The following is a 70,325-nucleotide window of genomic DNA, read 5'->3' as shown; positions in this document are numbered from 1 at the left end:
GGCGTGAGCCACCGCACCCGGCCTGAATATACTTTCTTCTCATCAACACCTGGGACATTCTCCAAGACTGATCATATCTTAGGCCAGTGGTCCCCAACATTTTGGGCAGCAGGGACTGGTTTCATGGAAAACAATTTTTCCACAGACTGGGTGTAGGGAGGTGGGGAGTCATGGGGAAGAATGGTGCAGAGCTCAGACAGTGATGCATGGTCCATTTCCTAACAGGCCATGGACCAGCACCAGGCTGTGGCCTGGGGGTTGGATACTGCAGTCTTAGGCCACAAAACATGTCTAAACAAATTCAAAAAAACCAAAATCCTACCACATATCTTCTCAGACCACATTGGAATAAAACTACAAATCAATTCGAAGAGAAACACTCAAATCTACACAAAGTCATGGAAATTGAACAACCTGCTACTGAAGGATTATAATAATGAAATTAAGATGGAACTCAAAAGATTCCTCTAATTGAATGATAAAGGGGATATAAGCTATCAAAATCTATGAGATTCAGCAAAAGCAGTCCAAAAGGGAAAATTAATAGCCTTAAATGCCTACATCAAAAGGACAGAAAGATCACAAATTAACAATGAAATGCCACATCTCAAGGAACTAGAAAAGGAAGAGCAAACCAAACCCAAAGCCAGCAAAAGAAAACAAATAACAAAGGTCAGAGCAGAACTAAATGAAATGGAAAAAAAATACAAAGGATCAACAAAACAAAAATTTGATTCTTTGAAAAGATAAACAAAATTGATAGACCTCTTGCTAGATTTACTAGGAATAGAAGAAAAAGGACCCAAATAACCTCAACCAGAAATGAAAAAGGATATATTGCAGCTGATACCACTGAAATACAAAATATCATCTGTGAATACTACAAGAATCTCTATGTACATAAACTAGAAAATGTAGAGGAAATGGACAAATTTCTGGAAACACACAACCTCCCAAGACTCAATCAGGAAGAAATAGAACTCCTGAACAGACCAATAACAAGCAGTGAGATTGAAGCAATAATAATAATAAATAAATAAAAGCTCTCTGAACAACAACAACAAAAAAAGCCCTGGACCAGATGGGCTCACAGCCAAATTCTACCAGACCTACAAAGAAGAACTGCTACCTATCCTACAGAAACTATTCCATATATTGAGAAGGAGAAAATCCTCCCTTACTCATTCTATGAAGCCAGTATTACCTTGATACCAAAGCCAGGAAATGACACAACAAAAAAAGAAAACTACAGACCAATATCCCCTATGAATATAGATGAAAAATCCTCAATAAAATACTAGCAAACCATATTCAACAGCACATCAAAAGAATCATATACCATGACCAAGTGGGCCTCATCCCAGGGATGGAAGGATAGTTCCACATATGTAAATCAATGAATATGACTCACAACACAAACAGAAGCAAAAACAAAGACCACATGTTCATCTCAAAAGATGCAGAAAAAGCGCTGAACAAAATCCATCACCCTTTCACAATAAAAACACTCAACAATCTAGGCACAGAAGAAACATATCTCAAAATTATAAAAGCCATATATGACAAACCCACAGTCAACATCATACTGAATAGGGAAAAGTTAAAAGCATTCCCACTAAGAACTGAAACAAGACAAGGGTTCTCACTGTCACCAATTCTATTCAACATAGTACTAGAAGTCCTAGCCAGAGCAATCAGACAAGAGAAAGAAATAAACGGTATCCAAATTGAGAAAGAGGAGCTCAAACTATCACTTTTGGCTGATGATATGATCTTATATCTAGAAAATCACCAAGACTCCACCAAGAGACTCCTGGAATTAATAAATAAATTCAGAAAAGTCTCAGGTTACAAAATCAATACACACAAATCAGTAGCATTTCTATATACCAATAACAGACACCCCCACACACTGCCTCAAATCAGAGCTACTTTAAATATTTGGAAAGGGGACAATATTTTTCTAGAAAACAAATATTCCTTGGTCAAGAAAGCAAAACTGTGGATCATAACTGATAGAAACTGACTCTTTTGAGATATGAGACCCAGAGAGGAACTTGGCCCTCAAGCCTATTCAGTGAGTGGCCACAGGAACAGGGTTGCCTGGTCTCTGCTACCAGACCAGCGCCCCTCCATTCAAGAGATTTTTGCCACTCATCTCTCTTCTTTCCAAAACCCTCTAGCCATGGGGCCATCCAGAATGCACTGACCCTACTGGAGAGGATGCCCCATGTGATTCAACCCCTCTCCTGGCTCTGAGCTAGAATTAGACTTTCTAGGGCTTCCAGATATCTGTAGGACTGGAATAAGTGGTAGAGTCTGAATTACCCGAGTGTCTTCAGGAATCCCTCTATTTGTGTAACTCATCAGGTTGTGCAACCACCCAGTTCTAGAACCTTAAAAAGAAAACTTCACCAAGTCCCCCAACAGTCCTTAATTTAGGGCAGCTATCATGCATGCCAGCATTTCAACCTAACTATACTCTTTGCCAGGATACCCACCTCCAGGTCTTTATCTACTCTCCTAAGGAACTTGGAAGCCTGTTCACCTCCCAGAAAATTTTTGTGAAATTCTCCTCAGAGACAAAAGCTGGGACCTCCAAAGGCTAGACTCTCTTACTTTCTCTCCACCTGGGCTCAGCTGACCTCTCAGGTAACGAAGGAGAGTGGCCAATTAGGAGATGACATTGCCCACCCTAGGGAGCTTCTCCAGTGAGGCTCTGGCCTAGGAATGTGTTTTCAGGAGGGAATGTGGCCCATATTTCCCCTGAACCCACCATTCTCCTCAGGACATGAAGTGTTGGAGAAGGGGCAGAAAAAAAAACACCCAGGTGGCAGCAGTCTCCCATAACTTCTTCTTTCCAAGGAAATAAACACAGAGGCCCTCAACCAGGCTCAGGACTGATGAGGCACAGAAACCGACAACATGACAGGCCTCACTGGAGCCTGCTATGGTTTGAATGTATCCCCAAAAAGTTTATGTGTTGGAAACTTAATCCCCAAGTTCATATGTTAATGTATTTGGAAGTGGGGCATTTAAGAGGTGATTAGGTCGTTAAGAAGGAGTAATGACTTTCTCTTGGGAATGAGTTAGCTAGTTTGGGAGTCAGCCCCCTTTTCTCTCTCCTTCTGCTTTTCTGCCATGCTATGATGAAACAAGAGGCCCTCCCCAGATGTGGCCGCCCCATCTTGGACTTCCCAGCTTCCAAAAGTGTGAGCTAAATAAAGCTCTTTGCTTTATAAATTACCCAGTCTATAGAATTGTGTCACAGCAACAGAAAACAGACTAAGAAAGGGCCCCGTGGCCTGGGCCAGCTATGACAAAAGAGATCAGGGATAGGGAGGATTAGTGGGGAATCTGATTTTACCTCTTCATACCTCTATTTGCATGTCCAAGTGTTTTGACACTGGAAACTCTGACCCCTTCAAACAACATAATATTGAGAGCAACCCTGGTTTATCAGCATGGCCTGGAACCACACAGTGCACTCAAGCACAGTGAATCTTGAGCCCTCCTCTGAGTTCTCTTCTGGCATCTCTGTATCTCCCTAGTAGTCTCCTTAACATCCCACCTCCACAGAAGACCCCATCTCTCCTCTGCACACCCACCCACAAGATTCTGCAGTTGCCTGAAACTTCAAAGAAGGTGGTGGGTGACTATATTCTTGGTGAGTGTGCTTTATGAGAGACCAGTGTTTGGCATTCCTGCATTTTTTTTTTTTTAAGTCCCTGGGCTCAGAAACAATAAAAGACTTAAAGGGAAAGGATTGGTTCAGGGGGTGATATTTCAGGAATAGGCAGGTGCTAATCACAAAAGCAAGACAATGTGGCATGATGTTCAGGCTCAGTGAAGACACAGAATCCAGCCACATATGAGAATACCACTTCTGGCTAATGCCAAAGTCCCCAAAAGCCCCACTCACCCCTCTGCGTGTCCAGGATTTCCTGCTGGTGAATGTGGTCATGCTGACTCAGCAACTGCCTAACGATGCTCTTCTTGCAACACCTTCACCACACAGACATTCCTATGGGAGAAGGGAGGGAGATGGTGGAAGCCCACATCTTGAGAATCAATAGACCAGGAGGAAACTGGTGGTCACTTCACCTGTTGGGTGAAAAGCCTGAAGGAAGAAACACAGGTCACTGCTGAACTTAGCAGCCTGTGGAGAAGATATTGATGTCCCTAGTCCTCTAGCCTTTCTTCTGCTCTCTTCTGGGCCGACGTAGTTAAGCGACCACCTCACCCTCAGAGGCCTGGGGTGTAGAAGATTGACACTTCTATAGTGCCCTAATCAGGCTACCTCTATGATCCCTCTTGCCTCAGTTATACCCAGGAATTTGCTGAATCTCAGCTCTTCAGAATGGCTGCACTAGTCCATACTCCTGACCTAAACCTAAACTTTCCAGTTTGGTGGTTTTGCTGTTGTTGTTATTATTGACTTGTTGTTACTACAATGAGTATAAAGGGGAAATTTAGATTGTGTTAACTTGCACTGTTGTAATTATAATTGAGTTCAAGCAGATTTTTATATAGTTTCAGCTATTCATATTTCCTATCCTGTAAATTGTTTCATGAGCCTTTTGAACAGTCACTAATGGATTTTGTAGAGAAGTTCATGTACTATCTCAATGACCAGCTTGAACACCTGAGTAGGAAAGAGTTTTCCATTACTCTGGCTGTGTTTTGGCTACATTACTCTGGTCCCTGGGGTGAAGAATAAATGAAAGTTCTTAAACTGCTTTGTCACAAAAGGAGAAGAAAATATTAGACTGTCAAACAAGCCCTTGAAATGGAAATAAACAATCAGGAAAACATAAATTCTAAAACAATACAGAACTGTTTCTGAAAAAGATGATGGTGGTCAAAACAGGGATCATTTACACAGAGGGACCACCAAACACCAGGGTCTAACATCACTGATCTGGTCATATCTGACCCAACCTGACACAACTAAACAAGAGCCTAAAGTTGAGAGTCATTATGAAAATCCTAGCACAGTGGTTCTCAGCTGTGGCTGCACATTAAAACCACCTGAGTAGCTCTGAAAACTCCCAGTGTAAAGGCAATGCCCCAGACCACTTGAATTAGAATTTCTGGAAATGGGACCTAGCTATCAATTTTTTTAAATTCCCCACATGATTCCAATGTGCAGCCAAGGTTGAAAATCACTGTACTAGCAGAAATTTACTCATATCTTTATCATAGAAAACGCACACACATAGTAACCAACTGGTAGAGATGTAATATGCAGCACCTGACAAGTGTGCTACTTCCCAGTATAAACCTCTATTTATAGAGTCACTGGGGAAGTGAAAGTCCCTACATAGAATAAGAAGTGAAAAATTAATCTAAAATTAATTAAAGAGAAAACCCTGGTTCATTTTGTTAAGATAGACAAAGAATTTTTTAATATCTTGGATTTCTTTTTATATAAAATTAAAATAAACAGAGCATCAGGAAAAGTGGTAGTGAAAGCTGAGAGTTAGAGAAGTGGTGGAAGAAAAGTCAACCATCAAGCAAAACAAAACAACGGAAAATGCTACCCATCAATGTGTGCCTAAAATTGTACCCACCGTTGTTTTGTAACTGTCAATGGAATTCCTAACAGGTGATTCCTATTTGTAGAAGGTGGCATAAGGAAGGTAGAAATATATTGTTGCCATGGTACCCATGTTCTCATTAACAAAATAAATAGTCATTCTTTTATTTTGAAGGATGTCTTGGAGCATTGGTTTTCACTCAGGCTAAAAGATGCATTCCAAAGATGCATCTCATGCATTGTTGACACAATGTCCCTAACAATGAAATGAAATAGATGGGTGACCTACTAAAGTACTACTGGCATACATAAACATAATAATTCTAGATCTAGAGGCAGAAATCTAGGCTGAGGCACCATGATATGGTTTTACTGCCGGTTCTTACCACTAAATCAATTAAGAGACTGGGAGCTCCTCAACTGAGGAGACAGGTGTCTTAAAGGGCACAAGTGTATCCTGTAAATTTCCTCCACTCTGACTACAGAGGAGTCTGTGGCCATTTACCAGAGTGAGTGCATACACACAAAAGGGAAAACTGAAACCTTACTACAATTGTTAAATATAGGTTCTGAACTTATGCTCGTCATAATTGCTACCACAGTCCCCTGGTCAGAGTGGAGACTAATGCAGGCCAGGAGATGTGTTACTTTCCTATTGCTGCTGCTATAACAAACTACCACAAACTCAGTGACTTAAAACAATGCAAATTTATTATCTTATAGTTCCAGAGCTCAGAAGTCCAAAATCAGTCTCAGGCTAAAATCAAGGTGTCAGCAGGGCTGTGTTCATTTGGAAGCTCTAGGGAAGAATCCATTTCCTCATATTTTCCAGCTTCTAGAGGCTACCTGTATTCCTTGGCTCGTGGCTTCTTCCATCTTCAAAGCCAGCAATCACATCACTCTGGCCTCTGCTTCCATCCTCACACCTTCTTCTTTGAGTCTGACATCCACATTGTAGCATGGTGATTTCTATACATACAACACTCAATCATTTTTTTAAGTCTTTTAGAAGACAAAAATAAAGAGAACTTTCTAAATCACATCAAAGATATCTACAAAAATCTAATTAATTGCATCTTACATAATGGTGACATTTAAAAGCATTTACATTCAGTAAGGAACATGAAAGAATATCTATTGTTATCCCTACTATTTGATATTGCATTGGATGTCCTAACTAACTCAGTAATAAAAAGAAGAGATTCAGAAGTTGGAAAGGAAGACACAAGTTGCTGCTTCAAGCAGAAATAACTGCTGATTTTATACAGCAATATACATATAAGAGAGCTCAGAAAAATTGATGGATAAAAGGCCAAAATATAAAAATCAATACTTGTCTTATAAACCCACACAAACTATCAGATTGTTCTAGTAGACTGCACTATCTTTCAAAATATGTACTGCTCCTCTCCACAGGACCCCTCATTAGAAGAAGATTATGCATCCCCACCCCGGTGATGCCATGCTGAGACATGTGACTCATTTTGGCCATTGTCATGTGAACACAGTGATGTATTGCATTTCTGCACAGAAACTCCATGAACCACCACACAGCTTGCCTATTTTTTTTCACTTTGCCACAAGACACAAATATTTCATACAGAAGCTGCTCTATCACTTGAGTTTTAAATACTCATGAATCAGATGCAACTAAAGAGCAATGGACACATAACATGAGTAAGACAAAGTTTATGAATGAATGAGGTGGTAGAGGTGGAATACAGCTAACTTTTTTACTATCAAATTCTATTAGTTTGTGGTGACATAATGAGGTCAGTGTGCTAACACAAATGGTTGAATTGATAAAACAGATCCACACAAATCAAACCTTACTCTACACAAAACTTAATGATTAATCTTTTAATGATTTTAAAAGATACAGGTACACACTAAGCATTCTTTCTAGAGGAACCTGAAACCATCAAGTACACCTGCCAAAAATGTCCCTGCCTCCTACATTAGGTTAATCCAGAGTATCTCCTCCCCACCATCATCACCCCAACCAGACGACCATAACTGGGATGAGAGAAGAACCTAAGGGGCCCTAGAGACTGAAGACCAAGGCATGGGCCCCTCAGGGCCTGTTTTCCACCAGGAAATCTTCCAGGTCCCTCCCTTACTTCTCTTAGCCCAGGGCCACCCTAGAAGAGTCCAAAGAGCCAAGCAGTCATCTGGACAACTAGGCAGGCAGAATCTTCCCAGAGCTCTAGACACACTGCCCATGAGGCAGGGTCAGCTCAGGGCTCGTGCCTAGCCCAACATCCCATGGGATCAGGGACTACTGGCTTCCCAACCACTCAGTGGCCTCAGCCCCTTTCAGTCTATCCCTACTCAGTCTTAGCCTACAGCCTGGCTCCCAGGATAAGACTCTTGCCAGCCACTGGACTATTTCTGCCTTTTGAGCTAAAGAAGATTCTCTCTGTGGGATGACAGGAAGGCTATTTAGTGACTATTAAATAAATGTAACTCACATATGCCAGGCACTGTGCTAGGCACTGGAGAGCCAGTGGTCCACAGAGCAAGTATGGTTCCTGCTCTCACTGTTGACAGTTGGGACATCCTAACTTGAAAGCCACAGGTCCACGATGCATCTACTGGGAATCCTGTATGGCCTAGACCTGGGTTAAATGCCAACCAGAAGTAAAAGCCTTCTAACTCCAGAACAATAGCAATGACTCTTGTTTGTAAAGCTCACTACATTTAAATTAACTCATTGATCCTGGAAATAGGTTTTGTTGGCCCTAGCATGGAGGGTCATTATCATCTCTTATTTATCAACTCATTCCATAGCTGTGCTCTGTGGAGCTTCAGAAAGTGGAAAAGAAGAGAAGAGCAATAAGTGAGCTACTCCCAGCCTCCTAGTCCCTTACTTCAATCAGAAGAGCATATCTCTATCTCTTTTAGGCATAGGCAAGGTATAAAATTTTCCTTGAAAAAGGAGGTCCTTGGCCTTAAAGAGTAAAAATTTTGGAGCCCACTGATGGAGAACAACTTCCTCCTTTGGAATATGAAGAAACTGAGGCACAGAAAAGGAAGTGACTGCACAGGGCCATTCAGCGAATTACCCCCAGAGCCAGGATTGGAACCTTGGTCTCCCAACTGTCAGGCCAGTGCTCTTCTAACCAGGAGATGCATGTACTCAGAGCAGCAAAGCTCCCCCAGTAACCTCCTGACCCATCACCCTGCACCCCAACCACCCTGGCCAAGCAACCATCTGGCTACCCAGATGCCAATCTTGACAGAAGGCACACAGAATTCAACCACTTCCCTTTGACACCCTACATAAAACCATTTGTACAAAAAACATATGTGCCATCTGACAGTCCATACAATGCTTAAAGACAGTTGTCACACACACCTGCCCCACCTCTAACCCAGGACAATTCTATTGAATTCTAAGTTAAACGTCTCTGCCCTCCACCCCTGGCAGTTCTTCATTTGTCCCCATATGAGATAGCTGGGAGTTCATTCACCACACAAGACCCTATCTTCAGAGCCTAGGGCCAGAGTCCTAGGACGAGGTCCTCCTAAACTCTGTGCAGCTGATGCTGAGATAACCTGACAGGCAGTGTAGCAAAGATCACTGGAAGAAAGCCCCATTCTATTCACCAGTGGGAGCTCAAGTGAAGATCAAACCCAGGAATGAGCTAAGGGGCCAATCTTCCTAACACAGCCACCATTCTGCTCAGGCAGTTAGCTCTGAAGAAAGGGTAGACAAAGGCCTCAGGCCTAGGGTGTCGCCCTTGTCTTGAGACTGTTTTATGTTTTCTTTGGGAAAACATGTGACTTCTTTTATCAGCTCTCTGAAACAGCTGATTGAGAGGGTACAGAAAAAGGGCATTTCCATCCAAATCAGCACTTTCCATGGTCTTGATGAGGCTCATAATGAGAAAGTGATGAACTTGAAACATCCAACATCCCCATTTGGTTTTCATCTCATTCCAAGCTACTCCCAGGATTCCCCCCAATTCCAAAAGGAGTCTGGAGAAAGCTGGTCATTCCCACCCTGCAATTTGTTAAATGCAAATCATAAGACTAAGTCAGGACTTCCCCAATCCCCACCAAGACCAACAACTCCCCAAACACTGCACCCTAAAAGAGTTCAGACTTCACACACCCACCTCCACTGGCTACTCTGCTTGGAGACACACGTTTAAAGAGCACTTCATTTACTTTGCAGGGGCCCCCAAAAAAGAAAAGGAGGCGAGAAGTTAAGTGAATTACCCCACCACCACCGCCACCCAAATCTGTTTGAGTTTCACAAAGCTCTCCCTTTCCTGGGTCTTGATCTTCCCAGGGACCCTGAAAGTTATCACTCCTGTCTATATCTTATTTATGTCATCATCTTCCCCCTTCCCCAACAGATTAGCATCTGCTCTAATCATTCATCAAACTGTTCATGTAAACCATAAGTCTGGAGCTTGCAATTAAAGGGCCACCATACAGTTCCCACCACAGTCCATAGGAGACCTAAGAAGATAAGCAGGGCCCTGTCACTACCATCCTCCAAGAAACTGCTGCTACTACTTGCCGCAGACCAAGGACCCAGCACCTCCAACTTCCCCTTGCCTGCTAGGCCAAAGGTCTCAGCCTCCAGCTTTGCCACTATTCAATACAGATGTAAAACATGAAAACAGAATATACAGGACTGACTATAAACTCTAAATATGCAACGACAACAAAAAAAGAACATGGGCAAAAAAAAAAAAAAAAGAACTGAAAGGATAGTAAAAATGAAAGAACTTATGTTGGGCAGTGATTAAAAGGATGATATTTTTCTTTTTTTTTCCTAACTCGTTTTATATTTGTATAATTAAATAAGAGTTTTAAATGTGAAATACAAAGAACAGAGTCACTGTGTATTTGTTTCCTTAGGAGACCAGAAAACACACTGAGTTGCAGCTAAGGCCCCATCCACTCTTTATCCTCAGACACTAAGGGCAGCACATATACAGGGCAGCCTTCCTTCCCAGGAAGCTGGAGAATTGGACCTCTGGTGAGAGTGGTCAGCTTAACCTCCCAGCCTGGCCCACAAGAACTGGCAGAGCCAGTGAAGACTGAGCTGAGCCCTCAGCTGAATTGGAATCCAAAGATTTCCAGCAAAACCACCACTGCAGACCAAATAAGCATCATATGAACCCCAGAAATGGAAAGAGCAGTTGGTGGCCCAGTCACCCTGAAAAACATAAGAACATCATCACAACTACAGTATTAATTCTGAGATGTGTAGGATGCTACACAAGGAGTGAGCCTGCATGATGGATGATGGACACCAAGGATGATAAGAGCATCACAGCAGCACAAGGTCAGCAGAAGCCATCCTAATAAGACAGCTTTGTTCAAAGTCATGGGCAGAGGGCCTCTGGATGACTGAGGGCAGCACACAGAGACATGCAAAAGAGCCAGGTCCACCTGGGGTCTTCACCATTGTTGGGGCCCATGCCAAAAGTTCATCAGGAAATTATGTGCTTCTCCTCCTCACCCCAATGTTAGGCCCTCCCCTGGGAACCTGAGGATTATCTCTCCTGCACCCCAGATCCCCTGGCAACTTTTACCCTCACACAGTCATGCTTAGCATGTGTGAGTACTGAAGGAGTTGTTATGAGTTGTACTGTGTCCCCCCCAAATAAATATGTTGAAGTCCTAACTCCCAGTGCCTCCAAAGGTGACCTTAGGCAAAGAAGGTTGCTATCAATGTAATTAGTTCAGATGAAGTCATACTGAAGTAGGGTGGACCCTTCATTCAACGTGATTGATGTCTGTATAAGCAGAGGAGAGGGACGCACAGGGAGAGGGCCTTGGGAAGAAGGAGGCAGATTGGATGATACATCTGGATTGCCAGCAGTTACCAGAGGCTAGGAGAGAGGTCTGGAACAGGTTCTTCCTCATAACCCTCAGAAGGAACCAACCCTGCTGAAACCTTGATTTCAAACTGTGAATTGTGAAAGAATAAATTTCTGTTGTTTTAAGCCACGTACCTTTTTGTTCTTTGTTATAGCCGTCCTAGGAAACTAATAACTGTGGTGTGGACCTATAATTCACCCTGGGGATCCAAAAGGAATGTAAGGTGAGCTAAATCTCTTCCCTTGTAGGTACACAGTCTCAATGGGTCTGCCCCATATCCTTGAAGCAGTTCATTTAACCCAGGGCCATATAAATCTCAAGTGAAAGAACTAATTTTTTCCTTTTTCCACTTACTGCTTTACCTACATTATCCTGTTTAATTCTCATAATACCATATGCAGAAAAGGCTACTTCAAAGTTGCGTGTAACTCTGGTTCCTACAGTTCCTCACATGAAAAGATAACAAATCAAATGTTTCTTACCTTCCTTTACAATGAGCAGCTGTCATCACAAATTCTTGACTTATGAGAAACCCACCACAGTTGTCAACATAACCCCTGCTGGTGGTGATTTCCAGATAAGCCATATGGGGACGGGAGTGTGGTTCACACTCAATGCCACTGATAATCTCCTCTCAAACAGAGAACCCCAGGTCCCAATCACAGGCTGACAGAGCCTCCCACAAGACCACTGGGTGAGGAAGATGGGGTTAATGCTGAGGGCCACCCTCTGAGCCTCATCCTTACCTCTCATGTAGCTCAGTCCCTCCCTGTATTCTTACTGTGGATTTCCCTGCCCCATTCCACCCTCTCAATCCTCATCTTTCTTTTCAGAACACAACAGCCAGTCTTGGCTCTGAGTTGTCATTTCATTTAGACATTTCATCATGTCCTCATCCTACCTTCTCAATACAGGAGAAGGACCATGGATCAGAATCATAGATATTTTGAGGAAAGCAGGTTAAGGAGACCTTCCAAAACCAGTGTTCTGATTCTTTCTCTACCCAAGAGTTCTTGTCCCTGGGAAAATGTCATCAACTACAGGGAAGAGTATGACTCTTCCCGGTTGAGATTTCACTCAGGAATACTTGCAGGAAAAAAAAAAAAAAAAAAAACAACCTAAATCTTGAGCACACAAAACTTAACTCAAAATAGACTGTAGATGTAAATGTAAACCATAAAACTTTTAGGGGAAAAAAATAGGAGAAAATCTTTGTGACCTGGAGTTATGCAAAGAGTTCTTAGACATAATACAAAAAGTACAATCTGTAAAAGAAAGATTCAGTAAATTGGACTCAACAAACTTAAAAAACCTTTGCACTGCGAAAGGCAACTGCTAGAGAATGAAAAGACAAGTGACAGACTAAAATAAAATATTTGAAATGCACATATCTGACAAATGATTTGTATTCGAAATATATAAAGTACTCACAAAACTCAATAGTAAGGAAACAAAAACCCAGTTAAAATATAGGCAAAAGACACAAAAAGACACTACACCAAAAAGGACTTATGGATGGCAAACAAGCACAAAAAAGATGCTAACACATGGCTAGCTTATTTCGCTATTAGAAAAATTCAAATCAAAATTGCAGTGAAATACCACTACAGACCTATGTAAATGACTAAAATAAAAACACTGAAAACACCAAGGGCTTACATGGATGTGGATCAACTAGAACTCTCACACATTGCTGGTGGGAATGCAAAATAGAACAGTCACTTAAAAAGAAATTTGTCAGTTTCTTATAAAATTAAACATACACTTATTATATGACCCAGAATCCTACCCCTGGATGTCGACTTTACAGAAATGAAAACTTAAGTTCACACAAAAAACCTATACACACGTTTTTATGCAGTTCTCTTCATAAGTACCAAAACCTGGAAATAACCCAAATGTCTTTCACCATGTGAACAGAAGAAAAAAAAAAAGCCTGTGGTCCATGCATACAGTGGAATACTACTGCTACGGTCTGAATGTTTGTGTCCCCCTCCAAAGTTCACATGCTGAAACCTATCCGCAGGGCAATAGTACTAAGAGGAGGGGCCTCTTGGAGGTGATTAGGTAATGCGGCAGGGAGAGCCCTCATGAAGGGATTATGCTCTTATAAAAATGCCTGAGGGAGCTTGTTTCTCCTTCTGTCATGTGAGGTCACATCTAAAACGTGCCATCGGCCGGGCGCGGTGGCTCACGCCTGTAATCCTAGCACTCTGGGAGGCCGAGGTGGGCGGATCGTTTGAGCTCAGGAGTTCGAGACCAGCCTGAGCAAGAGCGAGACCCCATCTCTACTAAAAATAGGAAGAAATTATATGGACAGCTAAAAATATATATATAGAGAAAAAATTAGCTGGGCATGGTGGTGCATGCCTGTAGTCCCAACTACTCGGGAGGCTGAGACAGGAGGATCCCTTGAGCTCAGGAGTTTGAGGTTGCTGTGAGCTAGGCAGACGCCACGGCACTCACTCTAGCCTGGGCAACAAAGTGAGACTCTGTCTCAAAAAAAAATAAAAAATAAATAAATAAATAAAACGTGCCATCTATGAGGCACTGGCTTTCAACATACACCAGATCTGCAGGCATCTTGTTATTGGACTTCCCAGCTTCTAGAACTATAACAAATAAATTTCTGTCATTTATAAATTTCCCAGCCTAAGGTATTTTCTGTAACATCCACAATGAACTAAGACAACTATTCATGAACAAACTGTTGATACATGCAACGGTGTGGATGAATCTCAAAGGCATTACGTTGAGTGAAAGAAAACGGCTTCAAAAAGTTACCCACTGCATGATTTATATGGTGTTCCCAAAAGGACAAACCTATAGTGATGGATAACAGATCAGTGGTTGCTAGGGGTTGAGGGTGGGGAGGTGTAACTATAAAAGAATAGCAGGAGGGAGCTTGGGAGGGGATGAAATCATTGTGTATATCCAAAGTGGTGAAGTTATTTGACTCTATATATGTGTTAAAATTCATAGAACTTTTACACCAAAAAAGAGGGAGTAGTGCTACAGGATAATTTTTAAATAAAATGTAAAGTTTTTCTCACAATAGCCTACTGTCATTTTGCAGATGAAGAAACTGAGCTCATTGAGGCAAAAAGTCAGAGAGAAAATTGGAGAGCCTGGATTCAAACATAGGCTTATCTAACTGTAAAGTTCAAATTCTTTGTGCTCTTGACTTCTTTATGCCTTGAATGTTCAAAGGAACAGCCCAGACAGCACAGACAGGTGTTCACAGGAAGAGAAAAATGCCAAGAATGGCAGTGATTAAGGAAGGTCTGGAATCGGATTCCTAGAGATGGCTGGACCAGGCTAGGTCAAGTCCCACACCCCTCCCTTAGAGCATGAATGCTCTTTACAACATCCCCATCCCAGACCCATCTCACTGATGGGGAACTCACCCAGTCAGCTATGCTATCATGTGGCAGCTGGTTGTTCTTCCTCATATACATCCAAAATGAGCTTCCCAAAATACCTTGCCACTCTGCCTTCCAGGCTCCCCAGAACAAGAATATGCCATCTCCTACATGGCAGCTTTCAAAATATGAAGTCAAGTACAAAGTCTCATCTAGGACCCCTCGTGCTAAAACACCTGCAGCCCATTCCTCCCTTCACACACAGTTTCAGTGGCACACACCATCCTCGCTCTGCCTCTGAACATGCTTCAGTCTCTCACCGTCCCTCCAAAGGCTGGGACTGGGGCTTACAGTTTAACAAAAAAAAAAAAAGCAAAATTAAGGACTCATCATAGTTGGTGAGACTAAAAAGAAAAGAAAAGAAAAAAAATTAGTAACATAAGTTGATTTTATCTCTAAGCAAGAAGAGTGTTGGCAGTATTCTATTTTTGATGTGGGTTATGATTACATCAATGTTTGATTTGTAATTATTGATTAAACTAAAAATATATGTTTTCACTCTTAAGTACGTATGTTATGATTTCAGTGTAAAAAATTAACGTGGACCACAACCAGAAAGAAGCCCTAAAAACTGTGAGCAGTCTCTTCCTTCAGCCCCATCATACAGAAGACCTGTCCATAGCATGAACCTTTAAGCCTACCCTCAGGTAAAGGAGTTCCTGATTACCTCTGTCCCCAAAATCCCAATAAAGACACAGACTGAGGCTTATTTGTGTAACTACCATTTCTACCACTCACTGACCCATTCCCTGGGCAGCCAGTGCCCCTTCCTTGCCTCACTCATTAAGCAAATATGGAGTATTGATTTCTCCACCTTTAGTGGATTTTAAGATCACTATGGGGGATGTATGGATTTGTGAAAAAGAACAGGTTTGAGAAGAAAGAGGCAGGGAGGCCTGGCGTGGTGGCTCACACCTGTAATCCTAGCACTCTGGGAGGCCAAGGCAGGAGGATCACTGGAGATCAGGAGTTCGAGACCAGCCTGAGCAAGAGGGAGACTCCGTCTCTACTAAAAATAGAAATAAATTAGCTGGACAACTAAAAATATATAGAAAAAATTAGCCGGGCATGGTGGCACATGCCTGTAGTCCCAGCTACTGGGGAGGCTGAGGCAGAAGTATCCCTTGAGCCCAGGAGTTTGAGGTTGCTGTGAGCTAGGCTGACACCACGGCACTCTAGCCTGGGCAACAGCACAAGACTATGTCTCAAAAAAAAAAAAAAAAAAAGAGGCAGGGAGAGGAATCTTCTAATAGTGATCCCCATTAAGTCACAATCAATATACAAGGTGATTTGTACATCTCTCCCCATCCACCTGACTTGCATATTCCCATTCTTGACCTGCATTCCCACCCTCCACACCTGCCGGCGATGCCAACTCTTTCTCCCTGAACAGCCTGGCTTTGGCTTCCAGGAGAACTGAAGGGCTTGGAGCTGTCCATGGTGCTGATTTGCTCCCTCTGCGCTTCCCCCAACTATGGTTGGCCCAAAACACCATTGAAAAAAGTGCCTCATGAGTGCAATGCACATTGTCTAGGGGATGCACATGCTTGAAGCTCTGATTCCGGGGGTGGGGAGCATGGGCAATATGTATAATCTAAACTTTTGTACCCCCATAATATGCTGGGGAAAAAAAAGTGCCTCAATGAGCCCTGAAGGGTTGGCCTTACCCTGTGGCTATTGACACATGCTATCAATTCCACCTGTCTCACTGGTCTCACATATAATAACCTGCCCCTTCACGCTATCTACCGCATCAGCCTTACCAAAATTATGTCTGTGTCCTGGGCAGTATCTGGCATCAAGAAACAATGGAATCTCCTTGCAACCAAGAATTCAAAATGCGGAGGAAAGACTAGACCAATGTGACACCCTTGTGAAGTCCCACCATAATATAGTATCCCACATTATAGTAATCTCAGTAAGGAGTGTATCAGGCCATTATAGGACCATCAAGAAGACAGTCACTTCCAATCCAGAAACTATATCCCGACAACTTGGCCCAGAGGAAGCAGGAGTGGAGACAGTGAGGTTCAGAGCTGAGCCTGCAAGCACTAAATCCACCAAGCAACAACCAAATTAATCAAGAATCATGTGGACCCCTGGGATGGCAAGAACAGTTGTTGCCTCACCAACCTCTGCCATAACCCAGCCAGAAAATTTAAGGTCATCATGACTACAGTGGTAATTCTGAGATACAGAAGATGATGGTCCAAGGAGGGGGCCTGCCTGACTGATTCTGAGAGCAATAAGTGGATTGGTAACATCGCAGAGTCTACAGGAGACACTGTCCAAGTAAAATGGCTTTGCCCAAACTCATTAAAAGGAGCACTCTAAGGCTCTCCCCCACTAATACTAGCCTACTGCAGGAATGGTGAATGAAAGGAGAAATATCAGAGAGAACTTCAAAAAAACAAGATTTGGGGGTTCTTGCTGAAAAGCCTGGGAAAGAAGTAAGGACACACAACCCTAAGGCATCTTCCTCCAACCCAAAATCCAGGGATCATCTCCCAGGTCCTCTTCTTTCATCATTCTCCTGGATACTCTGTGCACTCAAAAAAAAGTTTGTGCAGAGTGCACTATTTCAAAATGGAACTATTGCCTTAGAAGTTAAAGCAAGAGTATAGTAAAGTAAAGCAAGTTGAAAGTAGTCCTTTCAAATTACTTTATAAATGTTGGGTGTAAACTAGTAGCAGCTACACTTTAAATTTAGAAAAATTTGGTCATTCAGAAACATTGAATAGAGAAGTGGGTAGAGCTTATTGCAAGGGAAAACACAGAGTGAGCTCCAGACTGCTTCAGAAAAATAGGCCAAAGCCCTAAAGGATGCACTGTGCCTGCTCTATGGTGCTGCTGCTCATATCTGATGCAAGATAGCATGAGCCCATGCCGTCAGCTGTCCCTTCCCATGGTATTTCTTCACAAGAGGCTTCAACATTTATGGAAGCTTATAGGTGATGTATCCCTACCTGGCAACATGAGGGTTAAAACAACTGTTATATACATGCTCAATTGAGAAAGACACAGCTATTACTCAAAGAACAAAAAACAGCCTGGCAGCAAGTTGAAAAAATAGAAAAAAGAGGCTATCTACACAAGGCAGAGCATAACCAAAATCTACAACAGATGTTAACCTGTAATGTATTTAGGAGAATTTACAAGAAGTATAAGATTTATTGTTTGCCCAAATAAACATATAGCCAATGAGAATATACTCATCAATTACCCATCAAATGGTTACATGGCAGTACTAGGTACAATACAATTAAAGGAATACAACCAACATTTATTAAGAACCAAGAAAATGTGGCATTTTACATTTAGCACCATATTTAATTCTTTAAAAAAAAAACCTGTGCTGTATAATTCTTTATATTTTATGGATGCAGTAACTAAGGTGAGGACTTAAGAAACTTTCTGAAGGTCAAATTGATGGTGAGGTGGCAGAACCAGGACTCAAGCTTGCCCCATCTAACTGCAAAGGACTGCATGCTTCAAACTTCAAGTTGAATAATGGCACAGATAATAAATGTTTCAGGAACTCAGAGAAAAGATCATCGTATACATTATAGTGGCTAAGGAATCACTGTCATCATTAAAATGCCAGTGATTCCACATCAGGTCCAACGTTTCCTTACCACTAACTGTGCATCTTAAACCAGACTCCATCCAACCTCTACTCGAGTATCCCCAGCAATCTGGAAATCACTTACCTTCACCGACTGCATATTCATATTGTAACAACTGCTTATTGGTAAATACATTCTTATACATAGTCAACAGTTGCTTCCAAAGATACTATAGAATTATGTCTAGAGGCCACCTAGACAGAAGTCATGTCCAAAATAAACCATAAGATGGTCCAGCAAAGTTCCCATTGCCCCTTGGTTGGTCCAGACACTGTAGGCAGCACCAGACACCTGAATCATTATTAATTCTTCCTACGAAGCCAGATCCCTGTGCCATTCACCCTCACTAGAAAAATTAATTCCACATGATACTTTTAATTCCCTTATGTTACTCCCTTCTAAATCAGATTTTACATCTGTTCATCTGATTGACACAGTCTGGGTCACATAACCAGGCCCCAGATGCAAGAGAAACTGGGAATGGCAGTTCGAGGGTTCTACTATAGGAAGGTAAGAATTATAATTGGGAATTTCTCTAATGCAGGAACAGTGTTCAAAAAATATTAAGGAATGACATATATGGCAAATGCCCACCATAATCCGTCATTTGGCTGCCCGGCATCAATATGCACTCTTTTCCATACTTAAACTTCCTAAAAACAAATATTCTCCCCCTTGACATTTCAGATAAAAGTAATTTTTTTTACTATAATTATGTCTCATTCCATATTTGGGAGATACTTATACTAAAAAATGACTTGTTGTTTATGTGAAACACAAATTTAATTGGGCATTCTGTATTTTATCTGGCAACCCTAAAGAGGGTAGAAAGTAGTACAGGAACTCCTAAGGTTCCCAGATGTGAAAAGATATTAGGAATGTATGTAAATGTCTTATTTTAGAGGGGGTCATAGCTATAAATAGAACTTGGGGAATTAAGCTAAAAGGAACAGAAAACCCAGACAGTATACATTAGGAATGGATCACTCTAGTCATAAGCCCAAACTGAGAGCAAGGGCATAGTGGAATGATGTGGAAAAGGTATTTATTCCTTACACATTCCCATGTCTGAAATAAATGCCTCATAAATCTCCAAAAGAAATGGCACTCCATCATGTTACCCTGGTCTTCCCTAGACTCCATTCTCCAAGTCCAAGGAAAACAACAGATATGTGCTTGAAACCCAGTTCTGATAGTTATGAGTTACGTTATCTTGATCATGTTAATGTGTCTGAGTCTCAATTCTACATTTGTAAAGTGACAGTAATGGCATTTCCCAAGAGTGCTATAAAAAGAAGAGCAAAACCTCAGATACTGACATCTGTATATATTCTATTTTAGCAAAACAAAGCTTGATTCCTAAAGTGAGAATAGGAAACCCCAGTCCCCCTGGAGCAAATCACCCTTCTCCTGCATCCATGCTTCCCTCTCCATTGGTAGGACTCTATTTCTCTATTTCTCTTTGGTGGTAGAGCAGAAAGAGTCCTGATTTCGAACCAGGAAAATCTAATTCTGAACCATAAGCCTTGATAGCCAGATCAACAAAATTGAGGTGATAATATCTAATTTACAGCATTACTATTAAAGAAATAATATATCTAAGAGTTGTGACAATAAATGACATGCATAGGCTCTCAGAAAATGCTGATTCCAGTCCCATTTGCTCTTGTCATGATGTATACAAAGTCCTGTCCTAGGGTCTGTTCCCTGCCCCCATCTACTCTCCTTGGATCTTTCTTCTTCTGCCAATGAACATTTGTGTCAGAGGAAGAAAGAGATCCAGACTGATGTTTTTCACACTGCAGGTATCATCCTTTGAGTGAGGTGTTGCTCAAGTTTTAACATGTAGTGGAATAGAATGGAATAGAAATTAACAGAGAGCACTGCACATCATTAGAATAAATATTGTTTCCTGAAACTTTTGATTCATTTGTAAATGTGTATGTGTGTGCTTATGTCCTCATACAAACATTTGTGCATGTATTGGGGCTTTTTGCGAAATGCATTTTCCACTGTGGGTCATAGCTATAAAAGTATACATGCTTCTGAATGCCTAGTGTAAAGACTCTCCCCAAACCATGTTTCTGATGAGCCTTTAACCAGCTTCCCTAACTGGGAAACACATGGTCCCCACATTTCTCAGCCACCCCCCACCCCAGATAATGCACCATGGTTGAGAGCTTATCCTGGGAGCCAGGACTTGGGAGTTTGGGCCTCAAATTCACCTCTAGAAAAACAGAGGATGATTGTAAGGGAACTTATGATGAGAAAGATAGCCAACTTAGAGTGAAAAAAGAAAACATGACCACATAGTTCCTGTGGTTACCAGTCCTGCCCCTCCCTGCGTCTGCTTGAAAGTTATAAAATCCAAAACTGGAAAGTAAAACCAGCAGCTGCCCAGGCAGCCTTTCTGGGAAGATGCATCTCCTTCCTCTCCCTCTGCTGCTCTTTCTCCTATGCTCCAGAGCTCAGGCTGGTGAGTATCGGGGTCCTTACCTCTGTAGTCTGCAGGATCAGCTCCTAAAACAAAGACATTTAGTCTGAAAATAGCTGACTCTTGAACAGGGTCCCAGGATCTCTCTTCAAGAGTCCCAGAGAGAAGTTTCCACCTGGGATATGACCACCTATTCTCTGCAGCCTAGGGTATCTCCCAGGAGCAAGGAATCCTACATTGGTTGGGCAAAAGCCCAGAGCAATTGGGAAGAAGAGGGGTATATCCAGGAAAATGGACATGTTCTTTTAATCTTCTGAGCTTCAGGGCTACATATTACCTCGTGATTTGGTCCTTCTATGGCACAGCTCATGGGCTGTGGAGAAAGCCAAGACAGGAACCTGAACAGCTTGTCCTACATGGAGACAGAGGAGGGTGGGCCACGACAGCGTGGGAGTGGGGGAAATCCTAGTGAAACTATCTGACTGGCAATTAAGGCAGGGTTAGCTGTTGGGCTGGGATGAAGGAATGTGAATTTCTGTGGGAGGTTGTGGGTGAGGAAAGCAGCAACAAGCAACATGAGAGGGAAAATGGGCAGGACAAAGAGTGAGGATGAGAGTCAAGGGAGCAACCCAACTTGCTCATTCTCTGGAGACAGGATCAATGCCTGTGTTCAAACCTTGGGTTCTCTGTTCTAGGGGAGATCATCGAGGGCACAGAGTGCAAGCCACACTCTCGCCCCTACATGGCCTACCTGGAAATTGTCAATTTCCAGGGTCAACTGGTGACTTGTGGCGGTTTCCTGATAAGACAGAACTTTGTACTGACAGCTGCTCACTGTGCAGGCAGGTGAGACAACAGGGTCCTTTATCCCCAGATGGGAGACAACCAACCAGGGTAGCAACCAGGGATACAACTGCAGTGGGGCCTGAAGATGGGATCCTGGGCCCGGGTCAACTTACACAAGAGGCAAGGCTTGGGCTTAAAAAATTTACTCTCATGATTGAATGGGTGCCCTGAGCCTCAGTCACTGTGAGCTCAGCTCCTCTTCAGAGGAAAAGGAGACCCTGATCAAGGTCCCTCCTCTAAAAGTACCCTGCTCACCCCCTCTCCAACACATAAGACATATGACTTACTTTTCAAGGCCCCATCTAGTTCCCAGACCACTCCTTCTAAGCCATGTCAAGAACACTGGCCTTTAGTTCTCAGGGTCCTGAACCCATCTTTTCTATGGGAGGCAGAGAACAGGGTCCACATGAGACATCCCCACACACTTTCCCCTTTCCTCTGATACCTCCTCCATCAGAGGGCTGGCCCTCATATAGGGCTCCCTAGTTAGGAAGTGCTAACCCTGTCCCCTGAGTCCTCCGTGGCCTGTTCATTCTCCAGTAATTCCACAGGCTCCTGGAAATTGTGTCTGTTCCCTGAAAAAGCTCTTCCCTGGGCAAAACCTGAATCCTCAAATGCCATGAGCACCCCAAGAAAAAGGAGATGAGTAGAGTCCAGTGACTCCAGCCGCCTTTTCTCAGAATGGGCACATCTCAAGAGAAACCCCAAGCCATCACTGCTTCTCCTTGTCCTTCTTTCTTCCTCACGACAGGTCTATAACGGTCATCCTTGGAGTCCATAACAGAAAACAGAAAGAAGATACATGGCAAAAGCTTCAAGTTGTAAAGCAATTCCCTTTTCCAAAATATATTGATGCTATTTCTCACCACGACATCATGTTACTGAAGGTAACACGTCTTTCTTCCCCTTTCCACTTCCTGCTCTCTTAAGCTTCTCTTCAGGTAGCCATTGTACTGAAGTTTTGGTAGCACTTGCTCTATCGTGAAGCAGTTCACCCTGTCCCCTCTCCCCCCTCCACACGCCCCCCATTGCCTCCGACTGCTTCAGGGCCCATTTCTAATACTGACAGCCCTCATTTCCTTCACAGTTGAAGGAGAAAGCCAATCTGACTCTGGCCGTGGGCACAGTCCCCATCCCACCCAGCTTCTACTCTGTCCCACCTGGGACAAGGTGCTGGGTGGCTGGCTGGGGAAAAACAGGTGTCATGAAGCCGGGCTCAGACACTCTGCAAGAGGTGAAGCAGAGACTCATGGATCCCAAGGTCTGCAACCTATTTGCAAATTTTGACCACAAGCTCCAGCTGTGCGTGGGCAACCCCAGGAAGAAAAACTCCGTATTTAAGGTGATCCTCCAAACAGGGTTCTTCTCCACAAATCACTATTTGGGGACCAGAATTCTCCTGGAAAGAGATGGGGTTAGAAGATTGTCAGCCAGTGTCAGGGTTTGAGATCACAGGACTGAGAAACTTGAAATTGTCTATCCTCCTGTGGCCCAGGACAGTCTCTGACCATTCATCCCCATCTGCTGTACAGGGTGTGTGGGGTGACATGAAAAAGTTGTAGTGGCTGCCCCAGGAAAGGAAGAAGGGGCACTAGACCTAGATGTATAACCTGAAGATCCAGTGCTCCTGGGTCTGAGTTAGGTCTGACTGTGACCCCAAGCTGGGACCCAAGGGCAGGAGGGGAGGACTTCCCTGGCTCACCTTGTGTTCTTTCTCTGTGCCACACAGGGAGACTCTGGGGGCCCTCTTCTGTGTGCTGGGGTTGCCCAGGGCATCGTGTCCTATGGACGGAAGGATGCAAAGCCCCCTTCTGTCTTCACCCGGATCTCTCCTTACCGGCGCTGGATCAACGAGATTCTGAAGAATAATTAACCCTGGAGCCTGGGCCAGCAAGAGAAAGAGTCCGGAACTGGACCTGAGCAGAGGAGTTTCTCTGTGCCACTCATTCTGGCCTACCTCTAGTCCCTTGGCCATATCTCTGAGCCTGCAAAAGGTTCCTACAGGTCACAGAACTCTCAATAAACCTCAATAAAGACCCAACTTCCAGTCATGAGTGTGTGTCAACTATCTGGTGTTCTTTTCTTTTTAACATAGTGATCTGATTCCCATCCCAAGCACCTACAGGATTTGAAAGGAGCATGTGTATGTGTGTGTGTGTGTGTGTGTGTGTGTATGTGTGTGTGAGAGAGAGAGAGACAGAAAGAGAAACAGAGAGACAGAGAGACAGAGAGACATGCACACAAAGACAGAGAGGAAATAATAAAGAAAAAGTAGAGAAAGAAAGAAGAGAAAAGGTTTCCCTGCAGAGGCAGGATCCTTATTTCTACCTTAAAAAAGAAAATAAACCAGATCCTTCCTTCCTTTAATCATCAACCCTATACCAGTTCTGATTGATACTTAGTAATTTCAGAATCACTAGGAACATTTTGAATGGCGAACAAGATATAGGATATTAAGAGTATCCCTGGCCTCTTTCTGCTAGATGCCACTAGTAACCCCCTCATGTTCAACCAAGTTGTGATAATCAAAATGTCTCCAGGCATTGCTACGTGTCCCCAGACAGGGCAAGGCAGAAAAGGGTGAGGGAGTGCAAGCTCATTCTCGGTTGAACACCACTGGTTTAGATATATGATAGAAAGAAGGCAGTTGATGCCACACAGGGCCCTCCTGAAGGTCCACTTCAATAAGAAAAGATCTACGGTCTGTGAGGCTTTCATCTGAGATGCAGGGAAGTTTGCCTCTCACTCACCCTTGCCACAAAACAGATACCGGCAGCAGATTAGGGGAGGGACAGCATCACAAGTCTGTATGAGCAACACCCATGCACAGAGGGCTTCACCCAAACCAGCAGGAAGCCCAAAGTCTAGATAGAGTCTTCTCAGCACAAACCGTTGCTGAAGGAAGGAAAACAGGGCAGGACAGGGACAGGCCTACAGGAGCCTGAGGCTGACCAAACCACTTTGACCAAATGAACTATTGCTAGGAGTTTGTCTTTAAGAAATAATCAGAGATATACACACGGATTCGTGTATAAAGATTTTAATCTCAGCATTTGTAATAGTAAAAAATTGGAATCCCAGACATGGAACAAAGTTGAAGTGGTAAATTTATATGATTGAATATTTTGAATTCATTTGTTTTCAAAATATTGTATATGGAAAAATTCAATATGCTTTAATGCTTTTAAAAACCAATAGGAAAATCTGCTGACAGTAGAATCTCTATTTTGTAATATATATTTTATATGTGCATAGGAAAAAACTTTAATTAGGTCAAAATAATTAAGGTAGTAATCTCTAAAATGGTGTTAATAGCTATTTTGACTTTGTTCTGTGCTGGCTCCAAGCCTCATGTATTCTGACTATTGGGGACACAATATCATATATGGATCTGCCAGTGGATAAGCATATATACCCATCTTCAGATCCCACTGGGCAAAGGTTGCTACGTGAGGAGTAGGCATCCTTGTGTTTCCAGGTCACAGACTCAGCCCATTCAGGAAGCTACTAGAGAAGCAGAGCCTCCATGGGTTCCCTGGAGCCAGTGGTCTTTCCTTGTCAATTGGTGCCAGGCTTGGGGGTTCTTTGGTCTTTAGCAAAGGTGGTGATGGCCAAGGATTTATGGCCACAGGAACGGTGTGAACTGGGGAGTAAAGCTAATTGAGCTGAACAGAGGTAGTTGATAAAATGGTCCTGCTTCAGCCTTCCCTGTGCCACTCAAATCTACTTGCACATTTTTACAGTATCTGGATCTTGCCTGAGAACAAGATGTCCACCCTACTGTCCTAAGAAGGAAGATGCAAGTCCATGAGAACAGTGTGAGTTGTCACTTGAGCCACTCCACCCTAAAGGCAAAGCAAGCAGTCATCACAGGTGGGATCCAGTGGATCTGGAGTGGTGCATAAACTGGGCCATGTGCACTGGCCCTTCCCCAGAGCTTTAGTTGGGGTCTTCCATGGCCAAACTCACCTTTGTTCTGCTGATAATTAGGTCACCCTGGACAACAGCCACCATCACATAGTGGACTTAATTGTGCACATAAATGCCATGTGTTAGAGGGAGGGAGGGAGGAAGTTGGGGAGGTGATGCCAGTGGAGGATGAATAAAAATAAAAACTGCCCATCTGACCAGAAACAGGTGAATCTGAGCTGTGCAAGGGGTGGACTTTAGTAGATATCGTTGAGGTCCTTCCCAAGATTTCTTTATCAACTGGTGCACACATTCCCCAGCTGCTATTGGTGCTAAGTCATTCTCCAATGTCCATGAGTCCATGTGTACCCTTTCCTTGGACCATTTGTCTCTCCATACAAAGTGGATGCCCAAATTGATTTTTGACAGGGCTGCTAAAGACACACCATAAGGAAAAGATAGTCTATTCAATAAATGATATTGGGAAAACTGTATATCCACATATAGAATAATGGAATTAGACCCTTATCTCACAACATGTACAAAGATCAACTCAAAATGAATTAAAGACTTAAACGTAAGACATGAAATTGTAAAACTAGTAGAAGAATTATATATTATCCCAAAAGCACAGGCAACAAAAGCAAAATAGACAAATGAGATTACATCAAACTAAAAATCTTCTGCACAACCAAAGAAACAGTCAAGAGTGCACAACCTATGGAATGGGAGAAAATATTTACAAACTGAACATCTGATGATGGGTTAATATCCAAACTATATAAGGAACTCAAAGAACTTAACAGCAAGAAAACAAATACCCAATTTAAACATGGGCAAAGGACCTAATAGACATTTTTCAAAAGAAGACATATAAATGACCAACAGGTATACTTAAAAATGCTGAACATCACTAATGATCAGGGAAGTGCAAATTAAAACCATAATGAGATATAACCTCCCACCTATTAGAATGGCTACTATCAAAAGTATAAAAGATAACAGGTGTTGGTGAGGATGTGGGGAAAAGGAAACCCTAGCACACTGTTAATGGGAATGGAATTTAGTACTGCCATTATGGAACAGTATGGAAGTTTCTCCAAAAATAAAACATAGAACTACCATACAATCAAGCAAACCCACTACTGGGTATATATCCAAAGGAAATGAAATTAATATGTTGAGGAAATATCTGCACTCCCATGTTCATTGCAGCACTATTCACAGTAGCCAAGATATGGAATCAGCCTAAAGGTCCATCAATGGATAAATGCATAAAGAAAATGTCACACACACATACAATGAAATGCTATTCAGCTTTCCTTCTTTAAAGAAGAGAATTTTGTTATTTGCAACAGCATGGATGAACTGGAGGATATTATGCTAACTGAAATAATCCAGGCACAGAAAGACAAATACAGCATGATCTCACTCATATGTAGACTCTAAAAAGGTCACACTCGTAGAAGTGGAAAGCAGAATGGTTGCTACCAAGGGCTGGGGGCAGGGGAGGGGTATTGGAGGGAAGAACTTCCTGGTTCTGAAGTCCTTCTATTGTGTCCATAGCCATCCCACTCCAAAGGCTCCCAACATCTTATAAGGGACTTCCAACAAGTTTGCCCTTCCTCCTGCCTCAGAGCTTGAGCATCCCAACTTCAAATCTAGTTATAAATGCAATACGTTGTGAATTGAAGAAAGCAGAATATTCAAAAATGTATATGCAATTTGATTGCAACAGTATGGAAAGCCTGACATTTTGGGGGGAAGTGGAAAGAATCCTTCAAAAATAGAGGTCATTTTGTCAGAATTGTAATTAAAAGGATGCCTTTTTTCATTTAGTTATTCTCCTTAAAACTGCTTTTAAATGATTTTTACAAATTACTGAAAAATGAAAAAAGGCAAAGAAGCAGTAGAGCTTTCTTAAACATTTGCTTAGATGCTCAAAAAAATGGTCTTATTCTCTGTTTTTCCCAGACAGAGCACATTCCTCAGGGAGCAGGGAAACCACAGGACACATAGTACCCTGCTGCCCAGGGCAGAAGATGGGACAGTGCCAAGGACATCCTCGGGATCATTTAGAGCCTGTGCTGGGAGGAACCACCTGGGGGAGCTGTAAGGGTGCCCTGAAGACAGCGGCCGAGTCTACCCCTAGCATGTGCCCAAAGAAAACAACTTCTTTTAGGCACAGGGTATAGAAAGAACTGTTGGTGCCATAATGGCCTCTTCAACAGGCCCACTCTGTTGAAGAAAAAACAAGATGACCCATCAGTGCAGATTTGATTCAGAGATTCAGAGACTGGCCTTGCTCCTGCTGTCAGATGCTGAGTTCTGATAAAGGGGAGGCAAATGTGCCAGCATCTACAGATTTAGCCCACATTGGGGATATGAGAAGGGACCTGTCCAGCACAAACACCAGACAATTATGGTCCAAAGCAACCCAGCTCCCCTGGCCTCTGCAGAAAAGGTAGAGACAGAAGGAAGGAAGCCAAAGAGGGACCCACAGCCCCCCACCCCACCCCTAACCCAAAGCTGAGCCTTCACCTAAGACACCACGAGTGGCCCCCCTCCCTCCATCCCTTCATTCCCCTAACTATTTTGTACCCTCACAATTCCATTTAATATACAGAAAGGTTATATGGAGAAATCAAGGTCCCTTATATGTTACAACTTATTTTGAAGTTATTATATAGTAAATGATAACTAAAAAAATTGAAAAAAAGAAACAAAGAAGGCTTTACCTTACTATAAGAGCTCATATAGAGTATAGCTCCAGAATGTTCAGGAAAATTTGATGCTTGTAAATACTGTTCTCTGACTGCCCCATAGCACTTCTCTCTCCACACACTGCCCACCACATTTGAATTCGTGGCAGCAGCTGTGCCTTCCTTTGCAAACAAATCACAACCATTGTAAGTTCTTGTAAGTGGAGATTTTTCTCTCCCTGGCAATTTGATAGTTAAATCAAAAAGGATATATCTAGGCCTTGATGACCAAGGTAAAGAGAGTTCATCAAGCCTGTGGGTGAACTGGAGTAAAGTCAGAATTAAAACAAGCTTCTGTGTAAATCAGGGCAGAGCTATAGTCTGGAAACTGCACACCTGTAATTCACTGGTATTATGAGGGAGGTCCAAAAAATGTGAAATATGTCCTCTCTGACCTTCCTTTACAGGTTTTCAATGGGCAAACCCATCACTTACCTATGAAAAAGAGTTATAAGTAAAACATAGTTAAAGAAAGAAGTTAACATGACTAAAGACTTATTTAAGAGATCTATTGTACAACGTGGTGACTACAGTTAATAACAAAGCATTTCATAATTGAAAATCACTAAGAGGGTAGATTTCAAGTGTTTTCATCACAAAAACATAAGTGTATGAGGTAATGGATGTATTAATTGGCTCGATTTAGGTATACCACAATGTATACCTATATCAAAACATCATCAGGGTGTGATGGCAGGCACCCATAATCCCAGCTACTTTGGAGGCTGAGGCAGAAGGATCACTTGAGCCCAGGAGTTTGAGATCAGCCTAGGCAACATAGCAAGACCCCATCTCAAAAAAAAAAAAAAAAAAAAAAAAAAAAAAGAGGAAAACACCAGGTTGTAACCTGAGATTTTACTGAATTTATTTATCAATTTTAGAGGTCTTTTGGAGGAGTCTTTAGGGTTTTCTAGATATAATATCATCTACAAATAGGGATAATTTGACCTCCTCTTTTTGCATTTTGATGCCCTTTATTTCTTCCTCTTGCCTGATTGCTTCGACTTCCAGTATTGTGCTGAATAAAAGTGGTGAGAGTGGGCATCCTTGTCTTGTTCCAGTTCTTAGGGGGAATGCTTTCAACCTTTCTCCATCCCATATGATGTTGACTGTGGGTTTGTCATACATGGCTTTTATTATTTTGAGGTACTTTCTTCTATGCCTGGTTTGTGAAAGGTTTTTATCACGAACAAGTGCTGGATTATATTGAATACTTTTTCTGCATCTATTGAGAAGATCATATTGTTTTTAATTCTGTTTATGTGGTGAATCACATTTATGGATTTGCTTATGGAACTATCCTTGCATCCCTGGGAGGAAATCCACAATTAACATCTATTAATAGGCGATTTGACAATCTCCATTACCTCTCACAAGAGCTACATGGCATATTAATCTTCACAATTATATTTTTTATTCATTCACACTTCTATAAATCAAGTAAGGCTAAGAGATGCTAAGAAGCTTTGCCAGAGGCAAAAGCAAGGGCACTCAGGACTGAAGCACAGATTTGTCTGACCTCAAAGTGCAAGGCAAGACATTGAATTCTTGCCTACTGCATGCCTTAAATAGCAAAATGAATGGTACAACTCATATGGGAGCTTAGGGAAAGAAAAAGCCCACATGCTCCACAGTAGCTAAAGAAAGTTGGCCTCATAATCCCTTAGGGATGGATATAAGCACCTAGACTGAGCATGACGCCTTCTTCCAGTGTTTGACTCCTCTTTGTGACATCCACAACTGGGTCAATACTCTGCTTGAACATCTCTGCTGATGAGGAACTCACTACTTTTCCCAGGTAGATATGTCCTGATTTCCTAAGGTGGCTGATTGTTAGTTCTTCCTCATCCAGATCTAAAAGGTGCTTCCCAAAAACCTTCCAAAGTGGTTACATAGTAAATGATAACACAAAAAGGTTGAAAAACAGAAACAAAGAAGGTTTGCCCTACTGTAAGAGCTTACATAGAGCATAGAATGTTCAGGAAAATTTGATGGCATATTTATCAGCCATTTTCCTTTCTCTGATACGAGAATGCTCTATCTCTAGGGCCATCCATACACAATCAGAAGTCTATTACCAAGTCTCGGCTGAGCTTTCTTGTCTCAGCATCATCCCCCCCGGGGCTTCCCCCCTTTTCCCAAGCTTCTAATTTCTATCACAATCTTAATATGCTCTACTTTGTCACTGCCCCTTTAAAGTGCTCAGGACCGGCTACAGTGCTTAAGACAATTCAATCCAGTATCCTCTCCTTGAAACTGTCCCTCATATGTTTTTAAGAAAGAATATTGCTGACAACATTAAAACATCAGAAAGTCCCATAGGAAAATGCAGATTTCTGGCATCTGTTGAACGTCAGAAGCTCTGGCAATAGTTGACCCATATTCTCCTGTGGCAAGGATCAGCTAGCTGGCACTGAAGGCTGCTCGCTTTAAAAGGAGCACAACCACGTACCTCTGCCATAGGGAATCCCACACTTCCATATTTGTTTCCCCAGCACAGGGTACCAGTTTGCCATGTACCATTGCTATTATGCTATTGATTTTCTTGCTGTAAGGAGGAAAATTAAATATTTCTGGAAACTTTTCCCTATCAAAAGTGGAGAATGATATATAGATCCAGAGACCTGGCCATGTGCTTTTTTCAAAAAGAGGGGAAGCACACATACTGCTTTGTAGAAATGGAGACTCTTTCCATGGGTTTAATATATAAAAGAGTTGCATATTAATTTAATATATACATATCTATTTGGGGGGGTGTGCATATCCTTTTTTTTTTTTTTTTTTTTTGAGACAGGGTCCTACTCTGTTGTTGGCCTAGAGTGCAGTGGTGTCATCACAGCTCACTGCAGGCTCCTGCCACAGCCTCCATAGTAGCTGGGACTACAGGCATGCACCACCATGCCCAGATAATTTTTTAATGTTTTTGTGGAGATGGGATCTCGCTATGTTGCTCAGGCTGGTCTCAAACTCCTGGCCTCAAGTGATCCTCCTGTCAGACACCTCTCCCACTTCCTTTGTGACCTGCAACTCCCAAGAGTCCCTCAGATTGTGTCTGTTTATCATGAAGCAGAAAGATCTTTCACAGCTCATAGTTAATTGTGATACCAGGAAACATAATTCAACCCTCAAAATGCTTAAACAGCCAGTTTATCAATCAATTGTGAGGGTTGAATAAAGATATTTTCAGCTTTGAAATACTCAAAAATAATTGCTTTCCAAGTCCATTTTCTCAAAAAGTTGCAGGGAGCTAGACATGACAGAATGAGGTGTAAATGAAGACGAGATAGATACACATGGGAAACTAGGGTTCAATAACAAGAGAGAGGTCCCAGGGAGGTAACTGGCCCTCTCTCTGCAAAATTTAATGACTAGGGCAGTGCTACAGCCAAGGCCAGCAATCATGGGGAGGCACAGAGGAGAGAAGGGTTAGTGAGACTCCCTGGGAGGGAAAAGGAAGAGGGTGGAGGAGCTAGCAACCTAGGGCCCAGTGGGTCCAAAGAGGATAGGAGGCCAGGCTGGGACTACAGCACCTACGGGAGCCTCACGAGTCATGGCTCAGCCTCTGGTCATCCTTCCCACTTAACCTCACACTAGCAGCTACCAGAGGTCTCTCCCTCAGCCCTTTCCTTGGGGAAGAGAAAACAGAGTTAAGAAGCGGAGGAGCTCTAGTCTGGGTCCACTGCCCCACCAGAGTGGAGCTCTGGACCCTCCTCTTCTCTTCTCTAAGGTCACCCTCTGGTTCCCCTGGGTAAAGGAGCGGAGCACTCTCTCAGGCTCCGCACCCCACACGGCTGAGCCACATTGGAAGGAGAGTGTGAGCAGCCCTATACCTTATCATCCACCTGAGCGCCCCTGCCACTGCCCCACCCAAGCTCTGCAGGCCTGCACCCATTTTTTTCACACACCCCTGCAGGGCCAGACCCCTCTGCCAGGGATCCTTCAGGAGAGGGGAATCTCCCTCCTTGGCTCCTATACACTCCGTGGATTCCAAATGGCAAAGAGAGGGCTGGAGCGGGGTGGGAAGTCACCTGATGGAGGCGCACACTGAGAGGCATGGCTTGGAGTCCCTTCAGGGTCCTGCCCACATACCACTGAGGAGGGGCCCTCCCTGCAGGAGCAAGTCGCAGACACTGGCCTCTGGGAACCCCCAGGCCCACTGTGCATGCCCTCCTCTTCCCCACCCTGCTTTGCCCTCCCCCAGCCCAGAACCCAGCTCAGCCACAGGTCTCCCCAGATCCTGTCCTCCTCCAGCCTGGCCATCCTTGCAAGGTGCTGCCTGCCCTCCCAGCCACCAGCTCCTGTCCCCCTAGGCTATCTTGACTAGAGCAGGTTCCTCCCATACCTCCTCCACCCAAGGCTCCCAGTCCAGACGGGCCTCTGCACTGTCCCATGCCCTGGCTGAGTGGGACCAGACCTCTGGGGCATACAGGGCCTCTCTCAAAGGCCCCTCCACCCTTCACATCCATCCCAGCACCTGTGGACTCAGAGTCCACTGCCCACCTGTCACTCAGCAGCCTCTGCTCCTTTTCCACCTGCCCTGGACTTTGGGCCAAGACTGCCACAGCTGGCCATCTGGAGCATGGCACCCTCTGAATAGAAAGTGTCCTCTGCCACAGCCCTGCCATCAATCAATAAACAAATCTTATTGAGTGCCTACAGTGTCCCTAGCACAGGGATACAAAAGTGAGTAGCACAGGCTCAATACTTGACCTGTCACAGATCATAGTCTATGGGACTATGATGTTACTACCCTAGGAGGAGCACAGCTTGTCCAAAATCTGTTTGGAAAAAAAATTGTAATAACCTTCTTTTGAAAAAAATACAAGATGTGATGGTGTGTCATGTGTAGAATAATGCAAAGTTGACATATATTATCTCATTTAATCCTAAAATCACAGTGTGACTACAGCTGGAACAATGAAACTTATCTTTGATAATATGGCATGGTGTGATTAAGCATGCTGGTTCTGGAATCAACAGCCTGGGTTCAAATCCCGACTCTACCACATAATACCTGTGTGACCTTGAGAAAAATAGTAAGCCTCAGTTTCTCCATATCTGAAATATAGATAATTATAGTACCTATCTCATTCAGTTCTTGTAAGCAAGCTAATACTTGCTTAAAACACACAGGAGGAGCTCAACATAGTTAGCTACCATAGCTATCACCTAATCCCAAATCCTAATCGTATGAGTAGGACCCGGAAAGGTAAAAGGACTTCTGTGGTCACACAAAGTTCCTGACTCTTAATCAAAGGTCTTTTTTCTGTGTTACTGATTCTCTTAGGAAATGGAAAATTCATTCAAAGGAACTTACTTATGTACTACCCTAACCAAATGCTTAAGTTCTCCTGCCACATCCTCACCTGGTAATCACCAAGCCTCCACTTTCTGACCATACAGATGATGAGAAGTAGCTTAAACTAAAATCTGATTTCTGGTAATTTCCACCCAGAGAGCCTACATCTGCATTCTCTGTTCACATAGAACAAGTCTAACACTTCAAGCCCAAGCCCACCCTTCAGATGTCTAAAGACAGCTGTCGTGCCTCTCCGGGTCTTCTCTTTCTCTGACTAATAGCTCTCCTTCCCCCAACCACCTCACTTCTCTGGACATACCCCTCAGAGTTCAGGGCTGACAGATCCCCCATGTGTACAGCTATTGTGGGACACCCCGTGCAAGAGCAGGAGGCAAGAGCCCCTGCCCTACCCGTGACTCACCAGACCACTGGAGGATGCGAGCCAAGGATACAAATTAGAACCAAGTCGTCCCCTGACTTGAGACTCATATGTTCAAGTGTTTCGGTCATGGTGCAGCTGATAAGAGTGTTTGTTGATACCTGAGATTTGCTTCAAAATAATCAGGGAAAGAGGGAGGTTGGCATGAGAAGGGGAATGGAAGGTGTAAATGAGACTAAATTGGCCATGTCTTGACTGGGGTTGAAGCTGAATAACAGGACATTGAGTTCACTATATAATCCTTCCTATGTTTGTATATGTTTGAATGAAAATGTTCATAATAAAACCTTTTTAAAATATTTCTGACACAATATCTAATACAAGAAAATGTTCTCCTCCTTTCTCCTTGAAATAGGATGCTTCCCTTATATAAGACTCTAAGATAAGAGCCAGGCTTCTGAAACCTGTCCCCCTACATGGAGTCATTGTCTGGCCTCTAGTCTTAATATAATGTAACACTGAGGCAAAGAAAAAGTGCCTATGTACCATATCTCCAACACTGTGATAATGGGTGTACTTGTTTGTGAGATTATAAGTGAGTGGGTAATATTTTAACTAATTTTCAAGAGACTCACACAGACACAAGGAATGTGGTTACAGGGACTGATACATGGACCAGGTGAAAATTTATGTTATAGACAACCCAGGTAAGCACTTCTAATTCACATGCAATAAGGATGTTGGTTTCATTCCTTGGACATGTTTAATATCTTTGTCATTTAAATGTTGTTAATGGCTTAAAATAATAGTATTTTGTGTACCTGCAACAATAGAAGCACTTTTCTCTTAATAAAGTCTTTCAGAATAAAAAAAAAGAGAGAGACTCATGGCCCCCAGGCCCATTACTGGGGGAGCCACTTGTGGGAGCAGCTGTAAGGGGGCCTGGAAACTGGACACTGCTGACCCCTGCCATCCAGGCCCAATGCCCTCTTCGGCCCATGGCAGTGACCCCATCGAACAAGCTCCACATGGCCTATGTATAGTCAGACAAGAGCATTCGGCAGTAGAGACTTGATTCTGAGATGCCAGGTTTGTTCTGGTGGCTTGCTCCTGCCTGGCTGGTGCTGAGAGCCAAAAGTGTGGAGTTGAGTGAGCTTTGTCCCATGCGGAGGGGACTTCGCAGGCCTGCCCAGCACAAGCACCGACTCAGCTGAGTCCCCTATGCTAAGAGAAAGAGAAGCAAGCTAACACTGCTCAAGCCAAAACCCGCTATCTGAATACAGACTAGATGTCAAGACACAGCATGATGCATGTAATTAAAAGGTATATTACTAAGAGGGTTCTAAGCCAGGCATGGTTTTTCCAAAAATCCTGGACTTCTCCTGTGAACATTGCACACACAAACCGCCTGAGGCTGCCCTCTGTGCGCTGGCTCTCTCAGTCAGCCAGGCCAGAGGGAGACAGAGAAAAAACTCCCAGATCTCTGTCCAGATTATGTGATTTGTGACTGGAACCATTATTTACTGAGTCTTTGATTAAATGACGAGAGGCTTCTGTCCCTACTCAACCTTTCAGTGCTTTCAACTTATTTGGATAGTTTAAGTGTTTAGGGTTTTTGCTTTTGTTTTTGTTGCATGGCTTCAGAGCTATCAAATGCAACAGCTCCCCAAAGAAGAGTTGGCGCCATTCCTTTGGGTTCATTTCCTCATCAATAAGTATATCATCAGGCAGGCGTAGCCAGGAAGCCAAGATCTTTGCTCATTTTCATGACAGTTTTCCTGATGAAAATCTTCTCTGATTCTTATCTAGCACATGACCTTATTTTTGCTGGGCCTGCTGGCTCTGAAAAGTGCACCATGACCAGCTGCAGGTTTTCTGTGATCAACCCCACATCTGGCTGTGAAGCGATTGCATAGATCTGTTCTTTGGGACTTTATGCTCAAAGGGCCTTTGTGTCAGGTCCCAGCAGTGACAAATGGCACGATCACACAGGATAATTTAGGAAAATTCAAAAAGAGCTTATTTGCAAAGAGGGCAGAGTTACAGAAAACCAGTAGGGTGTGGTGACGCACCCCAGAGCTAGCAAGAGTGAGAAGCCACCACTGCCTCTTGGCAGGAAGGGGCCTGGGGAAGGAGTGGTTACTGGAACCCAAGAAGAGAGTTGAAATTCTACCTCCACTAGGGCTAGTTGCAGCTGCAGGACAGGAGCTGTGGGCTGCAGTAGAGAAAAGACACACAGCCAACTGATGGTCTGGCAGGGAGAGAATAATTCCGCCACCACACTCTCCTCCTGTCCCCAGCTCCTGCCATGCTCCCACTGGCCAACACCAACTGCAAGCCAGAGGACAGGGTGGCTTTTGAAGCAGCTCACAAGGGTGGGCCCCAGAGCAGGGTGAAGAGCAGGCCCAGTGAATAACCACGTGGGCCTTTTTCCTGCCTGAGCCTAGTCCCTGAGATAACTTTCCTTAGAGTCCTTTGGCCTCTGCTCTCTCCCATGTCTTTGGGTGACAGTCCTAAAATAAGCCACACCCCATTCTATCCAAGGAGGTTCCTCAACTCTTCCTCTTGAAGAATAGAAGAAAAGGGGAAAAGTCATATCACTGAGCCTTAGATATTCTCAAGCCTGCACTAAAGTAGTTTTGGTACAGGAAAGGTAGCAGGCCAAGAAGCACACTGCTGTGACTCACTTCCATGTGGGAGACAAGACATGCTACTTTTTGAAGCCAGCCCCTCAAGAGGGAGACTTCTGGTCCCTAAGTGACAGAGGCCACCAAGAGCATCAGAGTTGTTGCAGGAGTCAGAGAAACATCTTTTGAGAACTCAGTAACAAATACCTCCTAGCACCGGCTCCTAGGAACAGGGATGTAACTTGGGTCCCGCCATCCCATCACAGAGCGGGAACACTCATCCATGCTAGAAAACATGGAATGACATTCATAAAAGCTCAGCCAACAGTTTCAGGAGAACAAACCTATGACATCTCTCCTGCCTTTTGTGTTGCCCCCTCTATATAGCATTTTACAAATATAATACTTTCCCTAGCTTCTCCCTGGTCCTGCCGTTACACATGATCTGACCTTCAGGAGATATTCTTCCAATCCTTTTCCAAAGAGACTTACAACATCCCCAGCACTTTTGAGGGCTCTTGCGTACAGGATCTGAGCTGGTACTAATACTAGGGAATCCAAAATTCAATGTGGCCCATCTGTAAGAGTTGCACTTAAAAGATGCCAAATGATAAACGCAGCCCTAGCCTAAAGCCATCCCACAGCGGGTCAGTTGGTCAATACCTTGTCCCCTGAGTGCATACTTGGAATGTACACATAGTACGTAGAAACTGACAGAACTCTCATGATTCCCTGATCTATAAAATAAGAGACACTGTGGTAAGAAAGGCTGAATGGAAGCCTGTGTAGCTGCCTCCACCCTAGCCAAGATGATAAATCAGAAACAATACAAAACAAAACATTCCAGATTATATGGCAGAGTTTGGTGGCACCCTCAAAGACTTAAAGGATGCAGGGGATGGTCCCCTGGAAAACCAAATAGACAATGGCAATGGCAGATGATAGTGGACTACAACAACTTCCCCAAGTGGTGGCCCCAACTGCTACCGCGATTTTGCATGCTGTATCTTTTTTAGAATAGATTGACACAGACTCTAGCATTTGATATGTGACTTCTGATCAGGCAAATGTGTCCTCTCAGTCCCCCTCAGAGAAGGATCAGAGCAGTTTGCATTCACCTGGAATGGAAAGCAGTCTTAGCACTATATTAAGCCTCCTATTCTCTCCCAACCCATAGTTCAAAGGAACTTTTGTCTCTGCGCACCCCACAGAATATCAGACTGCCCCACTATATTGATGACATGGACCACAAAGAGGTGCAGTGGTTGGTAGGCCTTTTTGGATTTTGCAGACAGCATATAACACACTTGGGAATATTGCTCTGGTCCATTTATTGGGTGTCTCAGATGGGTGGGATCAGTTTTTAAAGGATCTCCCAAACTAAGAGAGAGTCCTGCAACAGGTTCAGGCTGCCTTATGAGCAGCCCCTGCACCTGACCATATGACCAGCAGATCCCATGGGCGCTAGAGGTATCCACAATAGATAAGGGTGGGCACCATGTGAAATGACTGACAAGCCCTGATAGGCGAGTTACAGCACAGATCTCTAGGGTTCTGTCGCAAGGCTGTGCCACATGCAGCAGAGAACTATTTACTATATGAAAAGTAGCTCCCAGGCTGTTACTGGGCCCTAGTGGACACTGTTTGACCAGGAGACATAAGTGTGACTGTGTGATCAGAGCTGTCCATTGTGAGCTGGATAATATCAGAGCCACTGAGTCACAGTGTAAGGCAGGTACTCCTAGTGACCCACCCAGAGAGTTCAGCCTTTCCCTTCCCCAAATTTTAGGTCCTGCTTAATTAAAGGTCCCTTTCCCAAGCACAGAGTGGGGGATTTGCTTCCACCAGGGCCAGGGGTACAGTAAGAGTTCTACTAAATCTAAAGTATGGCTGCCACCTGTCATGTCAGGCTTCTCTTCACAGTAGATCTTAGGCAACAGAGATGTTACCACACGACCCTGATTATCATGAAGAGATAGTCGTTTACCAGATAGAAATGTAATCATGGCCAGGGAAGAGTATGAGGCACCTCTTGGTGCTTCTATGCCCAGTGATAACTGTAATATGCAATTGCGGCAACCGTACCCTAACAAGGCACAGTAACCTCAGAGATAAAGGTCTGGGTTACCCCATTGGTTAAACAACCTAAACCAACACAAGTGCTTGCCAAGGAGTTGGGTAGGAGTATAGAAAAGGTGCTAAAAGAGGAAGATAATGACTGTCAATAATGACCTCAGGACCAACTGCAACAGTATGGACTATAGCTTGTCCAAAAAAATAAAGGTATTTTTTAGATATGATTAGTGTTTTTAATGATATTTTATTTTTTTAATTTTTTAATTTTTATTGGCACATAATTGTACATATTTATGGGGTATATAGTGATGTTTTGACACATATAATGTATAGTCATCAGATCAGGGTAATTAACATATCCATCATCTCAAACATTTATGGTTTTTTTGTGTTGGGAGCATTCAATATCCTTTTTCTAGCTATTTGAAATTATATAATATATTATTGTTACAGTCATCCTACAGTGGTATAGAACACTGGAACTTATTCCTCCTATCTAACTGTAATTTTGTATCCTTTAACAAATCTCTCCCTAACCACTGCTTCTCAGCCTATAGTATTCTCTGTTCTACTTTTTACTTTTATAAGATCCATTTTTTTTAGCTTCCACATATGAGTGAGAGCATGTGTTGTTTAACTTTCTTTCCCTGCACTTAACATAATGTCCTCCACTTCCATCCATATTGTTACAAATGAAAGGAGTTCATTCTTTTTATGGCTGAGTAGTATTCCATTTTATATATATATATATATATATATATATATGTAAAATCTTCACTATGGTGATTAGTACTGCAATAAACATGGGGGTTCAGATGTCTCTCAATATACTAATTTCCTTTCCTTCACTTAAATGCCCAGTAATGAGTGAGGTTGCTGGTAGTTCTATTTTTAGTTTTTTGAGGAACCTCCATCATGTTCACCATAGTGGCTGTACTACTTTGCATTCCCACCAACAGTATGCAAGAGTTTCCTTTTCCTGCATCTTCACCAGCATTTGGGTTTTGTTTGTTTATTTGTTTGTTTTTGTCTTTTTGACAATAGCCACTCTAACTGAGGTGAAATGATACATCATTGTGGTTATGCCTAGTAATTAGTGATGTTAAACATTTTTTCATATGCCCCTTGACCATTAGTATGTCTTCTTTTAAGAAATATCTGTTCTGACCATTTGCCCATTTTTTCATCAGATTGGTTTTTTGCTGTTGAGATATTTGAGTTCCTTTTATATTCTGGATGTTAATCCCTTGATAGATAAATATTAATATTTTGCAAATATTTTCTCCCATTCTATAGGTTGTGTATTCACTCTGTTGTTTTCTTTGCTATGCAGAAGGTTTTTGGCTTGATATAATCCCATTTGTTTATTTTTACTTTTGTTGCCTGTGCTTTTGAGGTCTTAGCCATAAAATCTTTTCCTAGATCAATGTCCTGAAATATATATTCTACTTTTTTTTCTAGTAGTTTTATAGTTTGGAGTCTTACACTTAGGTCTTTGTTTCATTTTGAAGTGATGTTTTTACAGAGCAAGAGGTAGGGGTCTAGTTTCATTCTTCTGTATATGGATACCCAGTTTTCCAGCACTACTTATTGAGGAGACTGTCCTTTCCCCATTGAGTACTCTTGGAGCCTTTGTCAAAATTCAGTTGACTGTAGGTATGTGGATTAATTTCTGAATCTCTATTCCATTCCTTTGGTCTATATTTCTGTTTTTATGTTAGTACCATGTCATTTTGGCTACTACAGCTTTGTAGTATATTTTGAAGTCAAGGGTGATGCCTCCAGCTTTGTTCTTTTTGTTCAAGATTGCTTTGGCTAATCGGGGTCTTTTTTGTTCAATACAAATTTTAGGATTTTTTCTTATTTCAGCAAAGAATGTCACTGGTATTTTGACGGGGAATGCATTGAATCTGTGTGATTAACATTTAAATCAGTAGACTTTAAGTAAAGCAGATTACCCTCCATAATATGGGCGGGCCTTAACCAATCAGTTGAAGACCTTAAAAGCAAAGACTAAGGTTTCCCAAGGTAGAAAGGATTATCCTCAAAACTGCAACATAGAAACCCTGCCTGACTTTCGAGCCTGCTGCCTTGAGAAATTCAGACTCAAGACTGCAACACTGCTTGAGCCCAGGAGTTTGAGGTTGCAGTGAGCTCTGCACTCTACCTGGGGCTACAGGGTGAGGCTCTTGTCTCAAAAAAAAAAAAAAAAAAAAAGACTGCAACATCAATTCTTATCTGAATTTCCAGACTACTGGCTTGCCCTACAGATTTCAGACTTACTAGCTTCCACAATTGTGTCAGCCAATACCTTAAAACAAATCAGTGTGTGTGTGTGTGCGTGTGTGTGTTGTGTGTGTGTGTATGTCTCTCTCTCCCCCTTCACTTTCCCTCCCCTCAACCATCCCACATATAATCTCTATCCTATTGTTTCTGTTTCTCTGGAAAGCGCTGACTAATACATCTCCCTTTATGAGACTTTTTTATTATAAATTGAAATGGCTACCACCTTGAAGAATCAGTGACAAGATTAAATGAACTTAATGTGGGGCATCGTATCAGATCATTTCCATAGGTGGACGGTAGCTGATAAACTTGGTGTCCTGCCAATATATCATCACCGCCCACCAAAGTGAGCCTCTAGAGAGGCTTCTTATTCTAATCATCCCAACTTTCTCCCTAAAAGCTTCCTCTGACTGCAGGAGCATGCTCAGCCAGTGCACAGGGCAGACCAAAAATGTTAGGAAGTTAATGACCTTGAAGTGGTCTCAACTCACAATGGCTGAGAATTGGTGAATAAATAAACCAGTTTCATTACCTTTCTGGTGAGACAATGCTGGGGCATGTCCTACACCATCCCCCAAAAGTCACAGGTGAGATAAAGCCCCAGTTGCCCACAGAGGTAATCTGCTCATTAACACACCCTGTATTTTCTTTCCTTCTTTCCTTCTCTGTTTCATTTCTTCACTCCCCCATTAATTCTTCCAGGAGTCGCATCACAAATAGACTACTTGCACTCGAATCCTTGTATTAGGGTCTCCAGGGAAATCCAATCTAAGATACTCCCAGACATCAAGATTTATTTAAAACTACAGTAATTAGTATAGTGTGGTGTTGATGCAAAGGCAATCAATTAGAGCAACAGAACAGAAGAGAGTTCAGAAACAGACACATTTATCCATAGACACTTGGTTTATGGCAAAGGAAGAACTAACTGCAGAGAAGTGGCAAGGGACAGTCATTCGAATAAATAGTGTTGGATCAAATGACTATGCACGAACGAGGAAAAATGAAATTTGATTCCTATCTCACAGATACATGAAAATTAATTCCAAGTGACCCAAATGTGAAAGGTAAAACAATAAAACTTTCAGATAATGTAATAGGAGAATATCTTTATTACCTTGGACTTTAGAAAGATTTCTTCAAGGTGCACAAAAAGAACTAATGTTAAAGCAAGTTTCTCAACCTCATGCTATTGACATTTTGAATTGGATAAATTTTTGTTCTGGGGAGCTGTCCTGTGCATTGTAGGATGTTTAACAGCATCCCTGTCCTCTATCCACTACATGACAGTAGGTTCCCCACCACCACCCCCAAGTTATGACAACCAAAAATGTCTCCAGGACATTGTCAAATGTCCCCTAGGGGTATGGTTACCAGAATGAGGGGGAAAAAATAAAAAGAATGCCCAGTTAAATTTGAATCTCAGATAAACAACAGCAAGAAGAAATTATATATATATATATATATATATATATATTTGGGATATATATCCATATATATTTGGGATATATATATCAATATTTATGTATATCTGGGAGACATATATATCCCAAATACCTGAGAAATACTTATATTAATATTTTTTTCATTGTTTATCTGGGTGTTCTGTATTCCTACTTATATGGGTGTCTGGAATTTTATCTGATAACCTACCTGAAAGGAGAGAATCACCGCCTCATTGAGAAACACTGACTTAAAGGAAAAATAATTGATAGGTTGGACTTTAAGGAGGACTTCTATTCATCAGAAGACACCTTTAAGAGAATGAAAAATCAAGCCACAGAATGGGAGGATATCTTTGCATCACATATACCAACAAAGTGCTCACATGCAGAACTTATAAATTATGCCTATCGATCAATAATTTAAAAAATCAGACATCCAACAGAAACACAAACAAGAGATTTGAACAGGAAATTAACAAAATAAGATAACCAAACGGCCAACAAACATATGAGAGGTATCCAACCTTGTAAGGAATCAGGAAAATCAAAATTAAAAACACAAAGCAATAGCACTAAGCACTCATTAGAATGGTTGAAATCAGAAAAATTGCTATTAAATATTGCCAAAGAGAGCAACAGGAACGCTCATGCACCACTAGAGGGAGTGCCAATTGACTCTACCACTTTGATAGTATCAGATGAGAAACTGAAAATGCACATATCCAATGACATACTTAGGAATACATCCAAAAGAAATCTCTGCATCATAAAGCATGAACAAGAATGTTCATAAAAACATGATGTGTAGAAACAACTCAAAAGTCTTTCAACAGGACAATGAATAAATGCTGTGGTATAATCATACAAGAGGATGCTACTCAACAGTAAAAATTAACTTATTACAATTATGTGAGTGAATATCACAAACATAATGTAAAGGGAAGAAAAAGCCAGACTTAAAAGATCTATGGTGTCTGTCTACTTATATAAAGTTCAGAAACAGAAAAAATTATTGTATGGTGTTAAAAGTCAAGATGGCAGTTACATTTGGTGAAGATAGAGATGATAAGAATTAGGAAGAGGTACATGGTGAGGGGTGGGGGACTTCTGAAGTGCTGGTGATGTCCCATTTCCTGATTGGGTAGTGGTTACAGGGCTGTGTTCACTTGGTGACAGCTCACTGAGTTATATTAGTGTCACACTGCAATTAAAAGTTTGGTTTATTGGAGGTTTTTTTAACTTGTTTTTCAGTCCCTCTAAGTATTTTTGTTTACCTAATTTCTAGTAAACACTTAACTCTTGATTTTCAGTGACTTCTCTTTTTTGTCCTCAATTAGTCAATTTTACCATATTTTTAAAAGGTATATTTTTTAACCTGTAGCAGCCTCTTTGATTATGCTGGTTAATCACCAAGGAAAATTTTTTAAGTGCCTGGAAACATTGATCCAGAAATTTTATTTCTTGAACTTCCACTATGCCTGTAATTTACAGGGTTCTTATGGGTTGTTGCCTGTTAATATTCTATATTCCAATTTTTCATTAACAAATTTTCCTGTTTTACCTCTGTTATCTCCCTCCTCCTGCAAGAATGTTGAATTTAATTGGGTGTAAACACTATTACTGAAGGAATTACAGCTAACACCTGGCCTGGTTTGTGTTCCAAGTCTATTTCCATATCCCTGAATCTTAAAAACATCACCTTTAATTTTCATCATAATAAGGCATTTTCCACCATTTGTTTCCTCAAGTAGCACTGTTTGGATTAAATTAACAGCTTCTCTAATCTCATTTTTTACTCAGTCTTTTTGGACAGGTCAGGTGATCTACAACAGAGAGTGCCTCCACTTTTTTATACTCATCTTTCACTGTTTCATCTATTCAGTCTTCAATAATAAAAGTATACCTTGCTTCCCACCACCTCACTCACTCCCTCACTGATTCCCCAAAAAGGATGCCAAATATGTTCTAGCAAACCAATGAATAGATAAGTTTTATTCATCTGGCAATGATCTGCCTTCTAATGCAACTTCCAAGAGTGTATCATGTCATTAAATCAGCAAATGTTTTATTATACATGAATGTGATTTTCAGACTCATATGAGAATGTGATTTCCTCCCATAGACATTTCATAAATTTTTATTTTAAGATTATTTATTTCTTCCTCACATACAGGACCACTTCACTGTCATGTGCTCACCCACACTCTTCTTTTACTCTAGAATTATGCTCCATCCATCATCTTCCCATTAAATGATCAGATACACTGCTAAGGATTTCAAATCTCCTGTTTAGCAATCCATGACCCAGCAATGAAATAAGAGGACCATTTTTCTCACCTGCCTTGGCATGGCTTTTCCTGCCTGTATCAAATTGCTGCACTGTTGACTAATCTCTTGAAAGTTGACCCTGAGTGTCCAGTTAACTGTTGCTGCTCTACAAACTGCTCCAAAATTAGTAGTATAATACAACCATAGTATTAATATTACTCTCATGAATTCTAAGGTTCGGGAATTCACACAGAGCACAGGAGAGACTCCTGGTCTCTGCTCCATGAAGTCTGGTGCCCTACTTGGGAAGACTCGAAGGCTAGGTGTGACTCACCAAGGGCTGGTGTCATTTAGAGGCATCTTCATTCACACATCTGGCAGTTGTTGACAACCATTGGTTAGGACCTCAGCTGGGCTGACACAGGAGCACCCATATGTGGCCTCTCCATGTAGTCTTTCTAGCTGGACTCTCTTCTAGCACAGTGGGTGGGTTCTAAGAGTGAACATCCCAAGAAAATAATGTCAAAGTGTGTGACATTTTCATGACCTAGATTCAGAAGTTACATTGCTGGGGGCAGTCATAAACACTCACCTGGGCTCAAGGGAAGATACGTGCATGCCCCCTCTTGATGGGAAGTGAAAGTTTCCAGAACAGAATGTGAAACTGGGAGTGTTGCAGCCATCTTTGGAAAACACAATCTGCCACACGAAGCTTCCACCAATCCTTTCCTCATGGTCTACAGCCTCTGGCTTCTCCTGGATTTCCAGAATTCTGCCTCTTCTTATATTTCTAACACCCCAGTTAGTAATTTCGCCTGATGATAATGATGATGATGATGATGATGATGATTGACATTTATCAAATCTATATGCTATGAACTGATCTACAAGATTTAAATATATTAACTTATTGGTCTCCGTAGCAATACGATGAGGCAGGTACTACTGTTAAGCTCATTTTACAACAAGGAAACTAAGGTACAGAAAGGTTAAGAAACTTGCCCAAAGTCATACACTGTTAAAGAAAAGATCTGGGCCGGGCGCGGTGGCTCACACCTGTAATCCTAGCATTCTGGGAGGCCGAGGCGGGTGGATTGCTCAAGGTCAGGAGTTCGAGACCAGCCTGAGCGAGACCCCGTCTCTACTAAAAATAGAAAGACATTATATGGACAACTAAAAATCTATATAGAAAAAATTAGCCGGGCATAGTGGCGCATGCCTGTAGTCCCAGCTACTCGGGAGGCTGAGGCAGTAGGATCGCTTAAGCCGAGGAGTCTGAGGTTGCTGTGAGCTAAGCTGACGCCACGGCACTCACTCACTCTAGCCTGGGCAACAAAGTGAGACTCTGTCTCAACAAAAAAAAAAAAAAAAGAAAAGATCTGGAATTCGAACTCAGGGAATCTCCATCCAAGGCCTGCACTTGTAGCAACTACTCTTCCATTTATTCAATAAATACTAATTAAGCATCTGACAAACGAAGGCACTCTTCCAAATTTAGGGGTAAGGAGTGAACACAGTAGATAAAAATCCCTGCTTTTGTGTAGTTTGCATTCTAGTGACAGGAGATAAATGACAAACAAGTAAGCAAGTATTAATAAATACACATCAGATGATAATAAGTGATATGGAAAGTAAGGCAGGATGAAGATGATAGGAAGTCCCAGAGGTGAGGAAGAAGACTGATTTTAAATATGCTGATCAAGTAATATCTAATAAAACATTTTATTAGAGGCCTGAAGGAAGTGAGGTATTGGAGAGCCATGTGGATATTTGGAGGCCAAGCACTTCAAGCGGGGAACAGCAAAAGGCCCTGAGGCAGAAGCAGGTCTGGCATGCTCAACTGAGAAGCCCAAGTGGCTTGAGCAAGACAGGCAAGAGGCGAGGTCATGGAGCCAGGTGAGGACCAGACCACCAAGGGTCTTGAAGGTCACTGTAAGATCTTTGGATTTTACTCTGAAATCAGAATCCATTGGAGGACTTTGAGCAGAAGTGCGATGTGATCTGCTTCAAACTTTTATAAGGATCACTCTGTCCACCGTGTGGAGAATAAACTGTAAGGGAGCAAGAGCTGGGGCAGGAAAATCAGTCAGGAGACCCTTAGGATGGTCCAGGCAAAGGATGGCATTAGCTTGAGCCAGGTGGCAACTGTGGTGGAGGTGGTAAGGTGTCTAATTGTTAGAGCAACATAAGGAAGACTTTATTCAGGACTATCACAATAGGTATAGGGACCACTGTAACAGGGTCTTGCCGTGGGGAAAAGAGATTGGGCAAACTCCAAATATAGCACGGGCAAGTGGGAATTTATAGCCAAGGAGCAGGGTTGGAAGTGAGTGGATGAAAAATTACTAAGATGAAACATCAGGGGTAAGGGGGATTTTGACTAAACCAACCTAACGGGATTCTTGCTTAAGACAGGCCAGAGCGATCAGACATCACCTGAGGAATGGTGGAATATGAGGTACCTGATCAGATACAGAAGGTGATCAGATATCAAGGCTGAGGGTTTCTTGTTAAACTGATTTAGCAGGGCTCTTTGTTAAAACTGGATTTTATGAGGAAGTGTAAAGATGGGCCTAGGAGAAGGTTCATAAGCCTAACTAAAATTTGGCCAAGAAAACAATCTCTGTCATAGCCTCAATCCCAGGCACATTTTGCTTTTTGGTCTCTGGAGATTTCCTTTATTTTTCTAGCTAACTTGGCAATACATTTAAATGGAGGTGTGTTAAATTTTGTCCAGCATATCCAGGAATTTTATACTGGAAGTTTTTTAATAAATACACCATTATAGTGTTCCTCCCAACTGTTATTCAAAGATCACTTAGCTTGCAATGTGTGGAATAGTTTGGAGAGGAGAAAAGTGAAAAAGCAAGATCTATTAAAAGAGTATAGCAGAAATTTAGGCAAAAAAGAATAACTTCTATGAGGGTTGTGGTGGAAGAGATAAGATAGAAATAGATGGATCTGGGAGACATTCAGTAAGTAAAATCAGCAGGGTTTCAGACATGTGATTTCTTACAGGAGAAATCTAAGTTGCACAGGAGATTTGGGAAGTCTTTTGTATAAAAAAAATGGTAACTGAATTCACAGCGTAGAAGCTTGGGAGAAAGTGTAGAGTAGGAAGAGAAAAAGGTCCTAGAACCCAGCTCTAAGGAGTACTAACATGTTAAGAACTTAGAGGAGACGGAGCAAGCATCAGACACTGAAAAGAGCTAAGAGAAAGACCCAGAGGGTAGTATGGCTTTCACGGAGGCTAAGAGGCCAAGCATTTCCAAAGGGAGGGAGGAGTCAGCAAATGCCCAGTGATACTGAGATATCAAGAAAAATGACGGAAAACCAGGCATTAGATTTGGTGACACATGGGAAATCTGTGTCCTTGGAGAGGGAAAATGAATAATAAAGGCAAAAACCAGACGGGAATTAATTGGGAAACAGAAAATGGAAACCACACTTTCGAAGAGTTTGGTTACGAAGGCGAAGAGAAAGAGCGAACATTAGCTGGAGAAAAAGAGGGCTGGAGAAAGGTAATTTTAAGATGAGGGGAAGTCTGAAATGTTTAAATGCTGATAGGAAGGATCCAGAGGGAACACGGAGAAGAGAAAACAAGCCGAGTAGGAAGAATCCATAATGCCGGTGGACGGATTCTCTTGGATTACTGACTCACCAAACTAAATGAACGGAATTCTGCGGTTTTGGTAGCTTCGGGTTTTAGGACAAGAGTTTTGCTGGTTTGGTTTGGTTTTCTGCACTAACACCTTCCCTCATCCGCCCCCTCTTCCTCTTTCCCCGCCCTAGGGTCTAATCCCACTTTACCCCTCCTTGCTTCCCAAAGAAATATAGCCTATCTTTATAAATCCTTCCAGGTCTCAGAGAAGGGCCACGCCCAGTCTCACTCGGTCCGCCCCAATTGGAGGCGCTTCCGGGAATACGCATGCGCAGAGAGGTCGCAGTCGCGCCAGCGGCGAAGTGAGCTTTAAAGCTAGCGCAGGCGCGTTAGGTCCCGGTCGCTATGCGGGTGCTTGTGGGTAAGGGAGGGCAGAGAGGGAGAATGGGGGCGGGTTTAGCCAGAAATTCAGGATTGGGAGGCCGTTGCTGGGAGGGCAATGTCTCCTGTTCAGGCTGCCTGGCCTTGGTCTTCTAGCCCGAGAAGCCGAACCTCTCTAACCCCTGTGACCTGTGTCACCTCTGCATCGCGGGGAAGGAGACAGGAGGAGGGCGGAAGTCTGGCGGCAGATGGGATGGCACCAGAGCAGGGGGCCACAGGCGGGGACTGAGGGCGCGCCCCGCCCCCCAGGAATATAAACAATTTGTTTTTTCCGATCAGGTGGCGGGACAGGCTTCATTGGGACAGCCCTGACCCAGCTGCTGAAAGCCAGGGGCCACGAAGTGACGCTGGTCTCCCGACAACCTGGGCCCGGCCGGATCACGTGGGTATGTCGGTCCTCTGGAAGCTGGGTGGGAAGGCGGCGCAGGGCGGGGCCAGGGGCACTGTGTGCTTTGTCTGACAGGATGAGCTCGCTACGTCCGGGCTGCCCAGCTGCGATGCCGCCGTCAACCTGGCCGGAGCGAACATCCTCAACCCTCTCCGAAGGTCAGCCCGGGCCCTAAAGCTGACAGCCTCCAGAGCAGAGGGAGGGAGAGGGTCCGACTCTGAGGAGACCCTGTGAGCTGTGGATAATGGAGCTGCCGGATTGAAATCTAAGCCGATATCCCGGACTACTTATTCTGCCCATTTGCCTCTCTACCTAGTCAGCCAGTTGGCTTAAGTCCTCATGTATAACTTAGGATGCCCAAGAAAGATATGCCTTTTCCCTCTACAGGAAACATGGACTTTTTCTCTTAAGACACAATTCGGGGTTTTACTAGAAATGGGTATGGAACAGTTCCCAGGGAGAGAGGGAGGGATGTGCATGGATGTATTTAGTGGCTTTTTATTTCTTCTGTTTCTCCTGCAGGTGGAATGAAGCCTTCCAAAAAGAGGTTCTCAGCAGCCGCCTGGAGACCACCCAAATGCTAGCTAAAGCTATCACCAAGGCCCCACAACCCCCCCAGGCCTGGATCTTAGTCACGGGTGTAGGTATGCCCCCAAATCAGCAGCCCATTACATTAGCCAGGGGAAGGGTAGAGGGTGCAGAGTGAGAGGGTAGCTCAGGCCCTTACCCCAGAGCACTGGTCTTTTTCCAGGCAGAATAACTTCCTAGGCCCTGGATCCATGCATGTTTCTCCTACCCTTTGGATACTTTGAGAAATGGAGACCCCGAGAGAAAGAGAGAGGAGTGGCACTGCTCCTAGTGCCAGGGAAAAGTCCAAGGGACTTGGGAAAGTCCCTTGCTTCTTATACCACAGTTCTTTAGGAACAGAGTTCCTGATTGTTCTACGTCGCCCTTGGGACCAAATAATTGCAATTATAATGTGCACACCAACCACTATTTGAAGTGCTTTATACATATTACATCATTTAATCCTCACAACAGCCCTATGAGGTAGGTACTACTATGCCCATTTTTAAAAATGTGAAAATTCCATACCAAGAGATTATGTAATTTGCCTAAAGTCACAGTCAACAAATGAGATTAAAATTCAGGCAGCCTGGCACCAAAGTTTCTGTTCTTAACCACTATACTCTAGCAGCCTTTAAGTTTAGCCCTGCAACCAAAGATAAGAGTTCCTCCAGGGCAGGAACAGATCAGGTCATGGGGAAGCTCAAGGGGAAAATATCCATGCCTCTGTCGTCACATGGGGAGATGCCAAGGGCTAAAGAGGGTGAGGCCAAGGGAAGTGCAAAAAGCCAGGCAGGAGCAAGGACACCAGGGCAAACGAGTGCTGTTCCACTGGCAGCTTACTACCAGCCCAGCCTGACAGCAGAGTATGATGAGGACAGCCCAGGAGGGGACTTTGACTTTTTCTCCAACCTTGTGACCAAATGGGAAGCAGCAGCCAGGCTTCCTGGAGATTCTACACGGCAGGTGGTGGTGCGCTCCGGTGAGAACCAGGGACCTGGGTACTAGATGGTGTTGGAACTTCCTCTGGGATGGAGGAGTGGTGGGATCAGGGGAGCTGAGCTTACAGAGAATACGAAGATGCCACCACTTCTGGCTAACCTGCAGACAGGAGGCTGGGCAGTCCCAAAGAGAGCCACACCCTTCCACTCAGCTGCGTGAGTGGGCACTAGGAGAGGGGAGCCTGAGAAAGTGGGAGGAGCAGTAGGACTGCTTCGAGACTCAGGGACGGTCCCTGTACTATCTCTCTTGCCTGTTCTAGGGGTTGTGCTGGGCCGTGGAGGTGGTGCCATCAGCCTCATGCTATTGCCCTTCCGCCTGGGCCTGGGGGGCCCCATCGGCTCCGGCCACCAATTCTTCCCCTGGATTCACATCAGGGACCTTGTGGGAATTCTGACCCATGCCCTTGAAGCAAACCATGTGCAGGGGGTCCTGAATGGAGTGGCTCCAGCCTCCACCACTACCAATGCTGCGTTTGCCCAGGCCTTGGGTGCTGCCCTGGGCCGCCCAGCCTTCCTTCCTCTTCCCAGCATTGCAGTGCAAGCTGTCTATGGGCCAGAGCGTGCCATCATGCTGCTGGAGGGCCAGAAGGTGATCCCACGTCGGACGCTGGCCGTGGGCTACCAGTATTCCTTCCCAGAGCTAGAGGCTGCCTTGAAGGAAGTCGTAGCCTAAGTAGGGAGGCGCATGGCCAGGGCCTGAGTCCTGTCCATCAACAGAGGCTTCCTTGTTAGGCACTGTATATAGGTTCAGCTACTCTTCTGCTTGAGATCTGAAGCCATCTGGTTTTTAGGGATTCCCCCTTCCTATTCTGTTGCTCTACCTTATTTAACTGGCAGATTGTCCACAGTCTCAAGGCAATAATCTCAACAGGTTGGGGCCTTAACCTCTTTGACTCCTTGTGAAAGGATTTCCAAGCTTGGTCGCTATGTATCTGTTGCTGCCCCGCTTCTCCTTTGTGCTGTGTAGAGAATGCTCTGCTGTTCAGGCAATAAAGACGAATTATCTCATTAGCCTCGGCGCATCTCTTTGGCCTAGAGTCTTCTGGAATTTATTTCAAGGAATGTCATCCTAAATGATTCCCCTACATGGGGTTTTGAATGTTACAATGGGCAACATCTCTCCTCACCCTCTTCCTTCTTGGTCCCTCTGTTGCCAAAAGAGCTGGTCACAAATTCAGGGCATGAGGTTATGATAAAGGTAGCAATTAAAAGATAAGAGATTCACATTATATGCATGTATCAAAACATCACATGTACCCTATAAAGACATACAACTATTATTTACCCATAATAATTAAAAATTAAAAGACAAGAGAAAATGACCCATTTCTAGTGGGTTCTGTAGTTACCCTGCATGCCTGTCACAGGGTGCCATTAGGATGTCAGCAGAGGAAGAGGTGAGGCCCAGGTGTAGGTCAGCCTTCAGTCTGTGTCACCAAGTGGCAGTGAATTAATAAAGCAGTCACACGGTGGTACGGTAGTCCCAGTTTATCAAGCTGCAGCAGGATAAAGCCAGCATCCCCATTTATAAGAAGCCTAGGACTTGCCTCTCATCTGATTATAGCCACTTCAGTCAAACCAGAGCCCTTAGTAGAAAAGGACAGAAGATACCTCTGGCCCTCTGCATACCCACCATCATTGAAAGTGAAAAGGGCAAGGAACTAATCAAGAACTATAAATTCAACCCTATCAGGAAAAAAAGTCGTAAGTTGTGATATCTGCCATAACTTGACCAGAAATAGTTCTCCCAGTCCCAGTTCAGGCCGTATTAACCAATCTCCTTTCTTCTCAGGGGACTATGACCAGCCTGTCTCCAACACACCTGCCTCCAACCTAGGTCAATATGGGCTAGTGTAAATCACCAATAGCGGAAAGGGGGAAGACACAAGGACCTGGGGACCCTCCCCATTATTCTGATCCCCATGCAGTATTCAACTCCCTGTGCCACTCAGAGGGAGGCAGAAGTCAGAGCTAGAAAAGGATCTTGTCCAGGGACTCACTGCAGGGCCCAGACAGAACAGACCCCAGGGGCACCTGTCCCGCTTCTTTATCAGCTCTTGGACTCAAGGAAGTTAACTGGCCCTGTATTGTTCCTGGGGGAATGACTGGCCTCAGGTAAAAGTGATAGAAAAGCATATTTTAGGCTGCACTAAAGGAAGGACTCCTGATTATTACTGTCCACATAAGGAACGTACTACCTTGAAGGTAGTAAATTCTTTGCCACAGGACTTAAAGCAGACACAGGGCAATGACCTGTAGGAATCAGAGTGGAGAAAGCATCTCCTGATGTGACAGCAGAGTTGCTCTGGTGGCTAATCAGGTGACTTCCAACTCTGATTCTGTAGTTTTCATTTTCCAGCGAATTGGTTCATCTAGAACCAATTGGTTCAACCTCTATAAGCCCTCCCATCCCCATATACACATGCACAAAGCGGAAGTGTACCTCGCTTTATGCAGCATATGTCTTCTGTAGCAAAAATATTAGGGTCAGATCACATTAACGTGGTCGATTGCAGAGCATGACTTCATCAATTTGGTGAATGCTCTCAACACTTCAGTAAGTGCATCTAACCAGGACTTTCTGACACATTTGTTAGTCTGTAAACAAACACTTGAATGCAACAGAAGAGCTGCCATTTATAGGAACCCTGAGAGTATTCTGGTAAAGCAAACAGTAACCCCTAATTTAACTATTTTATAAGTGTGGATTTTGGAAGTTGCCCAAAAGGAATGCAGCCATTATAGGGCATGTTATACTGAGGACACAGTGTTAAAACCTAGGGTATGGGCCCTGGAGATAGAGGACCCACATCTCTCTGAAAGTGAGGTTTGGGTTAGGAAGCCTGTAGTACAGCCACAGGCAGCTACCTAAGACTTGGTCCAAGTACCTTTCCTCCAAGGAGCTTTCCTCCATATTCTCATTTCTCCTCCCAACAGGTATTTTTACCCCTGATTCATAGACAGAAGTAAAGGCCAAGCAGCTCAATCAGGGTCACAGGCAAGCACAGCTGAGACCAGAAGCCAAATCTCCCTCTGCCTTCTTCACCAGCTCACTGCTACCCTACTGCAACCCAGCCCATGGAACACTATAGCCCTGCCAGGGCCTAGCATTCCCTCCACTCTCAGGAGCCTAGGCAGGCCTGGGAAGCAGCCTGTCTTCTGACCATCCAGGGCAACACTAGGGGGAGGAAAGGCTTAGCTTCCTGCTACCTCCCACCCACGCTAGCCTCCACCCCAACTCACTTAGAGGTGGAGCCAATAGCCCCAGTCCCCAGGACTTACAAAAACCTGTACTAAGGCAAGGCTGAGAAGTTAAGACTGAGCAGAACCTCTTGAGAGCTGGCTGAGGTCCTGACTCAGGTGAGATCAAGTCACTTTATGGACCTGTCCCCAAAGTCCCCCAGGCAAAAACATTCTCCATACTCGAATGTTCTTCCTCGGTGCTTCCTTACCCAAAGTACCAACTCAGAGTGAGGATGGGTCAGAGTCTGAGCAGCAGAAAGACTCTCACAGAAGGGGCTGAGCTGGGGGAGGCTGGAGCTGACAGGGCTGCAACCACTCAAGCAGGTGAGGCTCAGAAGTTGAGACTGAGCAGGGCCTCAGACAGTTGGTTAATGTCCCGGCAGTATGGCTCCCGCTGCAGGATGAAGTCCACCTTGTGATCCTGACCCCAAAACACCTCCAGCAGCTGGCGCCGGAGCCGCTCTGTCTCCCGGTTCTTCCGAATGCCACCACCGCCTTTTTCCTCTTCTCTCCCCTGCTGCTGATTACCATGTTCTGTGAAGCCCTTGGAAGGACTGTGAGCTGTAGAAGACTCCTGTGTCCTGGGAAGAAACAGAACAACAAGCGCTGATGAGCATCCTGGAGAGAAACATATCCCTGGCTCTGGGGGAGCAACCCTGAAGTTCCCCAAGCTGACCACTGAGCGGCAGCATCAACCCACTTCTGAAGGGGAGACCAACAGTTCTTTGGAACCAGGAAAGGCGAACCCTGCCACTACTATGATCTAGTTCTAATCCTAAATTAATCCCTTACTTAATGGTCCAGCAGAGGGTGTGCTGAATACAACTGGCTACCCATACAAGCAACCATCTTCCAAATAACGCCACCAAACACACTGATTAAGGGAAACAGGAAGCAGGTGTTTCCCTCCCAGCCAGAAGGTTCTGTGTCAGTCTTCCCTAGGAAGCTTATAAAGGGCGAGCCCAAGGCAACTCAAGCTCCTGCAGAATTAAGCTGGCCCAAATTGAGGTCACACTTCCACCCAAGTCTCCAGGCCTGCAGAGGGAGAGCCAGGGCAAGGGGCTGCCTGCAGGAGTCTGGGGCATTACCTGGCTGGCTTCTTCAAGAACTCATCCAGGGTAGGGCCATTTCGCCCCAGCGGATCATCAGGGACCATGAAGAGGTTTCCCACGAAGGTAAAGGGGAGCAGGCTAGACAGAGAAACAGAATGTGTGGTCACGGGGGGCCCTTGCCCACCTCCCACACAGCTGAGATCACCACCACCAGAAGCTGCTGGCTACCATCCTCCAAGGTAACTTAAGTTCATTCCAGAGTTCTCACCCGGCAGCCAGAGCAGAGCTGGTTTTAGAGAAAGGTCTGAGTCCATGCCCTATTCTCAGGGAAGGGCTCCCTCACCGCTCTCTGATGATCGCCATCCACTTCTCCGACTCCTCTGCCAGGTCCCGGAACTGGTCATTGGAAACAATGATCCCGTCGGTCTCTTCAGCCAGCTTCACCATGAACCTGTCCCAAAACCACAGCAACCATTCTGGGATTCTCCGAGGCCTCGACCCCGAAGTGTTACTGACTTCCATGACCGCCTTCTGCTGATAGAGATCTGCCTCCCCCATTCATCTTGACCCACGTACAGGTGACTGACTAGATACAGGTGCCATGGGTTACAGAGAAAATAAAGACAATGCAAGGTGATCGCCTAATAGCATCTCATCCACTCACCACAATCCTTTACCCAACACTTTGCCTTGTTAGTAGGAGACAGTAAGATCTGGCTCTGTCTTCCACCCTACGCCACCAGTCCCTCACAAATCCACGTGTTCTTCCTCTGAAAAGCCTTCCGCTCTGCTCCTTTCCTTTCCAGTCCCACCATTACCACCTTAGTAATGCAGATACTGCAACTGAGATAATGCACAGCCTCCCAACAAGGGGGGTCCCCTGCCTGTAACCATTCAGCCTCTCCTGCCCTCCAGCCTCTCCTGCCCTCCCCAGCGAAAGCATGCTCTTCCCCTACATAAAACTCTTCCACACTTGCCCTTTACCCGTGGAAGAAAGTCCCCATGCCCAGGCCTGGCAGCTAAGGCCCTCGAAAACCCAGCTCCAAGTCACCCTTCCAGCCTTCTCTCTCCCAGTATTACCTAATGTACCCTCAACTCCAGCCACAGTCAATGATCAGATGCTACCCTGCTCTCCAAACATGCCCTGTGCTGTCTAACTTCCATGTTTCTCAAACTATTCCCTCCATCTGGAAGGTGCTTCCCAAACCTTGCTGATGAGTAGAATCACCAGGGGAATTTTGAAAAAATAGATGCCTGGGTGCCACTTCAATAATTCTGATTCCACAGGACTGGGGTAGGACTCATGAGGTGCTAGGTGGCGGTTTTTTTGACAGGTTTAGAAACCAAGAGATCCAAGCCATCCCACATCCTTCTCAATCAATAAAAAACTTGCAAATTCCTCCCTTCCCACAAAGCCCTAGCCAGGAAGGGGTTTCCTTCCGAGTTCCTGTAATGTTTGATTTATAGTTTTTAGTTTCTTTTGGTTCTTTGAAGTTAAGAATCAGGTCCTTTGCTGAAAAATCAACTCAAAAAAAGGGAAAAAATTAAAAAAAAAAAGAATCAGGTCTTGTTTCCAGCATTCCCACTTCCTCCTGCAGGCCATGCACCTACCACTAAGTGGGCAGTTGGTATATGAAAGACAGTGTGGTACAGAGGGGACTGGGAATCAGGCTTAGGTATGACAGATGTCTGGTCCTGAGTGTCTGGGAAACAAATTCAGGGGAATTTTGACATATAAATGTGTATGGTATACATATGGTCTACAAAAGGTATTTTCTGGTTAAGCATATTTTACTATTATCATGTTATATGGTGTTGAGCAGCATTCATTCAGGAGGTCTGTACTGTGCCCCACTGTGCTTATTCACTGTCACTGGGCAAAATTCCCAATTTGCATTGTATTATCTGCCCACCAGGTCCTACACAACTGCACAGACACGTGCCTTTAAAATTCATTAAAACTGACTCAATCTTCAGTTTCAATTCTGTTTCAATGCTGGTGTGGAAAGGAGGTTCCGTATCTTGGTAATCTGTGAAATCTAGGCATAAAACAGAATAGCACTGGGAGAAAGTGAACTGCCTTTTTGTAGAACACCATTTACTTGTTAAGGAGTAAATGGTATTTTAAAAGGCAAAGTATAAAATCACTAAGATTTGGAAACTAAATTTTCAAAACCAAATAATGTCCTAAAGAATAAAGAACATGTAAATTTCTTTTTTTTTAATCCCTTTAAAAGAACTTATAAACATTTTAAGTTGGTTAATTAGCTTTTAAAATCTGCCCATCTCCCACACCCTGTATGCACACTGTGGCAGAAGTGCAGAAGTGTGCCCTGTATTTTTCATTCAAGCCATCTGGCAGCTTTGAGGTCTAATTTGTCCTTTGCAATGACAGTTTCACTCTTAATCTCTCTCTGCACATCTACAGAATGGAGACAGTGCCCTCTGCCACACTTGACTGGGCCTGTGCAAAATTAAGAGAGAATGTCACTGTACTCTTGCCTCACTCAAGGTACATGATCTCCTTTAGATATCCACAAGGGAGGTGAATGAATGGAGTAGGACCCTGAGACAAAAAGGCTCATTCACTGAGAGGGTCCACAAAGTCAATGAGTACTGCAACTTTGGGGCTCAAATTCAGATGTTCCAATTCTAAGTCCAGTGATCTTTCTACTATACTATGTTTTATATAGTTCTATCATTCATGGATTGTGTTTCTTTATTTTACTTGTTATTTTGAATGTTTACTCTGGTTTTTCCACAATGTTGGAAGAGTTTCTCTACATGTTTGGAAATTCGGGTTATAAGAAAGCAACTGTCAGCTATTTATGTCACCAGCTTTCCCATCCTTCCATTAAACCAGTACTTTCTACATAGTAAGGTACTAGATAAAAGAGGTGTCATTTAGTTTGATGAATGAAGATTGATGAGTGGGCAAACACAGTTGTCTACAATCTGTCTCACCTCACCTGCAGGACAGGTTTACCTACCCAGTCATAAGGGCACATGGGGGGAATGACTGGCCTCTTTCCCAATACCAAGGCTTGGGGACAGCATAAACGGTCAGGAGTTTCTCTCCCTCAATCTCCTACTAGCTTCCTTGAATATGAAGCCTGGGGCCAGGAGAGAAGCCAGTACCTGTCGTCATAGGAGGAGATCCTCTTGCCATCCATGACTCGTGAGGGGGTAAGGGAAAGCAGGCTGAGGGAGTACAGCTTTTGTAGGAAGTGACTCTCTAGAAAAAGAACAACACAGCAGGGTTCTCCTCAAGGTGGTGATAGAACCTACCCCAGAACACAGAAGACTAAGCCCAACTCACCTCTGACCCTGGCATCTTTACTGAAGCGCCACTGAGGCACAAAGACAGTTATGTCACGGTGGCCACGGTCCCAGAAGTACTGCACAGCAATGGCAATGCCCCGGCTGGAGAAGTAGTGCTGGAGGCCATGCCTGCAGTGGGAAGGGGTCAGCACTCTGGGGGCCCAGAGGAGGGGCCTGGCAGCCTGGCTGCAGTGCTGGCCCCTCAGTACATGTCCCATGGTGGACAAAGATCCCTGTCTCATCCCCCCTCCCTAGGACCCTAAGCCCTACCAGGTACTCACACCATGGCCACGTTGCTGCCATCAATGACAATATGGCGGAGGTCTGGCTGGCCGGGCACGTTGGCAAGACACAGGGTGAAAGGATCCTGTAGGGCCTCCTGGAAACGCTGTGTGCCAGTCACCAAGTTGCCCCCCCGGGTACCTCGTTTCCACGGAGACCCCCGACCCCGAGCCACGGACTGCTGTTTGTCTGCCCTGTCTCCACAGTGCCATGGGGGTTCGGGTGCAGGTGGAGGGCTAGGCACTCTTGGAGGTGAGGCTTGCCCATTGTGGAGCCGCTGGAGGAGGGAGGCTCCCCGGGGTTGAGCTGCCCTCTGACAGGGGCCATAGGCACCAGGAGGCTCACCCTGGACATAGACCCCTCCTCTTTCCTGAGGCATCCCCTCCTTCCCCAAGGCCTTCCCTTTCAGGGGCCTCCCCTCCTTTGCCCCTTTAGGCACTAACTGTGGCCTAAAAGCCACTTCTCTCTCCCAGGCCTCTTCCCCAGGCAGCTCCTTCAACCCCAAATCCATCTCCCTGGGACCACTGGGTTTCCATTCCTCCTTCTCCACAGCATAACTCTCTCCCCTCACTCCCCTTGACTCTCCCCACCCCATGGATCCAGTGTCCAGGGACTCCCTGCCGTCACTCAGGGAAGCTCTGACTTCCTGGTGCTGAACACCCAGCAAGCCTGGGCTCCTCTCCTCCCAAGAGGAAAGTGCTTGCGGCCCCTGCCCCCCGGACACCTCCTGCACCAGACTCAACAACTCCTCCTGGACTGCCAGGGGCAGCTGCAGCAGGGCCTCTCTGTGGGCATCCCCCCAGGGCTGCAGCAGGGCAGAGAAGTTTTCCAGCACCCCAGCACACTGAGAGGCTCCTAGGGAGGACCCTGGCTGAGAGTCCCAGCTCAGCCGCTCCACAAGCCCCTCCACCCGGCTCTGAGCCATGACAAAGGCCTCAGCAAGGCCACTGATCATCAGTGAGCCAGGCGCTCCAGGCACCAGGTGGGCTGATGTGCTCCAGGTCAGGCAGTCAAGGAAGAAGCCCTGGGCTCCCAGGAAGATGCAATGCAGCTTGGGCGGGTAGTGGATTTCATCCTGCAGCTCTGGGCTGCAAAGACCCTTCAGGTACTCCTGGTGGCGAAAAGGTCAGAAAAAGGAAAGTTCTGGAATCCTAAGTGGCCCAGCCATCCGTTCAGGCTCATTGCGCTTCCCCAAGTTCCAGGATGCCTGGAATATCTACATGGATACTGCTTATTCCCATTTTATAGATAAGGAAACTGAGACTCCGATTACTAGGCTGGTAGGTGGTGAAGCAATATTGGAAGCCCAGCCTGATTCCAAAGGAAGCACTGTAGCCCAGCCTCCCGCCCCGCAGTGGACTCTTTGGTAAGGCCTGCTTGCTCAGTGGGATTCTCTCTACTTTCCCAAATATCACAGAGTGATTTGTCCCCAAGTTCTGGCAGAACCTGTGCCATCACTGCAGAAATTAAGCCAAAACTCTAGACAAATACAGAGTTGGGAAGTCCCTCAAAGCTCAGGTGCATCTGGTGGCCAGTGAGACAACCAAGAGGTGCAAATCCTCCCCAGCCCCCTCCTCCCTCTGGCTCCCTGGGGTGGGAGTCCTTGTTCCCTAGAAGGATCAAGGAGAGGAGGTCACCTTGGCTCTGCTGGCGTTCTCCTTGGGGCCCTCCAGCTGCAGCCAGATGTGAGGGTTCTGCAGACAGTCCTTCGGGAGGACGCTCATGCCCACGCGGAAGATACGCTCCACATGCAGCTGCTGCTGCAGCACCTTGTCCTCAGCCTCCGCAGACACCGCAAAGCGGTCAGGGGGTGGGCCGCCAGCCTCCCAGGTAGGCATGGCTGCTTCCTCCAACCCTGTAAGGGGAGAAGGCTGCTCAGAGCCTCACTGTCCCCTCCCAGGTAGGCATGGCTGCTTCCCCCAGCCCTGTAAGGGGAGAAGGCTGCTCAGAGCTTCACTGTCCCCTCAACCCAAATCCTGGTCTCCCCGCCTACACTAGCTAGCCTACACCAGCGAGCAACAGGTCGCACCTAGTTTCAGTTCTGGTAAACAACCCCAGGAGGTAACATGCGACTGAATCCATCTGGGGGTAAGGAAGGAATTTGTCAGATTATTCTGGGGCGGCCTTCTCCCCCGAGAGGAAGTCATGGGTAAACAAGGCTGTCTATCTAGGATGGGAGTCTAGCCTTTGGAAAAATGACCACAGCCCTGAGCAGAAAGGGGGTGGGGAATGTTCCAGCTCGGTCTGGAGGCCAGAAGGAATGGACAGGTGACGAAACAGTCCATCTCCTGATTACTTTCCAACCTCCGAGTCCAAGACAGCTTCTTAAAGATGAATTCTCTCCAGGGGCTTGCAGTGGGCTGTCCTCTGAGGCCCCTTGTCTGCCATTTCCAAGGTTCTAGCCACTCCCACCCCTCCCCCAGCCGTCCGCAGTCCCCCGTCCCCCTCCATCCCGTCATGCGCCCCACCCGGGGCCCCGACCCGCCCACGGCCGACCGCAGCCGCCGACCCCGGCCAGGTCGGCTCCCCGCCGCGGCCTCCCGCCCCGGCTCCTGGGCGCGGGGGAGGGGCGCGCCTACCGCCTGGGCCACCCGGTCCGGCCTCGGGTCGCGTCGGCCCCTCTCGCTGCCAGCCGGGCCCCCGCTTCGCCCGGCCTCCACCCCTGGGGCCAAGGGCAAGGGGGCCCGAATCTGGGCGGGCCTTCCCGGGTTCCTCACCCAACGGGGACCTCTCTTCTCCACATCTCAAAGTGTTTTTTGAGTCACTTCCTGGCCTGGGGCGGAGTCAGCCGGCTCCTCCCGGGGCTGGGCCTGCACTGGGCCTGGGCCTCGGTCTGGCTCGCTCCTCCCGCCCGCTCTGCCGCCCCCGCGTCCCCGACGGCCAGCGCCGCCGTTCGGCTCAGCCCTGCGCAACCAGCGGGGCCCGCGATCTCTCCCTGCGCGCCTCCCGCCAGCCCCTCCCGTTCATCTCGCGTCTCGGGGTTCTCGCGCGCCCTACGCAGATGTTTCCCGGGAAAGAGGAACCACTGGTTGAAAGTTGGTCCCCTCCGAAAAAGATGTGGAAGACCAAAGAGGGAACATGACTGGACCAGGGTCACAAGATAGTGGTGCTCATGGCCCAAGCACTTTCCACCAAAACAAAAGTGGGGAAAAAAACAAGGACACCCCTTTCTTCCAACAAATGGAAATATGCCCACGGAGAAGGGCTGTATCATGATTTGTGAGGAGTTTTGAAGAGGGAAGGAATGAGGAGGAGGCAGGGCCTGTAGGAGCCGTCTCTTGCACATGCACACAGGCACACATTCTCACACACACACACGCCCCCACACACCCCTCCATGTTCTCCATCCCCCAGGTCCAGCCTTAGTGCAGTCATGTACAGACGGGCTGCCCTGGAGCTCTGGCTGTAGCCCTCCCGTCGGGTGGCTTCATCCCTCCTCTCTCTCCCAAAGCCCAACTGCTGTCACTTCATGTTCTGCCAAGGGGGAGGGAACTGCAGTGACAGCAGGAGTAACTGAGTGGGAGGCAGGACAGAGCCGTGGGACACACAGAGGTATGGAGAGGGGGTGCAGGGAGGACCTAGAGAGGACTGAAGAGCAGGGTGACCTTGGGGAGAGTTGAGGAGAGGAGCAGAAACAGAAAGGAGCAGAAAGGGGGCGGCAGATGGGGACTTGTGGGTTGCAGAGCCACTCAGCCATGTTGAGAGGGAAACTACCAGGTCCCCCACACAGCCCCGGGCTGCCTTTGGCCCTGGCGCTTCTGGCCCTGGGGGCTGCGTGGGCTCAGGAGGGGTCAGAACCTGTCCTGCTGGAGGGTGAATGCTTGGTGGTCTGTGAGCCTGGCCGAGCTGCTGCAGGGGGGCCTGGAGGAGCAGCCCTGGGAGAGGCGCCCCCCGGACGAGTGGCATTTGCTGCAGTTCGAAGCCATCACCATGAGCCAGCAGGGGAGACCGGCAACGGCACCAGTGGAGCCATCTACTTCGACCAGGTAATTCCCCTACCCTGTCGAGGGGACCTGGAAGGACTCTGCAAGGACCTGGAACCAATTGTCTAAGCCCACTTTGTCATCCTCAGACTTTGAGAAAACAGCTCCCTACATCTTTCTCTAATCTGGCCAGTTGCCCCTCGACCCTACTCACACTCACACACACACCTCTCCTCGCCCCTCTCACATTTCTTTTGAATCCATACATTCCTCTTCAATCCTACTTGCCACCCTTTCTGCTCCTTACCCACTGCCCCTGCCCCCAATCCCAGTGGTATCCCTGAACACAGGCTTCCCCCAGCCCCACTCAGCAGGGTCTGCTTCCCCCAGGTGCTGGTGAACGAGGGCGGCGGCTTTGACCGGGCCTCCGGCTCCTTCGTGGCCCCTGTCCGGGGTGTCTACAGCTTCCGGTTCCATGTGGTAAAAGTGTACAACCGCCAAACCGTCCAGGTGATCTGAGCGCTGGGCCCCATCCCCAGCTCAGGAGAGAGGAGGGGGAATAAGTGGAGCCCGTCTGACCTCTAGGCAGACCCTCCATTGACCCATGTCCTGGGGGCTAGGAGCAGGGGAGAAACAGGCCTGCCTGGCAGAGTGTGGAGAATGTTTGGAGTCAAAGGCTGGCCACCCCTCAACCCTTCCAGGAGGGTCCATTCCACTCCAGGTTCCCCAGAGGAAGCCCTTGGGAAAGTGAGGGTCCTGAGCTAAGCACTGGGAGATGGGTGCTAACTGGGCTCCCCTCCCCAGGTGAGCCTGATGCTGAACACATGGCCTGTCATCTCAGCCTTTGCCAACGACCCTGATGTGACCCGGGAGGCAGCCACCAGCTCTGTGCTACTGCCCTTGGACCCGGGGGACCGGGTGTCCCTGCGCCTGCGTCGGGGGAATCTGCTGGGTGGCTGGAAATACTCTAGCTTCTCTGGCTTCCTCATCTTCCCCCTCTGAAGGCCCAGGCCTTTCAGGGATGGGAATCCAACCCCTGACCACTGCCTTCTGCCCTCTCTTGCTCCAGAAAAAGCATCTTTGGGGCAAGAGAGAGGCTCCCTCTGGCTGCCGGTATCCCACCTCCTTGCATGGGACCCTGTGTCAAACACCCAAAGTTAACAGTAGAAAAGAGTAGGGCTATGGCATCTCTGAACCTGGCCCTTCCCACCGCTCCCCCAGCTACCTGCTGCATCTCTTCATCCCTGCAGCCCACGATCAGGGCAACGTTTGGCAGGTAGGGAGGCCTGTACTACTTTGCAATCTCTGCTCCTCCTGTTCCCCCACCCCAGCTTCCTGCTCGGTGCCATTTGGGGACAGGTGGCACAGGTGAGCCTGACAGGCCCCCACAGGGGCCCAGATGGACTAGCCTTAGCATACCCTGCAGGCTTCTTCCTGTGAGGAGTGCCAGCATCACAGATCTCCAGATCTCTGCCAGCACCATCAGAAACTGAACCAGCACCATATGGGCTAGGGCCGGAGGCTCAGCCACAAGCAGAGGTTTAGGGAGGGCCACAGAGCAGCCTGAGTCTGTGGCTGGTGAGGCAGGAAGGGGGATGTGCCTAGCCTCAGCATAGTAAACATTCCGCATATGTAAAGGGGCAGTTGGCAGCGAGGGATCCTGTCTGTCCCTGTGTGACAGGTCCCAGATGGACTCTGGCCCTTACCTCCCCATCTGAAACTTGGGCGTGTGTGTTTGCTCTGGCCTAGGGTAGAGCTGAGAGTGAGTATACAGAGCTGGAGATGGGGGTAGAAGGTCACACGTAGACCATGGAACACATCAGTGACCATGCATCCTCTTGCTTAGCCACTTCCTGCAACTGCTCCACGTTGAAGTCTAAACTTCAATCACTCCACACTCTGCCACCTCCTTCCTCCCAGCTCTCTCACCCAGTTACTTTCACTGTGCATGTTCCAGCCTGTTTCCACCATCTCTCTTCTTTCTTCTAATCCATTGTTTCCACCATCTCTCTTCTTTCTTCTGATCCATTGTTTCCACCATCTCTCTTCTTTCTTCTGACCCATTGTTTCCACCATCTCTCTTCTTTCTTCTGATCCATTGTTTCCACCATCTCTCTTCTTTTTTCTGATCCATGCTGTCTTCTCCTTCATAAGCTTCCTGTTACCTGGGATTCCGTAAGTCACCACTTTAACTTCTCTCCCGCTAGTATCATAAACTCTCTCTCTCTCATCTGATGCCACTGTCCCATTGGCCTAGCATGGATGAATCTATCAATAAAGTAAGTAGAGAATGGTGGTCGATAAGATACTACAGGATCACTAAAGAGAGGATGCCATTACAGTTTGGATCAGGGGTTACAGGATACAAGCAAGTATGTTGTAGAGAAAATAAATATGAAAGTGTATATTACAGTCAAATTAAAAGGGATTTAGTAATGTTTGAGTTACATAGGAAGTACCAATGTGAATTTGTGGTTAAAAAAAAACAGGCCAGGTGCAGTGGTTCACGTCTGCACTCCTAGCACTTTGGGAGGCCAGGGTGGGAGGATTACTTGAGGCCAGGAGTTCAATACCAGCCTGAGCAACATAGAAAGACCCCTATCTCTACAAAAAATAGAAAAATTAGCCAAGTGTGGTGGTGCGCACTTGTAGTGCCAGCCACTCAGGAAGCTGAGGCAGGCAGATCACTTGAATCCAGGAGTTTGAGGTTGTAGTGAGCTATTATGATGCCACTGCACTCTATCTATCCTGGGCAACAGAGTGACACCCTGTCTTAAAAAAAAAAAAAAGATTTTTTTTCAAACTTTGTCGCTAAAGTAGCATAGAAACATTAGGAACAATTTGATATGCATTCTTAGCACCTGGATCTTTGCCTCAAATATTAGTCACCATTAAGACAACCTAGGGTTCCTTGGAGAATAGCTGCATGCTTTAAATAACTCTAAGCCTAGAACATGTTGATGATGGAAAGCAAAGATACTTTTAAATGTGTAGTGTGAAGCTGAAAAGGCAAAGGAACCAATCTGAAGAGGCTCCCACTTGACATGCTTTAACAATTTTATCATCTGGCCAGGCGCAGTGGCTTATGCCTGTAATCCTAGCACTCTGGGAGGCCAAGGTGGACGGATTGTCTGAACTCAGGAGTTCGAGACCAGCCTGAGCAAGAGTGAGACTCCCATCTCTATTTTTGTTTTTAAAAAAATCTAAATTAAATAAATTTTTAAAAAAACAATTTTATCATCTAAAGGATAAAAATATAGTTAATTGGAACAGGTGAATTTTAAAATTCCATCAATCTATGATGATATTCCATAAGAAAAAGTCACTATAAATGTGCCAAAAGGTAATTAATATACTGAGTGAAGAAAAGTGAATAAAATGGGTTTATTTTTAGTCAATTGTGATAAGTAGAAGAGCATAAATATAGTAGGTGTTTTGTCTACTTGCAAGGTACATTTACTTTTCTTTATCTGTATAAGTAAGGAGGGGTGGATACAGAGAACTGTGAGTAATTCCAGAAAAAAAAATGTAACTGTGCCAAGAATGAAAGGCATAGTTACAGCACCATTTGGTCATGCTTTGCAATTCGGAAGAAAGACAGTCCAACAATGTATTACAAGATGATAAATTATGTCCAAAAGACAACTGCTCACTGCTCAAATTTGATTGTTTTTCTCCTAGAAAATAGAGCCTCTATATTACCCTACTAATTATAATGAGACGCTAATAAGGCAGAATGATTAGGGTTAGGTTTGACTATAGCAGTGAAACCCAAAATAAGAATAGCTTTGACAAAATGCAAGATAGTTTCTGTCTCACATAGAAGAATCTGCAAATAGAGTCCAGGGACAGAGAGCAGGTTTATGATCACCAAAGCCCAGTCTCCCTTCTTGCGATTCTGCCGTCTGTAGCATGCCACTGCATGACCCAGGATGGCTCCTTGAGGTCCAGTCATTGTATCAGCCTAACAGCCCCCAGGAATGAGGAGGGGAGAAAGGGCTCACGGCTTTTCTTTAAAGAAGCTTTCTGGGCCGGGCGCGGTGGCTCACGCCTGTAACCCTAGCACTCTGGGAGGCCGAGGCGGGTGGATCGCTCGAGGTCAGGAGTTCAAGACCAGCCTGAGCAAGAGTGAGACCCCGTCTCTACTAAAAATAGAAAGAAATTATATGGACAACTAAGATATATATATACAAAAAAAAATTAGCCGGGCATGGTGGCGCATGCCTGTAGTCCCAGCTACTCGGGAGGCTGAGGCAGTAGGATCGCTTGAGCCCAAGAGTTTGAGGTTGCTGTGAGCTAGGCTGACGCTACGGCACTCACTCTAGCCCGGGCAACAGAGTGAGACTCTGTCTCAAAAAAAAAAAAAAAAAAAAAAGAAGCTTTCTGAAGGGTGTACTCAACATTTCTGATTGAATGTCATCGTCATCGGCTAGAATTTAGTCACACCTGGCCACACCACACCAGGGAGAGAGGCCAGGAAATATGGTCATTATTCCAGGAAGCCATGTCCAGCTAAAAGTCAGGAGTTTTATAATAAGGAAGAAGGGGAGACTGGATATTGGAGAAGACAACTGGAATTTTTCAAAATGTAAATAGACCAGATCATTTTGTAAATAATGACATGAAAGTTACTGTATGAGTTTTCTATTGCTGTCTAACAAATTAATACAAACTTAAAACAGTGACTTAAAACACCACCTTTTTATCTTAGAGTTTCTGTAGGTCATAAACCCAGCAGAGCATGACGGGATTCCCTGCTCAGTGCTTCACAGGTCAAAAACAAGGTGTAGGCAGGATTTCCTTCCTTACGGGAGGGGAAGAATCCACTTCCAGACTCATTTAGAATTCAGTTCCTTATGGTTGTAGGACTGAAGTCCCTCCCCTCACTCCACCTTTGAGTCAACAACAGCAGGTGGAGTCCCTCTCTGGCCTACCTTTCTGCCACACGTCTCTGACTTCAGTGGACAAAGTTCCATGAGTTTTAAGGATTCATGTGATTAGATTGAGCCCACCCATATAATCCAGGATAATTTCCCTGCTTAACAGTCCCTGACCTGAATTGCACATGCAAAGTCCTTTCTGCCATGGAACATAACATATTCACAGGTTCCAGGGATTAAAGCATGGACATCTTTGGGACATCTGCATATCATAGTCATTAAATTTAAAGATGACATCATGTAGAGAAAGGGCATCCAGTTATAATACACTAAATGCATGGAATATGGATAGGCTTAAACAATTCCCATGATGTACAAGGTAAATATCAGCTCAGGTTTTAATCATTTTAGAAGGTGAACCGATTTCCAGGTCCCAACCAAGAAGTCATAGTTTAATAATACAAAACTTGATCTGCACTGAGATAATATTCTTTTGAATATTGGTACAAACTGAGATAATGTCCATTTCTTGGGTCTAGAAACTCATTTTTATAATGGGTTTAAATGTAGGTGTCATAAATTTTATAATCCTCCTAACGTGTGTGCTTTACCAAAATGAAGCTTTTAGAGAAGCTGACATATTAGACTGGTGATTTAATTGAAATATTTAGGAGAATTTGATTAAGTTTGTAATCAATATTTTAAAAATTTGACTTGTTAAATGTACAGATTTTGATTTGTTGGTTATATAAAGTGTTTAAATGTTTACACAATTTTTGCTCAAGTAGGTTTATGAAGCAAATAATTAAACAATAAATAAAGCATATGTGTTGCTAAGTGTTTCTCTCTAGGTTCCAAAAGCTCCTCAGACTTTAAGAATCCTAAGAATAGAATCTAACTGTCCACTTGCCCTGTGCCCATACCCTGGTAGCTGATTACTACAGAGAAAAGTCCCGTTCATGCAGGATTCACTGTGGATCGAAATTCATGGCCTCAGCCACACCTGGTCCTCATATATTCCAAGCATTTCTCTGGTTTCCTCCTCAAGCTTCTTTCCTCATCCTCCCCAGGATCCAGCTGCAGCCTTCTGCTCTCTCCTTAAACCTTTTGCCCCACCAACTCTACCCCCACCATCAGCAGCAAACAACCTCCCTTTCTACCTCACTGACAACATAGAAATGCCAGGCACAAGCCCTTCCCACCACACACCCACAAACTCACTTTTCTCCCCATCTCTGCCTCTTCCCGTCTGGCTGGGCAGGAGATGAGTTCCTCCTCCTGTCAAGGCGGCTACCTTATTCCTCCACCACCCATGGATCCCGTTTCCTCCAAACATACTCTTGTCCTTTACTCTCCTCTCTACTCCTTCCCTTCAGCAGTTAAAGTTTAAGAGCTCAAGTCTCTTAAATCTAAAAGAAAAAAATGTAAGTATGGAAGTATTTGTAGATACAGTTACCCTCAGCTCTGTATGCCCCTGCAGCTAGTTAGCATCATCTGCAGGAGTCTTAGTTCAAATGTCTGTGTGCACTGGTTGCTCACCTGTCAATCACTGGTGAACCACAGCCTCCACTGCTCCACCTAAACTGCCCTCAGCCAGCGCTCACAACTTCTGTATCACTAAAGTTCACAGACGCTGCTTCCTAATCCTCCTGTTGCTCAGACTCTCTGTAACATTTGCCCCTGTTCGCACGCCCTCCTTCTAGAAGCACTCTGTGCCTTGACTTCCCTTGCTGCACTCCCTGGGCTTTCCCTCCACCTCTCTGCCCACACTCCACTTCTTTTTCAGGATCTTCTATCTCTGCCCCTCTCTTAGATGCTGGCTTTCCTCAAGGTTCCACCCTAGAATTTCCTCGTTACTAACACACCCTCAAAAGCACAAGTGTCCATCCATATGCTGACAACTTACACATTTTTATCTCTATCGAAAATCTCCCTTCTAAACTTCAGACTCATACATCGGATATTCCACCTTAACGTCAACATGCTAAAACCTGAAATTATAGTCTTTCCTCCCTAAATCTGTTCTCCCTCCCTTCTTCTCTATGTCTGTAAATGGAACTTCCCTGTTGCCCAAACCAAAACTGACCATTATCCTTAATTCTTCCCTCTCCCATAACTGCCATATTCAATCATTCACATCCATCGGTTCCCCATCCATTGCTTGCCTTCCACCTACTCTGGCTCAAACTACCAATCTCTCAGCTATATTTCTATAAAAGCCTCCCAACTGACCCCTTGGCCTCCAGTTTTTCCCCCACTCAATGCGTTCTCAACTGGGGTTGCCTTAGTGACCTATCCAGATCAACTTCACTGCTGAAGCCCTCGAGGGCTCCCAGTGGCCATCAGAATGAAATGCATATTTTAAACATGGTTTGTGAGGTCCTTCACAATCCAGCCCCTGTGCACTCCACTGCTTCATCTTTCACCATCTATAATACAAGCATGTGGAGACCTAAGAAATAGCACCACTTATTGGCTGAGGGAAAATGGCACTCCTTGGGAAAAGAGAGTATGGTATTTGAGCCAAAACTTACCAGGACCAAGAGAATGGTTCTTGGACCCAAAGGAGGTAAATCGGTTTTAGTTTGTGAATCATCTTAATCTGGACAAACTAAAATAGAGAAATCTGAACTGACACTATATAATGCATTAATAAAAGAGAGGCCATAGATTGGGGGGATAGTACTTCTAACAACAAATTGAATATACTTGCATGCAAGGCAGTGAGTGTGGTGGTCAAGATGGTGGGCCCAGGAGTCAGTATTCAAATGCAGCCTCTCACTTAGTGGCTGCATAGGACCTTCAGCGAGTTACTTCACTCTCCATGACTCATTTTCTTCATCTGCAAAATGGGGATATTAATT

General features: G+C 44.8%; 4 protein-coding genes across 10 annotated transcripts; 3 read left to right on the top strand and 1 right to left on the bottom strand.

Annotated features, from left to right (window-relative positions):
* The first annotated feature begins 20,849 nt into the window (after positions 1-20,849).
* On the top strand, positions 20,850-23,726 carry CMA1 (chymase 1). Its single transcript, XM_069463811.1, has 5 exons — positions 20,850-20,907; positions 21,561-21,711; positions 22,463-22,598; positions 22,799-23,053; positions 23,441-23,726. Exons 1-5 carry the CDS (start codon positions 20,850-20,852, stop codon positions 23,582-23,584), a joined length of 744 nt encoding a protein of 247 aa, XP_069319912.1. The 3' UTR covers positions 23,585-23,726.
* Positions 23,727-48,757: 25,031 nt separating this feature from the next.
* SDR39U1 (short chain dehydrogenase/reductase family 39U member 1) lies at positions 48,758-51,671 on the top strand. Of its 5 annotated transcripts, none has more exons than XM_069486339.1 (6): positions 48,758-48,784; positions 49,084-49,190; positions 49,268-49,350; positions 49,715-49,830; positions 50,598-50,741; positions 51,021-51,671. In XM_069486339.1, exons 1-6 carry the CDS (start codon positions 48,769-48,771, stop codon positions 51,431-51,433), a joined length of 879 nt encoding a protein of 292 aa, XP_069342440.1. In that variant the 5' UTR covers positions 48,758-48,768; the 3' UTR covers positions 51,434-51,671. The 5 variants fall into 5 exon arrangements, with proteins under 5 accessions (XP_069342440.1, XP_069342457.1, XP_069342431.1 ...); XM_069486356.1 differs by having other exon boundaries at positions 49,715-49,836; positions 50,598-50,739; positions 51,145-51,671; XM_069486330.1 differs by having other exon boundaries at positions 49,715-49,836.
* A 110-nt stretch (positions 51,672-51,781) lies between these two features.
* On the bottom strand, positions 51,782-61,414 carry KHNYN (KH and NYN domain containing). 3 transcript variants are annotated; one of them, XM_069486308.1, is made up of 8 exons: positions 61,376-61,414; positions 60,296-60,513; positions 58,658-59,769; positions 58,375-58,505; positions 58,194-58,290; positions 55,399-55,506; positions 55,092-55,193; positions 51,782-54,584 (listed from the first exon to the last, which is right to left on the bottom strand). In XM_069486308.1, the coding sequence occupies exons 2-8, from the start codon at positions 60,494-60,496 to the stop codon at positions 54,335-54,337; spliced, it is 2,001 nt and encodes a 666-aa protein (XP_069342409.1). In that variant the 5' UTR covers positions 60,497-60,513; positions 61,376-61,414; the 3' UTR covers positions 51,782-54,334. The 3 variants fall into 3 exon arrangements, with proteins under 3 accessions (XP_069342409.1, XP_069342401.1, XP_069342391.1); XM_069486300.1 differs by lacking the exon at positions 61,376-61,414 and adding an exon at positions 61,238-61,300 and having other exon boundaries at positions 60,296-60,583; XM_069486290.1 differs by lacking the exon at positions 61,376-61,414 and adding an exon at positions 61,238-61,296.
* A 780-nt stretch (positions 61,415-62,194) lies between these two features.
* CBLN3 (cerebellin 3 precursor) lies at positions 62,195-63,794 on the top strand. Its single transcript, XM_069463799.1, has 3 exons — positions 62,195-62,644; positions 62,972-63,091; positions 63,386-63,794. The coding sequence occupies exons 1-3, from the start codon at positions 62,321-62,323 to the stop codon at positions 63,581-63,583; spliced, it is 642 nt and encodes a 213-aa protein (XP_069319900.1). The 5' UTR covers positions 62,195-62,320; the 3' UTR covers positions 63,584-63,794.
* Positions 63,795-70,325: the final 6,531 nt, after the last annotated feature.

Source organism: Eulemur rufifrons, chromosome 2 (assembly GCF_041146395.1).
Source record: "Eulemur rufifrons isolate Redbay chromosome 2, OSU_ERuf_1, whole genome shotgun sequence".
NCBI classification, from domain to species: domain Eukaryota; kingdom Metazoa; phylum Chordata; class Mammalia; order Primates; family Lemuridae; genus Eulemur; species Eulemur rufifrons.
The sequence above is the reverse complement of the archived record's forward strand: the minus strand, read 5'-3'. Positions and strand labels throughout refer to the sequence as shown.

What these genes read in the sequence shown, in the direction of transcription:
- CMA1 (XM_069463811.1), top strand. Translation starts at nt 20,850, where the DNA reads ATGCATCTCCTTCCTCTCCCTCTGCTGCTCTTTCTCCTATGCTCCAGA. An exon ending in ATGCTCCAGAGCTCAGGCTG is followed by an intron (nt 20,908 to 21,560) that starts GTGAGTATCGGG and finishes TCTCTGTTCTAG; the next exon opens with GGGAGATCATCGAGGGCACA. An exon ending in ACGACATCATGTTACTGAAG is followed by an intron (nt 22,599 to 22,798) that starts GTAACACGTCTT and finishes TTTCCTTCACAG; the next exon opens with TTGAAGGAGAAAGCCAATCT.
- SDR39U1 (XM_069486321.1), top strand. An exon ending in GGCCCGGCCGGATCACGTGG is followed by an intron (nt 49,191 to 49,267) that starts GTATGTCGGTCC and finishes TTTGTCTGACAG; the next exon opens with GATGAGCTCGCTACGTCCGG. An exon ending in TCCGACTCTGAGGAGACCCT is followed by an intron (nt 49,423 to 49,714) that starts GTGAGCTGTGGA and finishes TTTCTCCTGCAG; the next exon opens with GTGGAATGAAGCCTTCCAAA.
- KHNYN (XM_069486308.1), bottom strand. Translation starts at nt 60,496, where the DNA reads ATGCCTACCTGGGAGGCTGGCGGCCCACCCCCTGACCGCTTTGCGGTG. An exon ending in TAAAGATGCCAGGGTCAGAG is followed by an intron (nt 58,291 to 58,374) that starts GTGAGTTGGGCT and finishes TTCTTTTTCTAG; the next exon opens with AGAGTCACTTCCTACAAAAG. An exon ending in TTCTTGAAGAAGCCAGCCAG is followed by an intron (nt 54,585 to 55,091) that starts GTAATGCCCCAG and finishes GTTTCTTCCCAG; the next exon opens with GACACAGGAGTCTTCTACAG.
- CBLN3 (XM_069463799.1), top strand. Translation starts at nt 62,321, where the DNA reads ATGGGGACTTGTGGGTTGCAGAGCCACTCAGCCATGTTGAGAGGGAAA. An exon ending in GAGCCATCTACTTCGACCAG is followed by an intron (nt 62,645 to 62,971) that starts GTAATTCCCCTA and finishes TGCTTCCCCCAG; the next exon opens with GTGCTGGTGAACGAGGGCGG. An exon ending in ACAACCGCCAAACCGTCCAG is followed by an intron (nt 63,092 to 63,385) that starts GTGATCTGAGCG and finishes TCCCCTCCCCAG; the next exon opens with GTGAGCCTGATGCTGAACAC.